Source organism: Rattus rattus, chromosome 16 (assembly GCF_011064425.1).
Source record: "Rattus rattus isolate New Zealand chromosome 16, Rrattus_CSIRO_v1, whole genome shotgun sequence".
Classification (NCBI taxonomy): Eukaryota; Metazoa; Chordata; class Mammalia; order Rodentia; family Muridae; genus Rattus; species Rattus rattus.
Window position 1 is genome coordinate 4,620,337 of NC_046169.1, and position 71,631 is coordinate 4,691,967.

General features: G+C 45.9%; 1 protein-coding gene and 1 non-coding gene across 3 annotated transcripts; one reads left to right on the forward strand and one right to left on the reverse strand.

Annotated features, from left to right (window-relative positions):
• Positions 1-16,895: 16,895 nt before the first annotated feature.
• Positions 16,896-16,969, forward strand: Trnan-guu. Its single transcript has one exon. It is a non-coding gene; the product is annotated as a tRNA-Asn (tRNA).
• Positions 16,970-24,875: 7,906 nt separating this feature from the next.
• Uspl1 (ubiquitin specific peptidase like 1) lies at positions 24,876-51,372 on the reverse strand. 2 transcript variants are annotated; one of them, XM_032886663.1, is made up of 9 exons: positions 51,188-51,372; positions 48,031-48,199; positions 47,412-47,540; positions 43,710-44,313; positions 39,415-39,528; positions 36,790-36,919; positions 34,439-34,564; positions 30,277-30,434; positions 24,876-26,931 (listed from the first exon to the last, which is right to left on the reverse strand). In XM_032886663.1, exons 2-9 carry the CDS (start codon positions 48,130-48,132, stop codon positions 25,064-25,066), a joined length of 3,231 nt encoding a protein of 1,076 aa, XP_032742554.1. In that variant the 5' UTR covers positions 48,133-48,199; positions 51,188-51,372; the 3' UTR covers positions 24,876-25,063. The 2 variants fall into 2 exon arrangements, with proteins under 2 accessions (XP_032742554.1, XP_032742555.1); XM_032886664.1 differs by lacking the exon at positions 48,031-48,199 and having other exon boundaries at positions 51,188-51,371.
• Positions 51,373-71,631: the final 20,259 nt, after the last annotated feature.

Sequence of the window (71,631 nt, forward strand, 5' to 3'; positions counted from 1 at the left end):
GAGTCACTTTAAGGCCCATGTCCTTGGTTCCTCTTTAATGTGGCAGCTCTTTCAAGCGTCTTGTGGATCTTTATCGCCTATGGAAGGCCAGCGCCAGCTAATTTTTAACATAGCAATGGAAGACCAGTGATTAAAGATGAGCTAAAAGCAACATGCGGGTTTTTTCATTATGTTTTATGAACTAGCCTTTTAAACTTTTCCCCTTCCTTTTTACTTAGTTGCTGCTGACGCCATTCCTGCCGATTGCCTCAGAGGAAGCCACCATATTGGAATTCATATGAGGGGTCACCCCAAGCTCCTTATAATACTCCCACTCAGCCAGCCCCAGTGGAGACTCTCAGAACAGAAACCTGAAGCTGTCTGTCTGTCTAAACCGCATGCCTTGTGGGGAATGCGCATGTCAAGCTGTCAAGTATAAATCCTAAGGTGTCTTCCAGATTCCTTATGGAAACCAAGTTGGGGATGGGGGAAGGGTGTCTAAGATAGGGTTTCCATTGTTGTGAAGAGACACCATGACCAAGGCAACTCTTACAATGACAACATTTAATTGGGGCTGGCTTACAAGTTCAGAGGTTCAGACCATTATCATCAAGGCAGGAAGCATGGCAGCATCCAGGCAGACATGGTGCTGGAGGAGCTGAAAGTTCTGGATTATTCCAAAGGGAACCAGGAGAAGATTGTCTCCCATGTAACCAGGAGGAGGGTGGCAAGCCCACCCCCACAGTGACTCACTTCCTTTAACAAGGCCAAGCCTACTCCAACAAGGCCACACCTCCTAATAGTGGCATTCGCTGGGTATTCAAGCATATTCAAACCTCCTCAGGGTGTAGGGATTCTATTCCTAATCCCTGCTCCTCCCATTTGCTGGGAAGACACCAGCAAATGCTGCTGCTGCTGCTGCTGCTGGCCGTAATGGTGGTGCTTGCGATAATTACTAATGGCAATATACAAAAATAACACTCTTGGAGCCACACGAAGGAACACGTGAACCAAACGAAATAACTCAGCAGGGCAATTCCTTTCTGTCATGAAGCGGTTACCCAAATTGGTACCATCAAAGCTTACACAGCCAAGATGGCCTCCCTCTTTTATCCCTGACGCGTGTGGGGGACTGTATTTGATCCCACTGGTGGGAGATCAACTTCACAACCCCCCTGGAAGATGAAGGAGAAGGGTCAGGGAATGTGGGCCCGTGTCAAGATAACTAACTTCGATTAAAAAACAGAACCAACCAGAGAAATAAAAAACACTTCCCACAGTGATAGGTACAGTAGGAGCTGAATTGTCTTTTTGTGGGAGGCGGGAGGGGAAGAGTCGCTAATCTGGAAAAGCGACTAGGCTCATCCTGCCGCTGTTTCCGGGGGCAGGGAGGACTGCACAGCTCTGGCTATGAAGTACCTCTTTGAAAGGATTCAGATTCGAGTTCAACAGAGATGGGTTGTCGAGGGAGGTGTGGTGGTTTAAATGAGAAAATTTCCCTGTAGTCTCAGATATTTTGAACGTTCCCTTCCAGTTGGTGGCACTGTTTGGGGACACTTAGAAGGTGCAGCCCTGCTGGAGGAAATATGTCACTGGAGGTGGATTTTGAGATCGTGAACCCTCACCTACTTCTTCATGCTTGTGGCTTGAGATGTAAGTTCTGTATCATGCCGCCATGTCTGCTCCCACCTGACATCGTGGACTCACCCCCTCTGGTACTGTAAACCAAAATAAACCCTCTCTTCTCTAAGTTGCCTTGGCTGTGATGTACAATCACAGCAACTGAGACATAGCCAGTACAGAGGGTGGTGAATTTATTAGAAGAGTTATCACCGCCACAGGCAGATGATGGTATGGCAGGGGTGGGGGTGAGGGGTGAGGCTCTGAAGAGAGGAAGTGAGGGATCCCGGCAGGAAGTGGGAAATTCTTCTCTTTTTCTGAGGATGGGAGTGGCTTCGCAGCGTAAGCTCCGCAGCCAGGCTCTCTGATTCCCACACAGAAAGCAGGCAGGCTGGTGTGAAGCAGGGTTTGCGGCCATCAGTACACACTTGGATGTCACCTCCCTGGCACCTGGGAGTCTGTTAGCTTGAGATTCACAGTCAATGTCTCAGCAGGCGTCAGCTGGTTCCGAAGCCGACCGACCGGAGAAGGGCCAAGGCAGGTAGTGGGGCAGCTGAATGCTAACATCACATCCGTCTACTCTTAACATGGGCTCCTGAGGTAAGAGCAGAGAAACATTAATCTCCCAGAAGTGGACAGTGGAGGCTCTGCTTTTCCCCACTCCCCAGCCTATGGAAGATAACTTGACTTACCCAATCTGGAACTGTGGGAGACACACACATACATACACACACACACACACACACACACACACACACACACACACACACACCCCTGCAGGTGTGCAGCTCCGCCCCCTGCCCAGCCCTAAGGCAAGCTGACTCAGGCTGACTTATTCCTAACTGTCCATCTCACCAGGCTTTTCCTGCAGGTGGCAAGATGCAAAACGGCATGCAAAGCTTTCAGGTAACCACATCATTTCAGAGTGATGGACGCTACTGTGCTGCACTCCAATCCCCCACAAACCACACAGGGGCGGTTGATGACCCCTGGCATTCCTGTCTGAACTGCTTGGCTGCTATGCCCTTCCTTCTGATGAAGTCGTTTCCTCCAGGAATGGTATTACCACCTGCCATCATGACTGTAGTGGAGACCCCCAGGGTACGCTGGCCCTGCAGAATACTCTGCCCCTGCTGTGAGTCTGCTAGGCAGAAAACAGGCGAACATGCTTGTATCTCTCCCCAATGTCAGAACATATTGAATAACAGTAAGTTCACAAGCCGTATCAGTTTGCCAAGTAGACCCTGTTTCCCTTGAGAGCTGGCTGTTGGCAAACATGAGTTCTTTTATTTCTGATTTTCAGTATTGACTCTCAGACCACACATCACACATCACACAGGAACTATTTCTATATATGCTGTTCCAGTGTATGGATGTAGATGCAAAACCTGTCAATGTTGAGGAGGCCACAACAGCGGTTGCAAAGTTCAGAGAGGTCTCATTGGAGGCAGAAGCACAACTGGATGCTGACATTACATTTCCATACATTTAACCTGGGCAAATACAGGTGTTTAGATAAGATATCAGCAAATTCAGGCCTTTCTGGGTAGTATGCTTCCTTAATCCTAGCACTCTGGAGAAAGAGTGGGGTGGATCTCTATGAATTCCAGGCCAGCCAGGGCTACATTGTGACAGCTAGAAACAGGCTGGAATCTTTTGGGTGTTTGGCCGGATTTTCAGCTTGGGTGAAGCTAGAGGTGAGAAGAAAGACTGGGTTTGGATGGATGGATGGATGGATGGATGGATGGATGGATGGATGGGTGGATGGATGATGGGTTGATGGATGAGTGGATGAGTGGGTGAATGGGTGGATGGGTGGGTGGATATGTGGATGGGTGGGTGGGTGGGTGGGTGGGTGGCTGGGTGGGAAGGTAGCTGGATGGGTGGATAGATGTAATTCAACCAATGCAATGGTCACTGAGCTCAGGTGAAGCCCTCAGAACAGTCGAGCATTCCCTACATGTGTGTCCCTTGATGGCACACTGTATGTATGGTCAGATAAAATACCAGGAGGGCCTTACAGTGTTAAATACCCTCCTCCCCATGGCATTCAGGCCAGGGTGCTGCACCCTATGACCATCTGGTGGCTTCAAGTTCTCCACCCTAGATTTTATGACATGGTTTTAATGTGTCTGTACAGTCCTATGATCCAAATATATTTGGGTACATTCATAGATAGCCATAGTTACCGTCCTTAGCCTGTACCCTAAAAGCCAGATTTAATTAGTAAGTCAATGAAAAGAGCCAAATGGAGACTAAAAGGCAGAAAAGGGAGAGGCATTCAATGTGGCCACACTGAGAAGGACACAGAGAGATCTAGGACCCTTCAGACACAGCAGGAGAGGGCATCAGATCCCATTACAGATGGTTGTGAGCCACCATGTGGATGCTGGGATTTGAACTCAGGACCTCTGGAAGAGCAGTCAATGTTCTTAACCTCTGAGCCATCTTTCTAGCCCTACACTGTCTCTCCTTCAGAGTGATGTGACAATGTGTAAATCTCTTTCATGAGAAAAATTTCCCCCACTGGCCCAGGCTTTAGGCTTTCTGTTCTCCCAGCATTAGGTTGTGGGGGGAGGGTTGTAACTTTTTTGGGGGGGTCTATTGTTTCAATGCTCTGAGAGGCAAAATGAGGGACAGCAAGTATCTCTTTTTACTACCTTCATCCCTGCTAGACTGGACACGGAACATTTTACTTATAGGAATGAGTTATGTGTCAACCTGTGCTTCCTGGACGGTACTGAACAGATCAAGTCTACATGGCTACAAACCAGTCACTCTACCTCTATTTTTATGCTTAGAGCCAAAATGCTGCTTGTTAAATGGAGTCACAGCAGCCAGGAAGCAAAGGAGGGAGGACATGATCCCACTATCTCCTTCAAAAGCCTGTCCCTACAGATCTAACTTCCTCCGCTAAGCCCCACCCGCTAGAGGATCCATCACCTCTCCTTGGAAGGGCAGGAGGTAGTCAAGGCTGCGCAGACCTGTACTGTATCAGAACTGAGTTAGCAAAATGTCGTGACCTCCTGTCAGACAGGATCTTCCAGAGAGCAGAGGATGCGCCAATGTTTGATGGTCTTTAAAAGGAAGACACGATTTTAAAATGCTTGCATTGACCTCGGCTACTGCAGCCCTGTCCGTTTTCCCAGCCCCAGCAGAATCGAATTTAGAAGCTCTTCACCCTGGCTCGTCTTCCCCTTCCGTGTTTTCTGGCTCGGTCCCAAATCAGACTTCATCGGGTGCGACAAAGCATGACATGAATCCCAACGGGCTTGGCTTGGGGCCTGTTGTGAGATCTGTAAAAACGATGTTTACATCCTGGTGCTTTTCTCTTCCCGTATCACCTGGACAGGTATTCCCTTCAGGCTGTCTGTATCTGTCACGGAAGGCAATTTCACGAGAGGCTTCCTTCCACTTGGGATTTCCGGGCGGAGGGGTTGCCGTTAGCATCTGATTTGCACTGAGTCGGTTGGCCTCTGCTGCCAAAGAGAGAGGCAAGAGACAGGCTTTCTACAACACTGGCAGTCTGGCTTCATCTCTGCCAACAGATAGGCAGCAAAACAGGCGCCCCCCTGTCAGACCTACCTGAAGCGCCCTCTCTGATGCGGTCCTATCTGTCAGCCGGAGGACCGGCTCTGGGAGGTGAATGTTGTTCCTCGGGCTCCAAAGGCCATATGCTAAAAATATTGCTGGCACAGACTGACACCCGAAGAGCTCTTGGCAGTGAGGATACTGTGCTGTGAAGTGGAGCCTTTCCTTCAGAGAAGGATCTCCCCGCTGCCCAGGGTAAACAAACACACTGCCCCACCCTCAGGGAGCTCTGAGAACAGGGAGCGGCTTCTCACTCGGGATGACTGGGGATCCCTCTTCTTTCTAGCCTCACACCCTCTGCTTCCTGGTCTAAGCATCCTCTTTGGGTAAAGGAGATCTCGATACCCCACAGTTGTGGGTGAGTATCCCCGCACATCAACGTGTTGAAACAAACACGTGGAGGTTTCAATGAATGGATTAATGTCTTTCTTGTGTGTTTTGGGTAGTTCTCAGGAGAATGAGTGAGTTCTCACTCCCATAGTGCCGGATTAGTTCCTGGACGGTCAAGTTGTGAGAAAGAGAGGCAGCCTCTTCTGAAGCAACACACAGCCTTCGCCAACCAGACATGGCTGCCCAATCTTGGACTTCTCAGGTTCCAGAACAATCAAATAAAAATAAATAAATAAATAAACAAGTGATTGGGGACTCAGGTGACCTCTTTAGTGACAGAAAACTGAAAGTTCCCGAGTGTGAGACTCAAGGAGGATAAATGGGCAGATCACCCCCTTAGGTAAGAAGTTTACCGTGGGCATCTGAAGAGACGGCTCAGCAGGGAAGAGCCTCTTCCAGAGGACCAGAGTTCGATTCCCAGCGCCTGCATTAGGCAGCTCACTCTAGTACAGATTTGTATATAACTCCAGCTCTATGAGATGTAACTCTTTTGACCTCTGAGGATGGACACACACACACACACACACACACACACACACACACACACACACACACGTACACAGAAAACGAAAAGTAATGTCTTAAAAATAAATTTATTAAACGAGTTATTAACGTCACAGGCAAGCAGATAGCATCATAACTGGGCTCTTAGGAGAATTCTGGCCCATGAGAACATTTTTATTTTGAAGAATTATTTATATTTCCCAGGTGTAGCGGTGCACGCCTCTAATCCCAGCACTTGGTAGGCAGAGGCAGGCAGATCTATGTGAGTTTGAGGCCTGAATGATCTACAAAGAGAGTTCTGGGATAGCCAGGGCTGTTACACAGAGAACTCCTGTCTCAAAAACAAAACAAAGGTCTATTTTTTAATTGCATGCATATGTACATGGGTGTGTTCATGTATGAGTGTAGTGCTCACAGAGCCTAGATGAGGGTGTCACATCCCCCAGGGCTGGGGTTAGGGGGTTGTCAGCCACCTGACCACATGGGTGCTGGAAACAAAACTTGGGTGAGATCCACACTCTTTTTTTTTTTTTTTTTTTTTTTTTTAATTCTTTTTTTCGGAGCTGGGGACCGAACCCAGGGCCTTGCGCTTCCTAGGCAAGCACTCTACCACTGAGCCAAATCCCCAACCCCCAAGAGATCCACACTCTTGACTGCTGAGCTGTCTCCGGTATTTTAACAGCTATGAAGGAGGGAAGACTGCCTCAGAGCCCTAGCCTGCAGCCACATTATCTCTAACTCCCCAGGAGCAGGGAGAGAAGCGGGAATTCCAGAGAAGGGAATGTACAGCCCAGAGGATATGAAGTCAGGACGTAGTTTTAGCTAAATTTTGTTGCCTGAGTTGGTAAAGCTCTAGTTGAGGTGTGCCGGTGTTGTGGAATGGTGTTGCGACAGCACTAGTAGCCATTTGATGGCCAGGCAGTGTATTTAAGAATTCACAGACAAGAGCTGGACAGTAAGAGTGTGCACCTTTAATTCCAGCACTCGGGAGACAGAGGCAGGCCAGCCTGGTGTGCAGAGAAAGTTCCAGGACAACCATGGACACACAAAGAAACCCTGTGTGATGGTTGGTATATGCTTGGCCCAGAAAGTAGCACTATTAGGAGGTGTGTGAGGCTCTGTTGGAGTGGGTGTGGCCTTGTTGGAGTGGGTGTGTCACTGTGGGTGTGGGCTTAAGACCCTCATCCTAGCTGCCTGGAAGCCAGCATTCTGCTAGCAGCCTTCAGATGAAGATGTAGAACTCTCAGCTCCTCCTGCCCCATTCCTGCCTGGATGCTGCCGTGTTCTCACCTTGATGTTAATGGACTGAATCTCTGAACCTGTAAGCCAGCCCCAATTAAATGTTGTCCTGATAAGAGTTGCCTTGGTCATGGTGTCTGTTCCCAGCAGTAAAACCCTAACTGAGACACCTTGCCTCAAAAAAAAAAAAAAAAAAAAAATGGGGGGTGGGGGAAATAATTCACGGACAGGCTATTGGTAGCGTCATCCTTTGGCATCCCCTGTGGCAGTAGCGATACCAGAATCAACTATGAAGGGGGAGGGCTCCAGATGGTGCGACTGGAGCAGCTTGGGTCTTGGGTTCTTACATTTGCAGTCTTTTTATTTAAAAATGAAACGGGGGGATAGTTATTTTAGAAAAGGGAGGTAGAGGAAGACCCAAGGGGTAATGGTTGTCCTCTCACGTCTAGCTTCTTCTGAGCTGAATATGGGGTGTTGCAGGGTCAGGGAGGGGTCTTCTGTGTCGAGTAGGTAGTCAGGACTTGATCTCTTGGACAAGAATGTTGTCACAGGGGGCTGGAGAGATGGCTCAGCGGTTAAGAGCACTGACTGCTCTTCCAGAGGTCCTGAGTTCAATTCCCAGCAACCACATGGTAGCTCACAGCCATCTGCAACACAATCTGATTCCCTCTTCTGGTGTGTCTGAAGAGAGTGACAGGGTACTCACTTATATAAAATGAAAAGAAAATCTTAAAAAAAAAAAAGAATGTTGTCACAGAAAGGTAATAGATTGACTTTTAATTTTTTTAAAGATTTATTTCATGTATGTGAGTACACTGTCACTCTCCAGACACACCAGAAGAGGGCATCAGATCCCATTACAGACGGTTGTGGGAACTGAACTCAGGACCTCTGGGAGAGCAGTCAATGCAGCTTACCACTGAGCCATTTCTCCAGCTCCCAGTAGAATGACTTTTTAAAAGGCTATGATAGCCTGAGGTCTTCTTAGCCTCGGATCTGTAACATCTTAACTCTCCATACCCAGACACTATTGGAGTTTTATCGACCAAGCTCAGATAAAGCTGCGTTTCTAGGACTTGAACCTAACCGGTGCCTTTCACTATCCCTTCAGATTGCCTCAGCCCTTCACGTCACCCCGTCCTCTTCCGTTTTCACTAAACAGACTTTCTGTGGTCTTTGCCTGCATTAATACAGGGATCTCTCAAGCCGTGTCTCTGCCTCTAACGCTCCCTCTTGGCAACCCGGACATGCACAGAATTCACACTAGCCTTGGTTTTGCATCTCCTGGAAAACGTTGCCCTGTAGTTCACATAACAGAATGTCTCTATTATCTATTCATTGCTGTGTGACAAATTCCTTCCAAAAACTAGTGACTTATTCTAATAAAATATTACCTTTCCAACTAGAGAGATTGGCTCAGCAGTTAAGAACACTCATCAGTCTTGAAGAGGATCAGGGTTCGGTTCCCAGCACATACATGGTGGCTTACAACCTTTTTCTGTCTCTGTGAGCATCAAATGTGTTGCGCAGACATGAACGCAGGCCACTATTCATGCACTCACAAATAAATAACTAAATCTAAAGATTAAAAACAGAAGACAAAAAGAACCCTGTATTATCTCATTTTTCCCGTGATCAGAACTCCAGGGGTATCTTAGCTGAGCTTTCTGGCTCAGGGGCTCTCTGGGGTCAAGAATCACCGCTAAGACGGCTCACTCAAGTAGACCACGCTGTAGCTGGACGGCTCACTCACGTGACTCAGTGTGGTCACGTAGACCACGCTGTAGCTGGCTGTTGGCAGGAGACTTTATTTCCTCTCCGTGTGAGTTTCTCCTTAGACCTTCTGCATCCCCATGAAAGGGCACCTGGCTTCCCACAGAGCAGACAGGAAGGAAGTGGCCGTACACTCCTCAACCTGGTCCTAGAAGAGCTAGCCCATCCTCCCAGCCACATTCAGTTGCCGAGTCGGTCACGGTGTTTCAAAGATGAGCAAGAAGACACTCGAGGGGCTGGAGAGATGGCTCAGCGGTTAAGAGCACTGACTGCTCTTCCAGAGGTCCTGAGTTCAATTCCCAGCAACCACATGGTGGCTCACAACCATCTGTAATGAGGTCTGATGCCCTCTTCTGGCCTGTAGGTGCACATGCAGGCAGAAAGCTGCATGATGTATACATGATAAATAAATAGATATTTAAAGAAAAGAAGAAGAAAACACTCGCAACGGCCGGAGGACATGAACAGGTTCACAAATGAGTGCTAGGCGGCAGCTGGCATTTGGAAGGGGCCAGGATAGCACCACAGACTCGGTGATGATTCAAAAGAGGTGTCTTCCGGTCAGGGACTTAACTCCGTTACAACAGACTGTGAGAGCAGCAGCAACCCAGCCAAGAATGCCAGAGAAACCGGATGTGGTGTGTCCATCTCACCTGGACCGTCTTATTTTTTTTTTAATTTTATGAATGAGGCAATGTATTAACCCAGGATCCTTTGTTTTAATGCTTCTTGTTGGTAGCTGCCATCTATCCAGCCATCCTGTACAGATCACTCTGTCCCTGAGATTGCAGCCCTTTTCCACCATTTTCAGTCCCTCCAGGGCTTGGAGGACCCGACAGACCACACTCTCAAAAGTAGCCTCTGCTGAAGTAGCTGGGCCTGACACCCATTTCTCTGCCACCCTCCGTAGATCTTGGTCATAGAACCAACCCCCACACCCCCCGTAGAGGTACAGGTGCTGTGCTGTGTAAAACCAGTTCTCACCATATGGGGTAAGTTCTTTAGATTTGGTCAACTGGACTGTGTCCATCCATTCAGGGACTTTGAGCTTCCCAGACTGTTTGAGGAAGGCTGCCAGAGCTCTGATGAACCCCTGCTGGTCTTTTTTTTTTTTTTTTTTTTTTTTTTTGGTTCTTTTTTTTTTTTTCCGGAGCTGGGGACCGAACCCAGGGCCTTGCGCTTGCCTAGGCAAGCGCTCTACCTCTGAGCTAAATCCCCAACCCCCCCTGCTGGTCTTTTACAGTAACTCTAGGCATTGTGCTCCAGCTGCAGGAAAGTGGCTGGACCATCTTCTGAACCCCCAGATTAAACAACCACACCAACATCACTTTCTTTCCCCGTGGGGAAATTAAAAGAAGACAATTTAAAAAAAAATAGAAAAGGTGATGACCCAGCGTGGTGGCACATGCCTTTAGTCCCAGCACTTAGGAGGCAGAGGTATGCAAATCTCTGAGTTCGAGGCCAGCCTGGTCTACAGAGCGAGTTCCAAGACAGCCAAGGTTACACAGGGAAACCCTGTCTCGGAAAACCAGAGGGAGCTGGCAGTCAGGGGTGGAACAAAACAAAAGGTGATGTTTCAGCATTTGCTAGTGGAAGGAGTCCTTGGCATATGGCATATGAGTTGAAGCGAAATGAACCAGTTCCCCTCTGAAAGTGCCCTGTAGCTGCCTTCCTTCTGTACTGGGCAGCCATCCTGCACAGCACAGGAACACGGGTGGGTGAATCCTTGTGATGCCATTGAGTCTACAACCTGAGGACCTAAGAAAAACCAAACATGATAGCATATTCCTGCAACCCTAGCACCCAGGGGGTGGGAACAGGAAGATTATGAATTGAGGGTAACCTGAGCTATACAGAAACTTCCAGGGCAGCCTCAGGAAAACTACAAGACAGGACTGGAGAGATAGCTTAACCAGAGAGCACTTGCCTAGCAGGTACCAGGCCCTCTGTTCAACTCCCAGCACCAGGAAGAGGAAGCACCCTGTTACATTGACTCAACAGCAGACTTCGCCATTATTTGACACAGAGGGTCAATAACGGGATGGGATGTTTTACTTTCTATCTTGGATTTCTGAAGTATCCTCGCACATGCTCATTAATTTTTAATGCGCTTTCGTGGGCGTGATATACATCATGCACATAAAAAGAGTTCCTAAGATCTATGTGCATTTGAAAACTTAATCAAAAGAACACCCGAGTATTTACCGCCTGCTTGAGACGTGTATATCACTTTATTATTAACGAGCACATACTAATTCCTAGGTATTTATGATGTGCCGGCCCCTGCTGCCAGTATTTTACATATAATATCTGCCGGGTCTTCCCAACACCCTTGTGAGTTAGCTACTCTTAGCATCATCTGACTAACAGAAAAGCAGGTGGGGAGGGGGCTTTCGAGGAAGAGCAACCAAGCACAAGGTACCAGAAAAGGCGCATTTAGATCCTGGCCATCGTCTGAAAGAGACATAAAAAGGAAAAAGAAAAACTTACACCTTTCTGGCTCAAGGTGGGCAGACCAAGCTGAACCTCACGGTTGCTCAAGTCATAAGAACTGAACGTGTGTGTGTGTGTGTGTGTGTGTGTGTGTGTGTGTGTGTGTGTGTGTGTGTTTTGTTGTGTGTGTGTCTGTATACATGTGTGTGCAAGTGTATGCGTGTGTGTGTATGTGTGTGTGTATGTGTGTGTCTGTGTGTGTATGTGTGTGTCTGTGTGTGTATGTGTGTGGTGTGCGTGCACGTGTATATGGTGTGTGTGTATGTGTGTGCGCATGTGTATGGTTATGCGTGTGTATGCGTGTATGCGTGTGTGTGTATTTTAGCATGTCTTGAGGTGAACCTGCCTTCCTGGGGGTGGTCCCTCAACCAGGTCACTGAGGGACCACCCCCTCACTTGTTAGATGTCCACCCAGGCCAGAGATTCTGTTCTCTTGGCCATAAGTTTCTCCTTTCTGAACCCTTACTGCCTCATCCAGAGTGTTTGCTCACAGATAGAACAGCCATCCACACTGCAAGGTAGCCCTGAGGGAGCCTGACGAACAAGGAACGAGATCTTAAATATTCTAATCCTGTGGTTTAAAAGGGAAGTCAAACTACAGGGGACTGGCCAGATGTCTCAGTGGTTAGGAACACTGACTACTCTTGCAGAAGCCCCCGCCCAGCACCTGTGTGGGGTAACATCAGTTCAAGGGGATCCGATGCCCTCTTCCGACTTCTGCAGGCTCCCCTAAGAGTGTCTACGGCTGCATTCTGGTGAAGGAGAGAATTAAGGAGTCTTCAGGGAAGCATGTTCTCCAGGCTTCTGTAGAGCCATCGCCTGAGAAACGAGTTCTGTTATGGTTTGTTTGCGCTGCTGGGAATCAAAGCTATGAGCTTGTCTATGCCGTACAGGTGCTGTTCTACCACTGAGCCGCTTCCTCAGCTAAAACTGACCTCTTAAAGCTGTGCTTGGAAGAGCTGGCTCCACAGTCAAGAGCACGAGTGGTTCATGCAGAGGACCTGGGTTCGAATCCCAGCATGGTGACTCCTAATTGCCTAATGGCCTCCATAGGGACCAACCATTCACAGGGTGCACAGACACACATAAACATAAAATAAAGGCAGATAAATATTTAAAAAAAAAAAAAAAGATCAGACAACTCTGACTCAAAGACCCTGGGACCCAGGGGTACACAGTGGTCTCATTCCCTGGCCCTTGCCACAGTCTCCCCTAGTCGTCTGCTTCCCATCTCAAGGCCCTGCTTTGAAGTCGTCTGAACTCCAGCCATCTCTCCCGCCTGCAGTGGGTTCCTTTCATTAAAAAAATGTCAGTCGATTATACAAGTAAAACGGGCTCTCACCGTAGGACTGCGTGTTTATTGAGAGAGTAAATCAGCAGATAGAAAACACTGCCCCCAAAGCAATTAAAGAAACGCAATTGTCTTTTTTTTTTTCCAAATGGAAGACACACTTATGGGTGTATTAAATTAAGAAAAATCAATAAAAATGATAAAATGCAATTCCAGAGAATTCTAGGAGAAGCAGTCTGCTTATCCAGCGTGGTGGGGGAAGCTGAAATAGAGACTTCGGTGAGAATGAGCCCGAGAGGGAGGCTTTCCTGTCGTTAATCCCTAACACGTGCTGTCCGCCGAGAGCTTCTGTCTCCCCCTGTTAAAAGTCTATAAAATGTGTCTCCTTTGTCCCCTCATCTTGTTACCCACCAAGGACAGGATAACGCCGATGGCAAACCAACCACCGATCTGTATCTTACACGAAAACACCCCGCTCCTTACACTGCGAGGGAGGTGTGAGGTGTGCATCGCCCTCGAGATGACAGACCTCAGAACATTCCGTCCCCCTGCTCGCTCTCTCTGTGACTGGCTAGCCCGAATCGGAATCTCTCCCGTATTCGCATCGGCCCTCTTCGCTCCCGATTACGACCTCTACTGGAGTTCATACTGCAGTCTTGATTCTTATTTCTGTAATCATGGTCGATCCTTATGTTGGATATGGCTGACTTTGGGGGCACCATTCAGGGACACACAATAAGACAGGTTCTAGGATGTGGGTGTTGTACTTGACACCCAGGGGTCCTGACAGCCACGCCCTCTCCACGCCCACTCTCCGGCTTCTTCTCCGGCAGCTCCCTCAGCCTCCCTTCCCAGCGTGGATGGGGCTCCCAGTCATTGCCCTTCCTCACCTCCCTCTGCGCAAGGACCCTTGCCCTGTGCTGGTTACTTTTTACTTGACAGAAGCATCTGTAGAGAGGATATCTTGTGTATTGTACGGATGCATCACCTGTCAATTAAAAAGCCTCTGGCTTAGGCAGGAAATAGGAGATATTACGTCCGGGAGGCAGAAAGGATTCTGGGATCCAGCCAGGCGCACAAAGAGTTGCCTGGGAAGATGTGATGAGACGATCACGTGGTACCTGAGCATAAATAACCAGCCACATGGAAAAACGAGTGAGTAATTTTAGTTATGATGCTAGTCAGAGAAGAGTCTAGCTATATGGCCAAGGTATTTGTAAATATAATTTGAGTCGGAGTCTTATTTCTGGAAGCATAGGGCTGGGAAGAAGAACCAGCCCAAACTTCTGTAAGCGTCTTAACAGAGGAAGGTTAACTTTGGCTCACGGTTTGAAGGTGTCCAGTCCCCAGGAGTACTGACTGGCAGGTCACAAGGCCTCCGCAGTCAGGAAGCAGAGAGAGAGAAATGCTGGTGCTCAGCCTGCGTTCTCCCCTACATTCAGTCTGGTACCCGTGGGATGGCGGCTCTCATGTTCAGGGTGGCTCTGCTCAGTTAACCTTTTCTAGAACACGTTCACATATATGTCAGAAATGTTCTTGGGGGTGATTCTAATTTTATCAAGTTGGCAAGAAAGACTAACTTGCAGGGCTGGAGTGGCAACGGTTCTGAGGGTAAGAGCTCTTGCTGCTCTTCCAGAGGGCCTGAGTTTGGTTCCCAGCACCCATAGCAGGCAGCTCACAACGGCTTCCAACTGCATCTTTCTTCTGGCCTCCATGGGTACCCACACCCAGGCACACGGACATACACATAATTTTTAAAAAGTTTAAATAATAAAAAAAAAAAGGTTTAGGGGCTGGGATTTAGCTCAGCGGTGCGCTTACCTAGGAAGCGCAAGGCCCTGGGTTCGGTCCCCAGCTCTGAAAAAAGAACCAAAAAAAAAAAAAAAAAAAAAAAAAAAAAAGGTTTAACTTACATTCCTTATTCTAGACTTGGGAAATCTGTTCCCCAAGTGGCATCCTGTAATCTCTGCTCTTGCTCAAACTCACGCTCCCCCATGAGGTATAAGGACAGAATCTCCAGGACAGACCCGAAAGTCAGCAGCCAGCAGCCACTTTCTTACCAGAACCACGTGTCATTATTAACAGCAGAGACTGGAAGGCTATGCTTGTTCCCTTGTGCCAAGCCTGGGCAGAGAGCCAAGGAGGGCAGCCTTTGGGGTATTTGGTAGAACACAGGCTTCGGGACTCCAGCCTCTGGTCTCCTCTTTTTATATCGGGTGCTAACCTCCAGCAGCCCAGCCACCTTCCCACTGCAGCAAAGCTGGGGTCTCACTGGGTGGAGCACATAGAAGAAAAATAAGAGAATCCAAAATTCAAAAGAAGGGTCCGGAAAAGACGTGTTGCTAACAGTAGGGTAATAGAAATCGAATTCATTAGGGTAGTTGTCGGTTTTTAAAACGTGAAGAAACTGGAAGCTTGTGAGAATATAAAATGTGGCAGACACAGAAACTCAACTTCTGGATTCAACAAAACTAAGAGACTCGACAGTTGTCAGTATGGCCATGTTCCTAGAAGTCAGCCACGGAGAACTGAAGGAAAAGTGTAGTGTAGAAATGCAGTGAACTAGTACTCCGAGTAGAAGAGACAGAAATCATGGTTAGTGCTCCTGTATGGATAAGTCATTAGGAAATCACACTGAGACCAGCCAGTCACAAATGGGCAAGGACTAGATAATTCCACCTAGGGGAGTTACTTAAGAATAACTCAATTGGGGGTTGGGGATTTAGCTCAGTGGTAGAGCGCTTGCCTAGCAAACGCAAAGCCCTGGGTTCGGTTCCCAGCTCCGAAAAAAGAAAGAAAAAAAAGAATAACTCAATTAGTAAAGAGAGAAGACAGAATGGGACTTATTAGAAAAAGAAGGGGGAGGAGGGAATTGTTTAGTAGATGGGAGTGTTGGTCTCATATAAATGTACTTAATTCCGTTTGAAGTGCTTTAAAGTGGTTAAAATGGAGCTGGCAAGGTGGCGAGGTGGTTAAGAGCTCTAGTTCCCAGCACCCATGTTGCCAACTCCGGCTCCTGGAGGATGTAGACACCCCATTTGACCTCTGAGGGCACTGAGCTCAGTACACACATCAGCACCCAGATACATGATTAAAATAAGTCTTTGAAATATGGCTCCAATTATACCAAAAGAATAGCATTAGCGAGAGAAAGAGGAGGGGGAGGGTGGACCGGGAGGGGGGCAACATTGGGGATGTAAATAAATAAAATAATTAATTTAAAAAAGAAAGAGGAAGGGTAGGCAAAGTTGAAGAGTGTGACCTGGGATTGGTGGAGTTGTCCCCCGCCCCACCCCCGTCTGTGGGGTGATGGAGAAGGGAGAGGTCTGACAGGGGGGCTCTGGTAGATCTATCCAAAGACTTATCCTTCCTCTCCTTTCCCTCCTCTCCCTCCTCCCTCTCATCTCCCTCCTCCTCCTCCTCCTCCTCCTCCTCCTCCTCCCCCTCCTCCTCACCTTCCCCCACTCCTCCGAGTGGGCACAATGCTACCTACCCCAACCCTCCCGAGGCAGCCCGAGGTCCGTGGGTTAAATTCAGAAAGTCAGGGGAAGGCCTAGTCGTCACTGGCTATTTAAACGAGCGTTTTAATGGCCACAAATCCGTTTCTGCTGTCTCCTAAGCCATGAGTGCTCAAAGGAAGCTCTAGCCCTCTAAGGGGTGTAAATTTATTCCCAGGAGGTGACGGGGAGGGGCGGCGCGGTAGCTTTTTAAACCTATAAAGTATTAGATACCTATGGCCCACACAAAGAGCCACAGTTTATCAACCTCGTTAAACAACCTTGAACAAGGGCACGGCGCCACTGTTCGGAGCCCACGCGGATTCTGGGAGCCTAAGCCGGCGCCGCCCTGCTCTGCGGAGGATTTGCTGGGTTCGGCGGCTCCGCCCCTCCCCGCCCTCGCGCAGTCTCAGCCCGCAGGGCGCAGCAGGACCCGGCGCCTCCCGGGAGTCCAGGGCGGCGACGCCCATGCTGGCCGCGGCAATGTGTACAAAGCGCGCGGCCGCTGTGGCAGCTGGGTCTCTGTGGCGCAATCGGTTAGCGCGTTCGGCTGTTAACCGAAAGGTTGGTGGTTCGAGCCCACCCAGGGACGGCAGCTTTCATTTTCGCAAAACATTTTTAAAAATGCTTTCAGCGTTTTGAGACGCTCAATCAGCTTGCCTGCTTGCTTGCTTTCTACAGCTCAAGCTAAAACACCCCTTCCTCCACCGTTATTCAAGAGGATACATGTAAATATATTTCTAGAGCTTGGTTCAAGTCTGATCAGGAACATGCGTTTACACTGGAAACCAGCAATCCAGACCACCCAGAAACAGCATTATTCGTGTGGCTCACAAACAAACAACCACGGAAGTTACTATTACACTCGGTGTCTATTTCCAAACCGAGGAGCAAGAGATGACACCGTGGGCAGAGTGAGTTTGGGGTCAGCAGGTCACGCTGAGTTTAGCTAAGCGGCTCCCAGATTTGGGCAATGGGTTTGAATCTAACTATTTAACCTTAGACTGCTGGCAGGGTTTTTTTTTTTTTTTCCCCCCTCAAATTTAACTTAATCAGAAAGTGTATGTGTCCATGTTTAAAAGTTTTAAAAGAGAGCCAGGAGTGGCCATGCTTGCCTTTAATCCCAGAACTCAGAAGGCAGAAACAGAAGGAACTCTGTGAGTTTAAGGCTAACCGTGGTGAGCTCCAGGACAGCCAGGGCTACATAGGGAGTCCTCGTCACAGAGGACGTTTTATGTTTTCTCATGGCTTTCCATAAAGACAGGTAATCTGCTACTATAACAACCTTTTCTCCCAAGACTGAAGTTGTGAAGTGAGAGCTTTGTCTTTTGGGATCTACATCCATACTCGTAAAGAGAACTGGAGTCTACAGCAGTGGTTCTCAATGTCTGGGTCGCGACCACTTTGGGGTCGCATATTAGGAATTCTGTATTAAAGATATTCATATGACTCATACAGTAGCAAAATTACAGTTATGAGCAAAACAGTTTTAGGTTGGGGTCCCCACAACTTGAACTGTATTAAAGGGTGACAGCATTAGGAAGGTTGAGAACCACTGCCCTGTGATGACACACATACACTGCTGATCTACACCGCCTCTCACTGCTGGTCACATCTGGCTTCTGACTACTTGAAATGTGGCTAGTACAACTGAGAGATGAGGGTCAAAGTAACGCCAGGCCCTGGAGTAGCACAGGGATGGAGACGGCACTGTGCACGCATCCAGCCCCGAGCTCTATCCTAGCCCTGAACAGGAACAGGGCCTTCCTGTGAGTGCCAAGCTGGCCTAGAACTCATGGCCCCGCTGCCTCAGCCTTCTGAGTGCTGGGATTACAGGTGTGCACTGCCACTGGCACGCAGGTGGAGGTCAGAGAACTTTTGGAAACCAGTTCTCTTCTCCACCCTGAGGGCACCAGAGACTGAGCTCAGGTCTTTAGGCTCTGCGGGGAGCACCTTCCCCTGCTGAGCAATCTCACAGGGTTAAACTTAAGCAGAGGAAACTAAATGTGAGAGAGTAAATTATAAACAATTCCGGATTAGAGGGTGAAGCTCAAGACTGCAATGGTTAGGGGGTTTGTGTCCCCCAAGTTCCTGGGTTGAATTCCTCACTGTTGATGGTACTGGGCCCGCATCGGGGGGTGGCCCGCACAAGAGACTGGGGGACTGGTTTGTCCTTTCTACCATAGGGTTTAGTAGCATCAGAAGCGGATGAGGCCTCACAGGGCTCCAAAACTGCTGGTGTTTTTGTTTGTTTGTTTTTCTGACACAGGGTTTCTCTGTGTGGCCCTGGCTGTCTGGGAACTCACTAGGCTACCCTTGAACTTGCAAGCTTCTACTAAGTAACTACTGACTGCTGAGTAAGGGAATTCCCCAGAATGTTCTTACTGTACATTAGTATATGCCTCACGGAAGAAGTAACAGGGAGAGAGAGAGAGAGAGAGAGAGAGAGAGAGAGTGTTGGGTCACATGATCATGTCTACACTGTAGGGTGTTTGTTTTGAGACAGGGTTTCTCTGTGTAATAGAGACTTGGCTGTCCTGGAATTTGTAGACCAGGCTGGCCTTGCACTCACGGAGATCTGCCTGCCTCTGCCTCCGGGGTGTTGGGATTAAAGGCCTGTGCCACCACACCTAGCTTACACTGTAAATCGTATTTACCATATCTGTTATCACTAGAATCAGAAGCTCGTCCATCTTGAAACTGAACATAGTTACCAGAGGCTACAAGCTCCACGATTTTTAGGCGTGTAAACTTTGTTCTAATGCCTGAGCTGAGCGCACCCAGCCTTGTCCTGTGTTCCTTTGTGAAAATTCCCCACTGACTATAGGCTGCTTCCAGGGTCCTTTCCCAAATATGTCCGCCATTTGCCAGCTGAGCAGTCGTGTTCCTTTGTGAAAATTCCCCACTGACTATAGGCTGCTTCCAGGGTCCTTTCCCAAATATGTCCGCCATTTGCCAGCTGAGCAGTCTCCTTCTGTGAATCGCCATACCACCCTGTAACCAGCAAGTGCTTGTCACTAGCCCTGGAAAACAAAGTCATAGAGAGTTGGCACCACCATTGTCCATCCATGGAATACAGTCCTGTCACATGACACACCATCAGTACAGGAGCAATCCTGCTAGCAAAGGTGGGTCACGAGACAGACATGATGACACTTGATGGGTGTTCACCACAGGAGAATTATTTCTAGGTTGTTAAGAAGTCGATCTACAAGGCTGAACCTGTATCTATCTTCCTGATGGACGGGAACGAGTCTTCAAGACCAAACAAGAGGAGGAACGTTTAAGGCTGGGAAACTCAAGCCAAGAGAGCAGGTAGGGGATGAATGCAAGAAGCACAGGGGACAAACGCCCTTCACTCAGCTTGCAGCACAGGCTCTGGAGACCCCAGGATGAGGCCACATCTCAAGTGAAGTTAGGAACTAACTCCCAGAGGCTTCTGCTTCAGGAACAAGAGGTAAAAGTGAGGTTACTCAGTGCCGTGGTTTGGATATGCTTGGCCCAGGAAGTGGCACTATTAGGAGACGTGGCCTTGTTGGAGGAAGTGTGTCACTATGGGAGTGGGCTTTGAGGCCCTCTTCCTATCTGCCTGGAAGTTAGTCTTCTCCTGGATGTCTTTAGTTCAAGACGCAGAATTCTCAGCTCCTCCAGCACCATGTCTGCCTGGATGCTGCCATGCTTCCTGCCTTGATGATAATGGACTGAACCTCTGACCCTGTAAGCCAGCCCCTCTTAATGTTGTCCTTTATAAGAGTTGCATTGATCATGGTGTCTCTTCACAGCAATGGAAGCCCTAACTAAGACACTAGGCTAGTTTGGCAATAATGCCAAGAAACAAGAGATCAGGGACTGGCTGAGACAATTATGTTAAGGGCAAATGGAGGCAGTTCAGGGCTCAGAAGAGTATTTGAAGAATGGATGAGACTCCAGAAGATTAGATGAGTAGGGCTGAAACAGGAGTGAATGAGGTAGGGCCTGCATTCCGGCATCTGCAGGTGACAGACACTCCTGGGGGACATTCAGAATTTGGAATGCAGTGCAGCTGAGTTGAGGACCTTCATTTCCCTCAGCCTCCGTTTCCAGATGTTGCTGTGGTCATTCTCATACCCTGGACTACAGTGATCTGCCAGAGCCACTGAACAGGGGTCTTCAAGAAACCTAGAAATATGACGAAGTTCACTTTAGCTGTGTCTGACTTCCCATCCTGGAGCTCTTTATAAAGCCCAGGCTAACTTTGAACTATGTAATTGATGATCCAGTCCCCGCTACCTCCATTTCTGAGTGCTGGGGAATTTGCTGTGCACCATAAAACCTACCCATAAAGTTCTACTAAAACTCAAAACCTAGCTCCAGAAAGTTGTTTTGTTTTTGTTTTTGAAGAAAAAGGCATTTTAAACACAAGGGTTTAGAATAAGACATACTGAGAGCATGGTGTGGACTTATCAAAGTCTTGCCTCATCCTTCGTTCTGAGTGTCTCCTGTTATCCAGGCCTTTATGCATAGCATCTGCACACACGAATGCATGCTGTACGTATATACATATATATGTATAACAGCTAAGCTACACTTCAAGCCCTGCCCCCTTTTAAAGTTAAATTTCATTTATTAAAGTCAAGCTTTCTGAAAGACTACCCCAAGGTTTTGTGGAGCGCCCCCAAAAATTCCAAATGGGAGGCTAAAGACTTTCTCCAAACACATTTTGATGGATGTCCAAGGGAAGCACAGACCTTTGAAACATACTTCTGAGCCTCCCCAGCTTGAAGTCTTGGCGTTTATTTACTGAATTCGTAGTCAGAGTTCCAACAAAGGCCATAGGCACATCAAACAAATCTCTAAGTGTCGAATGTCTCCACACTGCCACAGCCCCAAGAGGGATCTGGACTGCACAGCAGTTAAGGTCAGCGTGAGTCAGTGAGGCAGAGTCAGTTTACCACCTATTTAGAGCCAGGACAGGGGAGTTCATTCGCCTTCGGACTTGAGCTGGGCCTTGGAGGGCTGCTCGAGTATTTGTATGACTATGCATGTTCCTGTGGCTGCTACACCACTCGGATGATGTAAGGATGACATCATTTCTAGCAGTCGAGATTCAGATGAAAACTTAAGAAACAAATCTGAGCTACTTTACTGATTGTTCTTAAAGACTTGCCTTCTGTAAACGAGATTGTAAGTGGTTTGTGTGTTGGGGTGGGGGGCGGATTAGACACTGGGCGGAGAGGAGAGCTCACCGGAGGTTGCAAACATTCCAGCTCAAACAGGCTCGGTTCCTTGTGTCTTTAGCATCTCATCGAGAGCCTTTTGTGAAAGCCCACCTGATCTGGGAAGGCAGTTTTGGCTCCCTTAAGGAGTACTGGAATTTGCTGACTCTGTAGGAAGGTGAGGCAGGTCCCAGGGAGGGGGCATCTTGCTCCCCAGGGGATTTAGTGTCATTGTCCTTCATTTAGATGTGGAAAGTAACTAATATGAAAGGTTTTAAGGTAACACAAAAATCAGAATAGAATAAAAAGCCAGTTGGATCTCTCTCCCTCTCCTTTCTCAACTAAAACTGTTAATAAGATTTGGGACAGTAACAGCTCAACACAATGTGTCCTTGTTACACAGTGGAGTGAGTGGCTCAGAAGGGCTTTGACAAGTGACCCTTTCAGTGACTTTGGTGGAGATTTACATGGCAATGCAGATTTGCATCCCTTCCTTTCGGGCTTCCTTTAATGACAGCACTCATGGGAACTGAGCCAGTTTTCACTGTTTGGTTAGGCTTTGTTTGTTTTGCTTAAAAGTAAAAACAGTGTAGGGGATGTAGGGGGTCTCTGCAAATACCTGGGCCAGGCCAGGGGCATGTCGATCCAGGGAAAGGAAGGAAATCCGGTTCAACAGGGACTCAGTAGCCAGTGTTTGAGAGACTGACACCAGAGAGCTTACTTTAGGCATATTTAAGCACAGCACAATTTGGAAATGTTTCCTGGTGATAGTGAACCCAATCCCGTGTGCCCAACAAGGCTTAAGACACGTCTGCATCAAACTCGTGTAAAGTACACATGGAATCTCCCATAAAGATGGGTTCCACAATAAGGAAGGAAGCAGGTCACTCGAAACAATGCTCTAAGGGTCCAGGCCTGACAGTGCTGCAGATGGACGGTAACAAACAGGCCTAGGAGAGCAAGGTGTGGCCTGGCCATGCACACAGCATGGAGGTTGACCACCTCCTGTCCTGATGGTGGCAAACAGTCTATACATCCCTTTCTAAGCCGCGTTTAACATTCCTGGTTTCCTTGGTGCTTTCTGTGAGCACAGGATCCACACCCTCCTTCAGGTGGGGGTGGGGGTGTGCTTGTGAGTGTAGAGCCCAGAAGCCAGGAGGCTGGAGCCCATGAAGCAGAGCTGCAGGTAACTGTATGCACATACCCAGAACCTGACCAAAAGCAACCTAAAGACACGGTTGGCTCACAGCTGGAAGGCGTGCAGCCCCAGCACAACCTGGAAGCAGGAGCCTGAGGCCGGGGTGCACTATATCCAGTTAGGAAGCAGAGTAGCCAGGAAATGCTGGCAGGCTCTAAAAGCCCAGGGCCCACGAAGGGATCCACTTCCTAAGGCCCCACCCCCTTCCCGGATGCTACATCAGCTGGGGACCAAGTGCTCAAAACCAGAGTCCGTAAAGGTATCCCTGAAAATGAACACTTGGAAGCCATTCACGGTCACGTGCTCCAGGTAAGGTAAAAAACCTCGAGCTGCTAAAGACACACATTCTTGGCTGAGGTCAGAAATCACATCCCCTCTCCTTTCCCATTTCAGCGTCACACTGTCACCAAGTTTCTGTTTTTATCATGGCAATAGTTGGTGTGCTGGCCCTGAGCAGTGCTGAATTCTACAGTGTTGCTAAACACAGGCAGTTTGAAGTGTAATACATTAAAAAAAAATTAGTGCCTCAGGCTTTGCTCAGGCCTAAGTTACAGTACCACTAGCCATGAGTCTAATGTTACTAAACACTCAATATAAAGAATAAATAAGGCTCAAAAAAAGCACAACCCTGGGTTTTCTCTAAAAGCAGTAATAAGGTATTTTTCTAATGAGTCGAAAGGTTGTATCAGCAATCAACTGAAGGTATTTCCTAGGGTCACCTTGTCACCTTGTTCCTCATGAACCGCAAGGCCTTCATTTTCCCGCTGCGTCTCAGGCTGGCACGCGGTGCTCGGTACTAACAAAAGTTGTGGATGGGAAACAAGGAGTAAAGGCTAAACAAGCATTTCCACACGGAAACTCAGCTGACCCCCGGACTGATAGTAATCACAGAAACATAAACAGAACCGGCCCAGGCTGGTCCTCCTTGATGATGACCCAAGCACGTACTACTTGGTGCAAGCAAGAATTAAAAGAAGCTGACCATGCTGTCAGAGTCGGTTATCTTTTGACCCCAGAACACCAGTCTTCATACAATTCCCCCACACAAAACTTGGATCTGTGCAAACTTTGCCATGGAGAACTGTGGTAGCGCAATTAACCACAGCAAAACCATCAAGATTATTATGATTAGTACAGTAGTTATGGGCACAATGTAATAGGTAATTAATCAAAAAGTTAACCTAGCTGGGTATGGTGGCTCCAATCTGTAACCCTGAACTCAAGATTGTAGAAGGATTGGGGGATAGTTCTAGGTCAGTGTGGGCCAGCCTGGGCTCCATGAGACCTTATTTCAAAAAGCAAAGAAAGACGTTTTTCCGCACCCGAGGAGATGACCTCCAAGCTGGCTAGGCAGACCAGTAAGCAGCAAGGTCGGTGAGACCTTCGCTCACTAAAGTGGAGTGTGATGGAGAAAGACTCAAAAGTCAGCTCTGAGGATCCACACATGCATGAATGTTACCCACAGTGGACCCCGCCCTAACACAAAACACACAGTACATTTTCCGTAAAACATGCATTATTTTTATAATATTGGGGATATATTGGAGGGGGGGATTGAGGGGTAAATGAGAGATAAATAATTAAATACACCGTTGCTGACCAGGCGGACCACTTGGACAGTTAAAATTCAAGTTTAACTATCACTAGAGAGGCAGATGCTTTTGTGAACAAGCGGCTTTGTCTTGGAGCCTGAGGCTGCCTAGCCCAATATTTCTAACTTGTGCATCACTCAGACTTCACCAGCTATGTGCCCATCTGTAAACTCACTGTCACCGACTCACAGAAGGCTGAGTCTTAAATACTGAAAGGTACTGTGCGTGTGTGTGTGCGTGTGTGTGTGTGCGCGCGCATGTGTGTACATGTGCATGGTTTAGAGGCCAGGGCAGTGTTGGGTGAGACAGTCTCCACTGTAGCTGGAGCTGATCGGCTGCTCCTGGTCAGCAAGCTGCTGACACTCCTGGTGTGCACTGCCACATCTTACACGGGTTCTGGGAATGGAACTCAGTGGCCATGTTTGCTGGGCATCCTTACACTTGAACCATCTCCCCAGGCCCCATACACCAACGGCAGAACCCACCATTCTTCCACAATCACAAGATGAAACCGACAGAAACTTGTCTGAGGACTTTAATTTACAGAGATCCCATGTCTCACAGGCAGAACCAGAGGAAGACTCAGTAGTTCACAGCTTCCCCATGGCTGGAGCACAAGGCTGTGCACTTCAGCCAGCACTACCCACAGCTCAGCCTCCTAGCAGCAGCGGTCAGGACTAAACGACGACACCAGCATGCACTCAGCAATTCTCAAACAGAGAGTCATCGAAATGAGGTATGTCCAATGTGTCATTTGTTAAAGAATTCAATGCTGAAGTAGGAAAAAAATCATCAAAAATGTCAGTCTTCATGGGACTCCCCAGGTTCAAGGCTCTTACACAGGCACTGTCGATGACTGAATGCAGATCAACCTCACACTGGCTTTTCTCAGGGCTGCAGTAATCATGGTCCTGTTTCAGACATGTGTTCTGGGAAACAGCACTGAATTCGCTAGGTGCTGGTGTTGGGGTGCTGTTGTCCCCCATTTCCAAGTACCTCAACTCAGGCTCTCCACTTTCTGAGGGCTCTGACAGGGCTGTGGGCGACAGCAGCTCTGCTAAAATCTCCTCATGACTCTGGCTGTTGCATGAGGTGCCGTCCGGAGCGTCGGGAGCAGAGGTGCACCCAGACTTGTCTGCAAGGTCAATCTGGTACTGTAGCTCTCTGAGCAGATCTTCTACTGCGTCACAGTCATTCGGAGATCCACAGTGGGACGCAGACTCTGAATGGTCGCTTACAGGCGGTTCACAGCGTGGGGAAGACATGAGGGCCGCGAGTTTCTTCTTTTTTGCCTTTAGCTTTTTAAGAAGTCTGAGCCGAAGCTTATGAACCTCATCTTCAGCTGCCTCTGCACGGCCTGCTGGAGACATGGCGCTTTCATCACTGGGAGGTCTGTGGCTGAGGGGAGCTGGACGTGAGCCTTCCTGCTCCTTCAACAGGGCTGAGGAGGCATTCCCAGCGGCCTGCGGCAGAGCAGCCGTGCTGCCCGACAGTGGAGGGCTGCTGCCTGGAGATGCCTCCTCCACATGCTTAGCTTTCCTGGACATCCTTTTAGACCTGCGGTTTATACTTTTCGTTTTAAAGCCATCAAAATTATTGGCTCCTTTCACGGAGGGCTGCAGGTCAGTTACTGCTCTACTCTGAGCCGAAACACAGGGTGGCATAAACGCACCGCCCCTGCTCAGCAGCCCCTTCACCCAACTTCCCACGAAGGCCTTCTTCTGCTCATCCTTCCGAGGCTGATTCTGTGCTGACCTGGCTGCTACTGGTTTAGAAGACGCTGCGTTTTCTCTTTTTCTCAGATTAGACGCCTGAGTTTTACCTGGTGGTTGTCCAGGGTTTAACCTGTCAGTTTTCAGTGGCAGCAACTGTGTCTGAGAGTCCTCAGTTGCCACGGACTTCAATTCCTGAACAAGAACAGGAACAGGGGCATCAGTCACAGGTTTAGGAACCACTGTGTCCCCTGCCTGAGACGGTACTGCCTGCAGACCTGTGCTCACAGCTTGGGATGGGAACCTGGAATCCACACAAGGGGCAACTAGCATTCCTTCACACAGGTTCAACACCAAGGAAGACCCCAGGGAGTCCTGCGGCTGAAAAGCCAGTGTTCTGACAGGTCCTGCACTTCCTATCACAGGTTTGTCTTCTAAGAGGCAATCTTTGGAGTCAATCTGAGAAACAGAGGCAGTTTCCTGGATAGTCTCTTCAAGTGCAGAGGGTGAAACGCTGTCCACCAAGCTTCCTGTTCCTGAAAGGACACTATCTCCATGAGCTACAGCTTGGGTTGCTGGAAGAATCTGAGGAGCAACTGCCATAGGTGTAGGATGGGCGACTGAGGGTTCTGAGGTGGCGGTCCCAGCCAGAGAACACAGTGCCAGAGAACTCGGCTGCTCCTCACCTGACACAGACTGCTCGTGCGGCTTCATGTGTGGAAGGCAGGCAGCTTCTTCAACTGGCACCTGGGATTTCCTTTCCCAAATAACGATATGTGTCTCTGATGCCGGCACTTCACAGGCCTCGTGCCTTTTAGCACACGGACCCTTCAGGTCGTCACACTCCAGCCAACTCCCTGGGAAACAAGAAACAGCTACAGGTTAGACCTTCTTGACACCATTCTTCCTTCCCAGCTGCTGTGTCACTCGGCACCACAAAGGAAGCCCTGGCAAGGCTGTCCTCAGTCGCAGGCTAAGACTTTCCTTCTGATTATAAAAGGTGCAGGCTCTACGAGGCAGGCAGATCTGCTGGCTCCTTTCCAGTCTTCATGAGATACGCACTGACTCACGACACAATCAGCTTCACTTCAGCAGAAGAGAGGACAGCCACGTGCATGTCGAAGGAGGGGTCTAAGGACTAAAAGGCTACCCAGATCACACACTGCAGCCCTGGGGGAGCAGCCTCAGGGGCCACTGTCCTCCAGCATGGTCACTTGGCAGTCCTTTCCTTTGCATAGTTTCAGGGCTATGTTAGTGTACAGCGTAAGGCTCATAGGAAGTGGACTACAGCACAGAGGAGGAGGAGGAGGAAGAAGGAAGGAAGTAGATTAACTATTCCTTAAAAGAAGAAAGACATCTTGAGGAGGAAAAGGAGGAAGAGAAAGAGACACCTTAGAAAGACAGCTTTAAGAAAAATGGAAATAAATACTGGAAGGGGGTGAAAAAATTGGAATCCCGTGTATTGCTGGTGGAAATATAAAATGGCTCAGACAGAAATAACCTAGTCACGAGAGAGCTGATGACCCCACTCTGAGTATACACTCCGAGAAGCAACAACAGGGGCTAGAAGGGTTGGCCCATTGGTGCCCCAACAGATCTATGGGGGTCATTACTCTGAGTCAGAAGGAAGAAGAAAGCTCGGCACACTGTGACATGGATAAACCTTGACCATGTGCTAAAGGAAATAAGCCAGACACAAAAAGGCAAACCCCTGGTTCCACCTGCACGAGGGCCCGAGAGGCACAGGTAGGACAGTGGCTCCAACAGCCAGAGAGGGGGCCTGTTGCCTACTGAGCAGTTTGATTTGAGTGATGAGAGAGAGCTCTAGAGACAGATGCTAGTGATGGAGGTAAAGGGCCGTAAATGTAGTGAATAGCAATGAAGTGTAAGCTTAAGATGTTGAAACGGGGAGGTGGGGTGGGGGGTGGGGGGTGGGTTGGGGATTTGGCTCAGTGGTAGAGTGCTTGCCTAGCAAGCGCAAGGCCCTGGGTTCGGTCCCCAGCTCCAGAAAAAAAGAAAAAGAAAAAAAAAAAAAAAAAAAAGATGTTGAAACGGAGAAATTATACTATGTCCATTTTGTTACAATAAAAAAAATTAAACAAAAACCATGCTGGGAAAAAAAATGGCCTGATGCTGAAAAGTCACGGGGATTAGAAGAAGGTGGAGCCTTATATTTACTCACACTTTATTTATGCCACATGAGAAGCTGAGATAAACAATAGCTTCTCAGTAACTACCCCGGGACCCGCGGCAGAGCAGACAGACAGCTCTATCTACGGAGTCAGATGTGGTGGGCTGGGAAAGCATGGTGCCCAATATTCTCATGCCCACTGCACAAACATTTTCTGTCCCCATTTTAGACATGAGGGGTGCAGCAAGCAGTGGCTATCACACCACAGCACTCTCACGGGGTTACAGTCTTCTTACAGACACCTGCAAAACTGCACCTACAGCAAACTCTTTCCCTTCAAACTTACAGACTCCATTAGAGAGAATTCTGAGAACCAGGGAGGTTAGGAAAGGAGAAGTCCTTTCTGCAGCTGGGCTCCAGATCACTCTGATGTTAGGTCATCAAAGTCAGTTTAGTGACTCAGGACAAATAGAGGTCTGAGGCCCAACAGATTTTACTTTTAATCCCTTAAAGACAAAAAATTAAAACAAGATTAAAATACTACTAGTGAAGTGAACCATGACCAGCAAGAGATGGAAGGAGGGGTGAGTGCTGGGATCATGGGTAGGGATAAACAAAGTCAAAGCACACTGTATACAGGCAAAAATGTCACAAAGAAAACTAGTTCTGAATAATCAATGTAGTGCAGGCACACATGCATGCAGGTACAAAAAGACACACAGTTAGTGGGAGAGCCCAAGTCTCTACTACCAACAAATGTCAGCAATAACGGGGACAACAGCAAGTCTCCTCCAGCCCCGTGTGAACATAAGACGGCAGATCTTCCCCCTTTCGATGTCAGCACAAGACTGTGTCACAAAGCTAAAATCCTGCCATTGATCTAGCAGCCAAGCTCCTTGGTATTTATAACAACTGAGCACAAAGCTTCTATGTAAATCAGAGCATTGTCCTCCTATCCACCCAAACAGGGACGCAATCAAGACGGTTTCTCTTTGTTTTGTGTGTGTGTTCAGGAGAGTACACACCAGAAGGCAATCTTAGGCTGCATTCCTTGGGCACCGTCCACCTTTATTTTAAAGAAAGATCTCTCATTTGCCAATTATGAGAGGCTGGGTGGCCAGCAAGCTGCAGGGATCTCTGGGATTACAACTGCGCACCATGCCCAACTTTTTGTATGTAGGCTTTGGGAAGAAATTAGGTACCCCTACAGCATGGCAAACAATTTGCCATTTCCCAGCTCCCAAGACATCTTCTCCTCTGGTGGTGAACACACATAGACGTAGAGTTCAGAGACATCGGAATGTCACAGGGAAAGCACAAGGCTAAGCTTTGAAAAGATGTGGAAGAATACTAAGTTCACATTCCTAAGCAAAAGGCATTTGCATCGAAAAGGCTGCCGTGTGTGTGTGTGTGTGTGTGTGTGTGTGTGTGTGTGTGTGTGTGTGTGTGTGTGTGTGTGTGTTTTAGGGTAGCAAAGCTCCTCTGTATGGTGTTACGATGGTGGAGGATGTTGGCTCCTTCACAAATTTATCAATGCACACAGATTGCATAGCTCATGTGAGTTATGAGCTGTGCTGGGTAACAGTGAACTAGTGTAGGTTTGCTGAATTAACGAGTCTGAATTGCTCCAGTCTTGCACAGAAGATATGTAATAAGGAAGGAAAACAGCCAACACAAACAAATTCAGTGGATGAACCAGACGCCATGGGTTCAAGAGCTCTGTTGATGGGTAAGTTAGGAAAAAAAAAAGCAGGTCGGGAAGCATAGTGAGAAACTGTCTACAAAAACAAACGATACTAAGAAATACAACAAAGGAGTAAATACATAAACCCTACAGACACACAGTACAGCGTCAGGAAGGATACCTGAGACAGCACATTTTTAAAAGGAAGAGAAGGGGGAAGAAGAATTAAAGGCAAAAGTAAGAATACAGAAGAAGGGCGGTGTGTGTGTGTGTGTGTGTGTGTGTGTGTGTGTGTGTCTGTCTGTCTGTCTGTCTGTCTGTCTTTAAACCAAAGCAAAATCCACAGGCTCTATTTCTCTTAAAGAAAACATTTAGGCACGCACTTACCATCAGCATCTAAAGTCCACGTTATAAAATGGTTCTTTGCTCGGTACTGTATGACGGAGGTGACTTGGTAAAGACTGCCTTCAAAGTGGAAGGCATAGTGTTGCAGGTCCTTCCTGGGCAAACCTTCCACGAAGTGCAGCATGATTATGGGCGACGCTCTGTGGAAAGGAGGCAGAAGTCAAATCAATTTCAAGCCACGGCTCACACCTCCAGCTGTGTGCCTTAATTAGAAAGGGAAAAGTGGCTCTAAGGAGCATGTGACACGAAAGCCTTTGAAAGGGGCGACCAGCTGCTGGGAGCCACTGTGCAATAAGACCGACAAAGACCCTTAAACAAAACCTGCCCTGCCACAGAACTGTACTTCAGAGCTCTGGAGGGAGAAGCCCCGCTCCTTGAGGCTCTCCCCTGGTGTCAGGTGCCCACATCAATGGCTTCTGTTAAGTGGGAAGAGTGAGAGCGAACCTTATGCCTAAAGACATTCAGACACTGAACTCATCTCAAGAAATCGGAGGACCCATTAAATTCAAACTTGCACTGAAGAAAAACTTAATAAATGAAATACACTAGAGGATTTATTATAAACTGTGAGATGCTGACAATTTCAAAAATACATTTCACTATTCAGTAACATGGCAAACTAGAAACAAACCTACAGATAGGTCTCAAATAATTAAGCTCTTGGGGTTTAAGAAATGGTGGTTAGGGGTTGGGTTTAGCTCAGTGGTAGAGCGCTAACTAAGGCCCTGGGTTCGGTCCCCAGCTCCGAAAAAAAAGAAAAAAAAAAAAAAAAAAAAAAAAAAAAAAAAAAAAAAAAAAAAAAAAAAAGAAATGGTGGTTATCCTTTCTCCTAATATTTAAACAGATGTCAAAACTTACAGAGCTTATCAAAATTGTCCAGACGGTAAGATTATTCAGACTAACAGGAAGCAATCTGCAAATTACACCCTGTCAATTTCTTATTAAACAGTAATTAAGTCCCAAAAGTTCTGTAAACTGTTTATATCACCACATTCTTTGTCCTGGTTTTTAAAATCTGACTTAACTCACCAATTCCAAGATGTCACTGTTTATAAAGTGTGCCAGTAAAGTATACACACTTCCAACTGTTAGGATGTGGCATATCTGTTTTTCAGGGACCCACAGGAAAACATAGGTTCTCACAGCACAGGCAGGCCTGAGGCTGTGGCCTTTCCCTTCCTAGTACGATTTGAATACTTAGCTCTCTGGGCCTCACACATGTGACAGCTACTTACCAAGTCTATTCTAGAAATCTGTTTCTTATCTTCACGTGAGTGCACATGAAAAGTTTAGGAAATACACACGAGCAAGAGTAAGTCACACAATACATGTAAAAGCACCTGTCAGACCTCACACTTTACTACAGTAATAATTAATTTCATGAAAAAAGGTCTGTAAACATTTATAAGTCATAGTCTTCATGTGTCATTTCCAATCTTTCCAATAAGAACTAAAAAGCCTAAATCAAGTCAGCTGCAAGTCAAATGATTGGACAGTATCATGAGGTGCATTAAAGAAGCCCAACTGGCCCACAAAGGCTACAGCTGTTCTCTGGAGATAATTCAAGGAGCCTTAAAGCATTTTCTACCAAGCCATAAAGACTTCAATTGAGAAATAGAATCCTGGGCCACAAGAGGCTTCTAGTCCCAGAATTCTGGAGACCAAGATGGGTGGATCTTGAGACTGAGGCCAGCCTAAGCTACAAAACAAAACCCTGTTTCGCCAGCCACGACTACACAGAGATCCCATACCCCGTCTCAAACCAAACCAAACCACCAGAAACAAAACAGAGCCAACAACCACCACCACCAGCAGCGGCACTGACTGACAGTGCCTAACACGATGGTGCTCACCCATCATCTCAGCCCTCAGAGTTTGAGGCCAAGGACTAGCCTGGACTATAAACTGAGACTATCTTGAAGCACAACGGAAACAATCAGGAAAGCAGAACACGCACACAGAGCAGTAAAGCCGCTGAGACTCAAGTTAAATCAACAACCTCCTCAATGCCAGCCGGGACCGGGACCGCCTGAGATCGGGGCAAGCACTTGTAGGCTTGCTTCAATAACTCAAAGCTGACAAGGCAGTCAGTGCCCACATCACCTCAGAGCAGAATTCCTTAACTCCCTTAAAGACAGGGTGGCGTGGATGCAAGAGAAAAGACTTAGCACTACACTTTCCCAGTGGGCACACATTACGCACATGGTACTCTGAGACACGGCCCTGGGGGAACTCAGAACACGTGAGATCTTAAAATGATATATGGTTGAATTACAGCCTCCTGATGAATTTATTTGTTTAGGGTTTCATGACAGATCTGTCTCCATCCATCCATCCATCCATCCATCCATCCATCCATCCATCCATCCATCCACACTGGCTGGTCTGGAACTCACTATGTAGACCAAACTAGTCTTAATTCACAAGTTCTGCTCACCTCTGCTTCCTCGGTATGGGATAAAGGCATGCTCCACCACATCTAGTTGATAAATTTTCTCTTACGATTATCCCTAAAATCTATACTAAATTTGTTTCTAAGTTCTACTAAATACCAGCAAGTCAAATTGTAATAATTCAGAGTAAAAACTTATACAAATACCTTGTCATTTAAATTTGAAGTGTAATTTTACATAAATTTGATTTACTTTTGATGAAAATAGGAAATGTCCAAATTATAAAATTGGCTTATTATCAAGTCTACTGAAATTTAAAACACATTTTAAATTAAAAAAACAAAACAAAACCAGCTGTATCTAATGAAAATACTTGCTGATCAGAACATGAATCTTTTATGTAAGCAAAAGCAACAACTTTATATAACTGAAAAGTTTATGTCACAATGCTGTCACTTAGCAGATCAAACAACACAACAAACTCCAGCAGATCTTCAACCGCCAACCTGAGAGAAGGCAGAGTCCTCGGCTCTGTTATCAACACCAAGATGCTCAGGCAATCGCACAGCTGCGTGCAGGACAACAGCCAGCCATGCGCTGCCTTTTCCTGTCAGGACTGAGGAAGAGAAGCCCTGACACTCAGATCTCAAACCCTGAGCCCAAGCCAAGCCCCCTGGACTTTCGGGTAAGGCAGTGCCTCACTCGCTCGCTCAGTCACGGAGTAGTGAGGGACAAAATAAGCTAAGAGCTGACAAGGACGAGGACAGGAGCAAACCTGGAGGCAGTAGAGTACAGAAGACAGATGGGTGGGAGAGCTTTACTTAGCATGGCAGATCGGAGGAAACAGTGACCCGAGTGCCACACAGCGGGCATACTGTGTGGAGAGCTCAGTGTTTACATGCAACAGATGCTGTGGAGTGCGGGGCTGAGGCCAAAGCTAGGAGATGAGATTGTGTCTGGAGAACAGGCCTAGGTGGCAGGCCCAGAGAAGGGCTACAGAAAGGAAACTGGGGGGAAGGATGGATGGAGATCAGCAGCAAAGTTTTCAGTTCAGAGAGGCCAGCGTGAGGTGGACCCACAGACCTAAAGCATTTAAACCATTCAGCGAACAAACAAAGCAAATGGACAAGCAAAACCTTCTATTACTGTGCAGCACACTATCTGACCGGAGAGGGAACGCCAAGGGGAGATCAACACCGAGCTCTCGTCTACACTCACAGTGGAAGGACAGAAAAGCACCTGACCAGATGGGCCTAGTCCTAGAGCATACGGACAGACAGACAGACAGAGAGCTGGACCAGACCAGCACTTGCCACGGGAGACAGAGGGAGGGATGGCAACTCTGAGCCTACCCGAGGCTAGCAGCAGGAAGCCTGGAGACGATGAGGTATCAGCAAGCTGACATCCGGGAGAAGACAGACATTAAGACTTACAGGCGGGGCTGGAGAGCTGGTAAGTGGGTAAGGGCACTTATTGCTCTTGCTAAGGTCCTGGGTTCGGTTCCCAGCACCCACATGGCAGCTCAAACCTGTCTGTAACTCCAGTTCCAGGCTTCCAACACCGCATACAGACATACACGCAAGTAAAACACAAATGCACATTGATTGGAAAGTTACTGGTGGCCCTAAGTACGCGTTCCCTCAAACATCTGACAGGTAAGTTGTGCTCACTATTTCCCTTTCCAACACATGAGAAACTGTACACTGCATCTTCACAGGCTCCTAAAAATGTGTAAGTAAATTTAAACTCACCTTTCCAACACCATTTTTCTGATTTGTGATTTACTGTTGCAACTGTTACACGGACCAAAATGGGCAGCATTGAGTGGATGCCACTCAGGAACAACATTTGTAAAGGTGACCAGACTCTTCACACACCTAAAAACAGGCACAATTTGAATCCATCAACTAAACTCACTTGAGTTAACTTAACACAATCAACTGTGCACTCCTGCCTGTCTCCCAGTCACAGATCAGTACAGTGATGCCCTCCCCAGCCAAGCTGGAGAGACTGGGAGACTCAACGGGACTGAGAAGTACAAAAGGGTGAACAATAGAGCTTCCCACCATTAATGCTCCAGAGAATGCTGTCTGAGGCCCTACTGTGCACACTGGATTTCTGGGTCACTCCTGTCTCTACGTAGCACAGTGTAGCCTCAGTCCCCAGCTGCAGCAGCCAGTGTACCCAGCCTCCCAGTGAGGGACCATCAGAGGCGCCTCTAAGGCTGTCCCACTTAAAGCTCAGTGTTGTGCAAAGTGGCAAACCATCACTGACAGCAAAGAGGGTGCTCTTTTCAAATAGATACAAACAAACTTTTCATGGGCTAAGGAAAAAAAAAATCACTTAAAAAGCACTTCTGGTTTTCCTCAGGCTGTTCACAAGTAAAGAATTCACCTTAGTCTGAATACCGGAGGGCAACAGTTAAAGACAATCTTCAACCTTTGGCCAAATACACTGAATCTTAGTTGCATCAACTCTAATAAAAATATTTTAATTAAAGCAAATATCCTATTACACTCCCCTGCCAACCGACTCCCAGGTGTCAAGTGCAGACGAGTGGCAGACGAACCAGGTCTGAACCAGGACCAGCAGCCTCCGGAGGCCAGGCTTTTTTATCCTCTCCAAAAAATAACTACGGAGCCTAATAAAAGTCCTTACACTGGCACGAAAACCAGAGGCACTAAAAAAGGAGCAGTTGAACAGCTTCTGCTAGAGGAGAGAAGCCAGTAGTTGGGACCCCAGTGCACAATGATTAGAGGCCATCGCATCTTAGCTGTGACTCTGCAGTTCTTTTATTTTTAGAACGAAAGAGTGAAGAAAGTTTAAAGAAATAAAGACAAGCTGCAAACCAAAGTGGCTGCCAGCTCCCCCTGGAGCTCTTTCTGAGCGAACAGGTCTGGAGCCCACTTACCTGCTTACACACAGAGCAGAGTGCTGAGTCACTGGCCTCGCCAGGGAGCTCACAACTACTTTCCTAAGCAGCTCCTAAGTCATCTGAACTGCACTGCGACAACAGAAGTCACTCCCAGGGCTAGGTGGCTCCTGGTACGCACAGTACACTCAATGAAAAGCTGTCAAACCAGTAGCCTGTGAATTCTAGAAAAGCTGTAATTAAACTGATTCTAGCCAGCAGCCCTGTTTATATTATTAAAAACACACGTAGTGATTAGGAAGTTTAGCACAGGGAGCAAGGGAGCCACAGAGAAGAAACAATGCTAGCGGTCCCCATTCTCCTCCTGACTCGTTTCTATAAACAGAAAACCTGACCCTTGTACAAGTCAGTGGGAATCTGGGGGTTGGGGGGAACCCGCACTGGTGTGTACAAGGATTTTAAGCCCTGGTGTGAACCCCACTGATGCCCAGCAGTGTGGAGCAGCTTTGTCGCCTCAGCCTCCACAGCAGTGACCAGCAAGGCAGGCCATCTTTACTGCAGCCAGCAGCTTCCCTGGGCAGCCTCAGCAGAGGGCATGCCAGGCAGGCAGCCATGCTCTCTGAAGCAGGAAGCAGAGGTAGCACTGCTGAATGCACCTCACACTAAGAGCAGCTCCATGACGGAGGCCTACAGCAAACAACCAAAGCCTCATCTCTAACAGGGCAAGCAAACACCGCCAAAGACTTCAGAGCAGACGCCCCACTGAGAACCTTCCAGAGAGTGAAGGGTGCTGGTCTCCATTCTTCAAACCATGCATTTTTTTAAGCTGACTTAAAGCAACAAGTTGAGTCTGGCCTCTAGTGTTGCAAACTGTTCCTTGAACCTCACTGGTGAGAAAGTTTAAGACGTGGACGTAGCTATGAACTCAGAACTCAGAAGGCTGAGGCAAGATCAGCCCCAGCTAATCAACTAGACCCTCCCTTAGAAAAACATGTGTGTTGGGGTCCAAGAAACAGTGATACCTGATGCTTCTACCTCAACCATTCTGGATCCCGAGGCAGAAAACCTAGTCTTCACCAACCTGGGCTAGGCTACAACCTGTGTCCAAGGGGGTGGGGTAAGCAAGGGTGGAGTGCTGGGACACGGAACACTGTGTGCAAAATCTGTTCTTTGAAGTACACTGCTGAAAACCAGGAAAGCACCACGAATCCACTAACAAACAAAACTGACCTGTTTTGGTACTGGTGTCCACAATGGGAACATTCAAAATTCCAAGAAAAAGAATATGTAAAGAGGTTTTCAACATGGGGTTCAAGCTTTAACAGTACAGGAAGTGCAAACACAGGACTTTCCATGTCACCTGCAAAAGAAAAAAAGAGAGAAGGAAAGATTAGCAGTCAGAACCCACAAGAACAAAAGGAAATCCATATGGTCTGCAGTCTCCTTCCACACGTTTCCTATGTGTGAACACAGCCCGGCAGAGTCAGTCAGTCAGGGTGGACCTGGAGGAAGGTCACTGCATCTGCAAACGCACCACATACTCAGTTCCCATGCTCATCTCCTATTTCTGACATGTTCTGAAAATAAGGCAAGAATGCCGCATGTGAGACCCATCCCGTCCTCCTCCTCAGGACAAAGTCCTCAGAACTGTAACACTGTTAAATTACAACATAAAACATGGACATGGTTTGCTACAAATACAAATGAAAAGTTAGTGAAAATATTAGAGAATCACGTCAGGATAGGTCATAAGCATTAAAACACCACTTCTCATTGGACCCACCAACTCTACAGTGGAACAGGTTTGATATACAAGAATAAAGGATCAATTCTGAACCTCCCCATCCATCCATCTCAACTATTAGTCCAATCCTCGAACTGCTGCCACTTTAAAACTAGACATGGTCCCCAGCTCCGAAAAAAAAAAGAAAAAAAAAAAAAAAAAAAAACTAGACATGGTAGATGGAACCATGAATGGCACCTTTCAAGAAGGTGGTTTAATAGGCAGGCGCATCCTGATATCCCGCTCCAGCTGGTTCCTTTCCTTCTCACCCTCAGGGGAGCTTACAAGGTCCAGGAGACAGTGTGTGTCCCACTTCCTCCCCAGACCACACTCTCAGGTGCTATTCTTCCCTATCCTGGAACTACAGTTGCCCAGAACATGGCCAGCACCTATTGTAATGGCAGGACCAGAAAATAGATAGCAGGTTTCCTCACCCAAGCTGCAAACACCTGCAATTACAAAGGCCGTTTTAGTAGTTGTTTGTGATATACTCCCATATGTATATTTTTATTTGGGGAGGTGGATAGACAGGGTCTCACTAAGTAGCCCTAGTTGTCCTGGAACTCACTATGGAGACTAGGTTGGCCTGGAATCACAGAGATCCCCCTGCCTCTGCTTCCCAAATTCTAGGACTAAAGATGTGCACCAGCCACTGCTATTTTTATTGGAAGTCAGAAAAACATCTCTTACAAGGAAAGATAGAAATCAGTCTCCAGAAATGAGTTGTGGACATTGAATACACACTTGTGATTAAGTCACCAGACTGTAAATTCCAACTCTGATGTAACAAAAGAGTAACTAAGAAGGCGAACAATATATAATTCAGTAATGGCATAAAATCTTCAGGATACACACACACACGCACACACATATAAATTTTATTTTGAGGCAAGGTCTTACTGTATTGCCATGACTGTCCTGAACTCACTCTGTGGATCAGGCTGACCTCAAATTTGAGATCCACCTGCATCTGCCTCCCAAGTGCTGGGATTAAAGGCATGTGTCCTTACACTTGGATTCTAATAGATATTTTAAAATGTGGAAAAATATTAACCTCTGTCCTCTAGGTTTACGTGTAGCACACTTTAAGTCCAGCTACTTCAGGGGCCCAGGCAAAAGATCCTTGAGTTAAAGCAAAGCCTGGGCAATCAACAGGACCTCATCTCAATAAACAAAACCAAAGCACGGCACAGTTCCCTGCTCCTGACACTGTGAGTCTGGGAGACCTGGACAGGGACTTTGGTTCTTGCCTCGCTCTGGTCCCATGAGCCAGATATCAATTCAGTGGACAGAGCAAAGCCACCCCTGTGCTCCTTCCTGAGGGACAAAGAGACCCTGGATGGTAGAATGAAGACGTCCTAAAGAGGTGCATGCACCCTCCCTTCCTGCTATCAGAACACTGACACCATGGTTTCCAGGGCATTGGAATCCCTCAGGAATCTTGTGCTAGGGAAGGGAAAGGCTGACCCTCTGGTGTCCCAGGAAGAGATTTCTCACCATATGAACACTTGCTAGCCGACCCTCGGGTGAAACTCAAGCCCAGACAAGGATGGATCAGAGGGAGGTGGTCCTGCCTTCTAATAAAATCTAAAACTAGTGACAGGACCCTAAAGGTGGACTTGGCCCTAGGGTCACCTTACTTATTCCTCTGGTGAACGTGGCCACACTGAACAGACGTCTCTTCTTGGCTCTCACCATTTCCTGTCTGAATGGCTTACTGAGCACAGTGGCTGAGCCCAGCCTCTCAGGAACCCCAGGACTAGGCTTGGGCTCTAACAAATCTGGTAACGTGCACACGATATCCTAACATACCCCTGGCCAAAACTGCACAGCAATTTAGTCTCGTGTTATGCAGGACATTTGTTTGGTTTCAAAGTTCAAAATGTTCACTTGGCCTTGAGAATTCGAGTGGACACCAGCACACACTTACACAGAACGGGTGTGGCTAACAGTGACTTAACCAGTGGTAGATTCCTAAGAAAACCGTTACCCAGAGTCCCGCCACCCCCGCCACCCCATCACTAAAGCCATGCGTCTCCTTCCACGGCGCAGTCAAGCTGCACAGTACTCACCCAGTGTGCATCTAAGCTTAGGCTGAAGTTTAGCAAAAATTTCATCTCTAATTTTATTCAAAGAGGTATCTATGTCTGTAAATATTTCTGTCGTCAATTTTTTACAATCTTCACCTAAAAAAAAAATCATTTCTCATTAATACATCTTTCCAGAAAAATACTGAGATAGTACTAAGAATGAAAATTTATCAGTACAGTTTGCAGAGACAAATAGCAAAATACATTTCTCACTCTGCCTCTCCTGGGACATGCATATGACAGAGTACCATTTGCCCTTGGGAAGTATGGGGGAAAAGAGGAAAGAAAGAAGGAAGGAAGATATACCACACAGAGTAACGAAGCCCGCACACAGTAAACACGATTAGAAAAGCTCCCAGTATTCTGTAGATACTAATATAAACTAAGAAATTAGAATTCCAACATCAAATTTTGTTCTTCTCAGATCAATGAGCTGTCTGCTCACGGTTCTTATGAAGAAGACTGATGCATGAAAAGACCTCCGCCTCAAACTCACGGAAACAACCTAAGAAGTCATAAATATTCATACCCAAAGGCGGTTAAGGAATCTGAGATATACTCTTTCATGTAATAAAGAGCAGCATATTTTTTTAATTCTTAAAGATTTATCTGTACGTGTGTTCTTCATTAAACACACATCCATCACATGTGTGGATAACTGGAGACCAGAGAAGGTGATGGCGTGGAATGACAGTGGAGAGCCACCATGTGAGTGTTGGAGACTGACCCTGAAGGATTGACCAGTGCTCCACACCACCGTGCAGCCCTCCAGCCCTAAGAAGCTGTCTTAATAATTCTTTTGAAAAAAGCCACTCAGCCAAAACCTTAACATGCACATTCAGTCCCCTCCTAGGATACTAATCTGTAAGGCATTCAAAAGCTCGCGGTGATGGTCATGATATGAACCCATAATGGCAAACACAACAGGGAAGCGATGTAGGGCGGCCACACAAATGGCCTCCCAGTCCCCCATTACACCATTTTGTACATTAAGAAAGAAACACCTGGGCTGGAGAGATGGCTCAATGGTTAAGAGCACTGGCTGCTCTTCCAAAGGTTCGATTCCCAGCAACCACATGGTGGCTCACAACCATCTATAATGAGATCCTATGCCCTCGTCTGGTGTGTCAAGGACAGCAGTGTACTCACATACATGAAGTAAATAAATCTTTAAAAAAAAAGAAAAGAAAGAAAGAAAGACCTACGATGCTCAGCAAAGAAAGCTTGCAACAATGCAAAATCAAAACAAAACCAAGCCAAACTAAGTGCAAACAAAATCAGGTAAATCGCACAGCACAGACTTTGGAGAAATGTCAGAAAAGGGGAGGAGCCGTGGCTTGACAGATGCAAGACTTCACGAACCACAGCCTAACCTTAGGTGCAGGAAGACCAAGTGACCACACAGAACTGAAAAGGAGCATGGACACACATGCTGACCAAAGTGGCAATGAAAAGTGTCTGAAAACAAAGAGAGCCTGGGCATGACCTCATGCCACACACAATTATCAGTTTCAGTACCAGGGCCCAACAAGCAGGCTGAGCCCTGAGCTCAGTTCCTAGGATCACAAGAGGAAAGTGGAGACCAACTACTAAGTTGCTCTCCAGTCTACACACACACACACACACACACACACACACACACACACACACACACACATACACACACACGCATGCACAAATGACCTCCATACACAGCATTTTAAAAATGTATAAAAAGGGTTTCAATGCTAGAAAGTAAAGTATGACTTCTCAAAGAACAGTCAGTGAAGGGCTTTCTAAATGATGAGAAGGAAAAGTATTCTTTTTTTTTTTTTTTTTTTTTCTTTTTTTCAGAGCTGGGGACCGAACCCAGGGCCTTGCCTAGCAAGCGCTCTACCACTGAGCCAAATCCCCAACCCCAGGAAAAGTATTCTTAAAAAGCCACAGACATTACTAGCTTCTAAAGGAAAGATAAATACTTTCTTGTAAATCAAGACATCCTTTAAGTAAAAAGGGGTCAGCACAATAGGTCAGAGTGTAAAGGCACTTCCAACCAAACTTATGACCTGAGTTTGACCCTAGGTCCCACATGGTGGAGAGAACAGAACAAGAGAACAGACAGCTGCAAGTTAACCTTTGACTGCCCCTACCTCACGCACACTCTAAATAACTAACACATTCAATAAATACATGTAATAAAATATTCTTAAAGATACAAACTGCAAACAGAGAAGAACCAGCAGAGTGTATAAGACATAGAAGAGCAAGGAGGATGTAAGAGAATGCACCCAAATGAGAGCGTGGTACTCAGGAGGACAAACAGGTAGTTCACAAGAAGGAAATGAAAATAAAACCATGTACACAGACAACAGATCAATCTCTTCCAATTCTGAAAGACGCAAGGCAAGTCAATTTTATGCACAGCAAGACTTTTGGTGTGAAAACATCCCCGAAACTACATGGATTGGGATGGTATCTTCTACACTGCTGGGACAGTACTGACACTGTCCACTTCCAGGTGAGTAAACACAACTGACCTCCATACCAGCAGGTTCCAGTGCCCCGCTCCCCACCAACCACAGACTGCACAGACAAGAGAACCAGCACCTGTACTACCCGCAGCCTCCCTATCAGCACAGCCGACATTCTACCATCAGCATTGGCCTCATTTACATTGCATTAGGAATAAGTATTCTAGAGATGACTTCAAATTCCTGGGCTTAGGGTAGAGCTCTGGCTTAGCATATGCAAAGTCCTGGGACTGATCTCAGCCTCAGAGTAGAGGAAGTTGGTGTGATTTTGACAGGGGCCTAAGTAGATCAACCGTCAGTTCATTAACATATAAAGTACAACGTGCACTGGTACTCTCCAAGCATTATGCTGCTCCTCTCAGAGCCCCCAGGTATCTGCAAGACGGCCTAGAGGTAAGCTTCCATACACATGGAGAGAAAAGGGTGCTGATGTGTTTCTACTACTCATCATTCACATGTGCTGGGATGCGGAGTGCGGGGTGTGGGGGCTGGAGGCTGACTCCATGCTTTCATCAGAGGAGATGTTCTTCTGCTTCTACTGTACACGTTCTGGGGAACTGACACCTGATCATCAAGCTCGGGGGCAAGCACTTTTACCCACTAAGCCATCTCACTGGCCTGAGAATGTTTAATTCTTCGTGGGTTGGAAGTTAAGATCCTGGGTATCCTGTTTGGAAGAATTAAAATAGATGCAAGGGCACACCCCTATAACTGCAGCTCGCCAGAGGCCAAGGCAAGAGGAATGCAACTTCTAGACTGGCTTGAACAACATGGAAAGACATTGTCTCAAAAATCAAAGCAAACCAAGCAGACCACTTATGTAAATATATGTGAGTGTACATATACAGATACACAGATACCAGAACCCAAGGCTGCCCTAGTCATGGCAGGTGACTCTTACTACTTCTGTGGAGCTTTGGTCTGCTGCTGTACGCTGTATGCTAAATACTGACCCCGGTGGGTGGCTCCGGACAGAGGCTCTTCACATACACAAGGGATGCTGCCACCTTGCTCCTTAATTTCAAACTACTGGTTGGATAACCAGTGGTTGATGCCAACAGCCTATAGCTGAGCAGTGAGCAGGAGAGATAGGTGGGGCTTTCAGTTCATAGGCTTGGGTCTAGGGAGGACCATGAGGGAGAGCAAAAAGAAGGGGGATGGAAAAGACATCATGAGGTAGTGAGTCATGAAAACATGGCCATGAGGGCCGGCCAATTGGAGTTAAGAGAGGCCCAGATGGAACGTGGCGAGTTCTAACTCAGGGTTATTGATTCCAGTAGCACAGAGGGTTGATACCCGCCCAGCTCCAATGCTTTAAAGGCTTATCATAAATATAGAGTTGTGTGTGTCTCAACTGAGCAACAACTTCACTCTAGCAGTTTTGCTTTTACAGACTTCAGTTCTAATTCGATGGATTCTAGACTAGCTATAGGTGAGGACTATCACAGGGTGATGACCATCACAGGGTGAGGACCATCACAGGGTGAAGACTATCACAGTGTGAGGACCATTACAGGGTGAGGACTATCACAGGGTGAGGACTATCACAGGGTGAGGACTATCACAGGGTGAGGACTATTGTCGCCCGGTGACCTAGGAAGTACCATTGCCCCTGTGTTCTTCACTGGCAGCTCTGGGGACAGTCATGAGCTGTAACTGGCACTATCTCTAGGTTCCCTGCCTAGGTCCCCACATACAGCAATGACTACCCGTGGCTTTTCTTCATAGGCTGTGAGAGCAAACTTGAGAAGAGTAAGCAGCACCGACCTGTGACGCCATGCAGGTGATGGGTGTACAGAAGCTTATCTGCTTGGTGGTAGGTTTCAAACAGCCTCCCAAACACACACTCCTCTCTGGAGCACACCTCCAGCACAGTGTTCCTCAACACCTCCAGGTGCACCAGGGCCGAGAGGATACAGTCTAACCAGCACAGCGCCTGAGTGTTTCTCCACTGGACACAGAGAGGCTGGCAAAGTGATAAACATCTGCTCTTAGACGGCATTTCCAGCTCCGGTGTGACACCAACTGCAGCAGGATCTTCTGCAGTAGCCATGACCACGTTACCATCGGCTTCCAAAGTCCCATTCTGCCCCACAGAAGCAGCTGTCCTGACGGGATCCTGGTGAGCACTGTCACCTGGGAAGCTGGCTGAGAAGTCACCACACACTTCTCCATTACATTCACCGTTCACAATCTGGTCACTGTCAGTGACAAGGTGACCTCTAGTCTTTTTAGAATGTACTGGAAGAGATGAATTCTTACAGTTGGCTTCCAATCTCTTTCTTTTTTGAGGCTTATTTGGAGTGTGACAATCTTCCGAATCAGGAGAAATTAAGTTAGTAAGTGACTCAGAGCCCAAAGGATAAATGCACTAGAAAGAAAAAATAAAATTGTTACAAAAAATAAATAAAACAAAAAGCCAACAACAACCTTGATAATTCAAATCAGTTCAAGTTTTACCTTAGACTCCTGTGTCAGGAAAAATGTTAGCATTAATTTGATATAAGAGTATCTCTATAAACCTGAATTTGAGAGAAGCAGAGGTAACTGATGAGAGTGTCCCTCTCCAAAGAATAGCTCCCCTAGTTAAGTTCTAACTCCAAATCACCTAAGTCTGGCATAGAGGCACAGGCCTTTAATGCCAGCACTTGGGAAGTTGAGTTGTATGGGCCTCTAAGACAGTGAGTTCCAGGACAGCCATAGCCACACAGAAAAAGCCCTACCTCAAAAAAAGTGGGGAAGAAGCTTTAAGTGAAGAGTAGACCAAACTAAAGGGAAACACTAGCTTTGCTTTAGTAGAAAAAAAAAGCATATTGCTGGGCAGTGGTGGTTTACATCTTTAACCCCAGCACTCAGGAGGCACAGGCAGGCAGGTCTCTGAGTTCGAGGCCAGCCTGATCTACAGAGCCAGTTCCAGGACAGCCAAGGCTACACAGAAAAGCCCTGTCTTGAAAAACAAAACAAAAATAAACAAAGCAACAAACAAGCAAATAAAAACTTCCTTATGTGAAGAAAGACTGCAAGTGCTGTTTGGGAGAGAGATGCAACATATAGCAAAAAAAAGTGGGAAAGTCTTTTTAAATAGATTTTACCAGGTCCTCTCTATGTATCCTACATGCCCTAAAATCTATTTTTATTATCCTTACTTATATGTATCTCTTACTTGTATCTCTGAGTGAATGTGGTATATGCAGATACCCAGAGGCCAAAAGAGGATGTCAGATACGTAGGAGGCAAAGGTCACAGACAGGCGAACGGGAACTACCTACTGGGTGCTAGGATTGAACTCACGACCTCCGCAAGAACAGTACTCACTCTTAACCTGAGCCATTGCTCCAGTCCCTATATCCTGCATCTGAAAAAAGACCAAGGACTTGCATACTAAATGTCTCATTTAAAACATGGCTTCAACATCAGTATGGTAGACTGGTGACCTCCAGGTAAATAAAGAGCCACACCTCCCAGTAATTTGTCAAAATGGAGTCAAATCAGCTTCAGGAAGAACTAAGATCCCCACTGTGTGTACTGAGCTCCGGAGCAGCAGTGAGCACTAATGGCGGGTGCTCAGCTGTCCTGAGACACTTGTACACACAGCAGAAAGCTTGCTTAGAACCCAAAGAACCACAACGCTAAACCGAGCCATTCTACCAGGCAGCTAGCATGTTCTCAGGAGACTTACCTCACTCACAGCTATAGCCATGTGGCATGCACTGAACTCCATGCGAGCACTTTCATTTTTTAGCACACAGATGCGCTCTGCACTGCTAGCTGTACCGTAATAAATTGGCCCTAACCCTCATCCCCTCATCTGGAATAGCATTATCTGAAATTAGAAGCCCATGATCACTTTACAGATCTGTTTCTTGAACCTATGACTCTGTTTTGTTAGTTTTAAAAAGGGATTATCTATTTTGCATAATAACTATTTTGAGAATTAAACAGGCATAAACTGTAAAACTGTTCATGCATGGGAAGCTCAGTCCCAAATACCTCAAACCAAAACCAACATCAAAGCAAAGCCACTCTACACTTAGGAGCCTCCCCCTGGAAAAGGTGGTGTGGCCCATAGCACTGGAGTAGCCTCATGGAGTTCAGTGTCCTCTAAAGACACTGCTTAATGCCTCTTATGATCAGACAGGGACCTGGGACCCTGATACAAGCATGTAAAATGATGGCCTTGTCCAACTCCTGTGGGTTAGTGGCCAAATGACTGGAGCTTAGTGTTATACTCTGTAAATGTCTTACGGGATGCACACTGGTCAACTGTTTCTACTTTTGGATCTTATTTAATGTCCCAGTGTTTTGCCTGCTCATATGTACACGCACCCAGGAACTGAGATTGGGGACTGCTGTGAGCCGCCACGTGAGAGCCTGGAACAGAATCTTGGTCCTAAGCAAGAGAATTAATCATTGAGCTACCTCTCCAGCCCTCACTGTTGTGTTTATTTGACAACATTTTAGGGCTGGCAGCTTTATGTTGGCAAGAAGCATGTGCAAAGTTGTGTGTGAGGAGGGGAAAGAAACAGAAAAATGGATCTGGGGAGTGTTGTCTTGGATTTTTTGGGGGGGGGATGGGTGGGGTGAGGGGTAGAGAACGGACAAGTAAGTGGTTATTTTTTAAATACCCAATTTGTGTGTTTTTTTAACATCACAAACTTCTTATTGTAAAACAAAACCAAACAGGATTATTTTTAGTGCTAAAAGTCTGATGAAGAAGAGCGTCTTCAATTTACACAATGTAAACTGAACGTTTGTGAGAGATCTTACTGCTGCTTTCACTCAGCAGACTGTGGGCACTAAAGATACAAATTATGAAACAGAATTCATTCCACACAGAGTTGTGTCGATGGATACAAACTACAATTCATTCTAAGTGACGAGCTTCTTTTTTTGAGATAAGATCCATTACATAGCCCAGGCTAGTTTCAAATTTGCGGCAATTCCACTCGGCCTTTCAAAGGATGGAATTCTGTGCATGCACCACTATGCCTGGCTGTCTTAAAAGCTTTGAATTTACATACGAGTTATATACACTGTTTTTGATATAATCAATTACCAAAATAATCAAACTGTCCAGGTAAAAATGAAGATTAATAACTACTATATGTCCAGGTATAAGGTATACTTTAATCCCAGCACTCAGGAGACAGAGGCAGGAAGATTTTTGTAAGTTGAGGCCAGCCTGGTCCATACAGTGAGTTCTAGGACAGCCAGGGCTACACAGCAAGACCCTGTCCTGGATGATGAGGAAAGAGTATCTTACTGTGTGCTAAAAGCTTAACAAGGTTAACAGCAAATAGCAGAACTTGGGAGTTGGAAAATAGTAAAGTATTTAATGAAAATTATTTGGCAGAGAGATTTAAAAACCCACATTGTCTATGCATAAGTCCATTCTCTGAAAAAAAATACAAAATCATTAAAATTTAAACAATGAAGAGAAAGCACTAAATAACAGTAGTAGTACTTTACCTGAAGATCCTCACACAAAAAGATAGATTCTTGGAAGCTGATGCGGTAAGTTTTTAAGGTGTTTAGCTTTCCTTTCGCTCTACAAGTAGGGCAATACCCGTCTGCTGGAACTTTAGCTGAAGCATAATTCTAAAAGAGAAATGAAGCAAATCAAAGAGACATTCCTGTTAAGTTTATTACAAGAACTAAATGGAACGGTGACCAGAAAAAAAAAGTGTAACTTTCCACTAGAAGTATTCTGCCAAGACTAAGCACAGCAAACAAGAAGACATGTACTAGCTTAAACAGTTATTATCCAAACAAGACATTTACAGTTTAAATATTAAAATCTGACTTAGTTTCATTCACAAGAAAAAGGAAATATCAACTACCAAGGAAAATGTATATAGTCCAGAGTTTCAATAGCAAACCATAAAATCTAAATATTAATTCCTACTTTCACATATCAATAACAGAGAGGTAAACAAATTATAATAATCTTTCGCCATTGCTGTAAGATTTCCGTGGACAATTTTTTTAGGACTTCATTCATAATATGAAATTTTAAATTTCATTTAAATTTCAAATATAAGAGGAAAATAACCAATTTTGCACTGAGGCCAAAAATAAGTTCACTAACTTTTCCCAAGTACCCCAGCATGGGGAGTGAAGATATCCCTATATCAGTCCCTGGTCCAACCAGTGGCAAACCATTTCCAATCTTCAGAGAGTCATCCGTCATTCCGAGTCATTGGCTAATTTATGTCACTTGGAACATGTCAAAATCACTAAGGATTTTTCAATGAACCCTGGAAAAAAAAAGTCAACAGACAATTAAATAAAAATCCTATTTACTCTAAAAAGAGAGTTTGCTATTTTATAAGACAAGAGATACTAAGTGTGTTTGTGAGTTGAATGTCCTTGAATAAGCATATTCTAAACTGTAGTTTTCAGAAGACCTCCATGTATGTAGCTATGTGTAAATGCATGAGGAGAGTGTCCCCAGGATGCAGCTTCCCAACAGAGAAGTACACAGAACTTTCCCTACAGGTAGCTACTGGTCAGTCCTGAGTTGGAGACCCCCCAGCTTTCCAGTCTCTTGTATGTGCAGTATGAGACCACGGAGTGAGCGTTACAGTGAGAACTACCTAACCCCTTCAGACCCACTGCTCTCCTAAAGAAATAAAGGAACAGAAGAACCTCACATTTTACACAATCTTCCTTCCGTTTTCAACCATAAAACTGCTCACCAGTTGGAAATACTTTTTTGTTAGTTTGAAGACAGAGTCTCACTAAATAGTCCTTGCTGGCCTGAAACTTGCTACATATGTAGACAAGTCTGACCTTGAACTCGGCTCACCTTTGCCTCCCAAGCACTGGGATTAAAGGCTCAAAACCAGTAGAATATTACATTTAAAAAGTCACCCACAAAATATTATGTTCTTTTTAAGTGTAAGTATTCCTGTTAAGACAAATTTAACACATATGCCTTGAATGTATTTCCACAGAGCAGACCCCAATCCCAAGACAAGAGAGCAAAAAACCTGAGATACAGCTTAACACAAGGGAAAAATATGGACTTAAAATACAACAAAAGCAGGCCTAAAAGAGTGAGGCAAAGGTAAGTTAGCTAAGGAGATGCTAAATTCTCGAACCTCTGGCTCACAGATTCACTTTTAGAAACTGGTTATGTACTGGGTGATTGTGGCCCATGCCTTTAATCCCAGGCACTAGGAGCAAAGGCAGACAGATCTCCATGAGTTTGAGGCCAGCCTAGTCTACAAAAAACTAGTTATGCTTTTCTGTCCTAGCTGAAAAGCCTGAAACACCTTTCTTGAGAAGAAATAATTCCAAAAAATATACATGCAGCTTGAAAAAAATCTGTATCCCATTGGGAAGAGGAAGCAGGTACAATTTAAGACCAGCCTCAGCTATAAATGAACTCAAAGTCTATCTGAGGGGGGGGGGCAGATGGGCAGACACACACACACAGAGACAGACAGACAGGAAGACAGAGAAACAGAAGCAGACAAAGAGAGGTAGGTATTAGTGAATTTCAATTTCCAGAAGCTGAAGAACCCACAACTGTTAGCTGGTTCTACTCATAACCTAGAGAATTACAGAACCCAGGAAAGTCAATGTGCTTCGGTGGTAAAACCCTAAGCTATGCACCTGGATTTGTTCTAAGAAGAAAATAAAGCCAGCTGACAAGATGCTAACACCTAAGTTAGTTACCATCTGGTCGACTTCTCTCTGAGGGAAATAGATGTGTTCCTTCTGTCATTCTGCATTCATTCTCAGAAGAGAAACCTGCAGGCTCCTGAAAAAGGTGTTGATAAAACTTTTTATCTACCTGAGGATCTAGAAAACTGCCTGGAATGGTTCTTTCTCAATATGGGAGTAAAAATGAGAATCCTTCAAGGCCGCTTTCCTGATCCCATGTCTGCTGTGTCAACAAAGAAGTCAAGGCACATTCGAGCATGGTAGTGCATTGCCTTTAAGCCTTTAATTCCAGTGCATGGATCTCTTTGAGTAGACCTATTGCAGATTTCTGTGAGTTCCAAGCCAGCCTGTTTTACACAGTGAATGCCAAGCCAGGCAGTGGTATAGAGTGAGACCTTGTCTATGGAAGGAAAGAAAGGAGAGATAGGTAGGGAGAAAACCCAGTAAGCTAGTAGGAGAAACACCAAACAATGTTAAGAAACTCCCTCTCCCCAAATACTTATGTTTAAAATACCAGAAGTAGACTCTCCAGGTCTTCCAAGCACTGGTTTATATACAAAACCCCGGGATGATTCTCAAATTTCAATTTGTCTAGGAATAAATTATCTTCATTACCTTTTCTCCAAGTGTAACCTGTACAGTACCTAAATTTTGGCATCTTTGGGCTTCCAAATACAGACTAGAAAGTTCGTGTCGTCTACTCTCACCGCTCTCATGTTTGCACAGTAGGCGTTATCTAATCTGGCGGACGATGCTTTGGAAATGTTTCGAACCTGTATCTCTTTCCATTATGGCACTGTCACAATGACATCTCTGCTTCAAACCACCTATTTGCTCAAACCTGATTATAAAAAAGTCTACCCAAACAGCTCAATACATGCTAAAGATTATGACACGAGCTTATATCAGAAGGAGAACAACCAAGTTTTTCCAGTGTTCATCTCCAGCACTTTTTTCCTCTTACCTAACCCCCTTTCCCCTCACCAACGTCGGTAAGTCACTAACATTCCAGAGATCCTAATGGAAGGTATCAGCCAAGAATAGGTCCATTTAGCAGTCAATCAGGAGATGGATTTAAACTTAATTCATTGCATGTGCAAAAACTTACTACAGGTTTTCGAAGAAGGGCCTGGTACCCGTCGGCGCTTTACCTCTTGGCTCTACATATGAACTGTCAAGGCCAAGGCCAATAGACTTAAACCAGGCAAGGGGTAGACTTTTCTGAGCCTCTTTCTGCTTGGTACCCAACCCAGCTTCCCGAATTTGAGACAGACAGGGCCACGCGAAGTGAGCTTCAAAAGCCAACCAAGGAAGTAAGTCCAAGAAGCGCGGTGTTCCGTTACCCAGTCCCTCTCCACGCTCTTCGTGGGACGGGCATAAACTCTGGTTTCTGTTCAGCGTTTACCTCTTTGAACCTAAACGGACCCTAAAGACCCAGTCTGCACCTCCATTCTCCACCTTTCCCACCAGACCCTTGTTCCTACCCCATCCTTTCAGCGTGCCAACAACCCACCTCCGGGCACTCCAGCCGTCCCAATTTCTACTTCCCGAGGAAATTACTCTGGCTCCCTTACCTGCCCGAAGCACACTTCTTTGTATACAATGAGTCCGAACTCCTGTTCCAGCTTGAGATCCACACCATCTACCCGTAACGTTCAACCCACGTTCCCTCGGACGGCTCCTCCCCCACAGCCGTCTCAGCAAGGAAAGCAACTTCCGCTTGGGAGTCCGCCGCCAAAGAACTACCCTACAAACACTTTCCTGCAAAGAGCCCTGCTTGAAAGCACGCGGGCAGGGCAGGGGAAGGGGAAGACGAGGGCACTTCCGGCAGGCTCCGCAGAGGCGTGGCTTGCCCAAGCGCAGGCGCAGTGGGAACTGCGGCAGGGCGGGGCCCATAGCTACAGAGCCTGCAAAGTGTGAGTGAGGAAGACGGGGGAGGGGACGTTTCTGGAAGCTGCTGGAAAACGCTGGAGTGACGGAGGTGACGCCAGAGGCTAGGGGGCGGGGCGTGATTAAAATTAGTGCGCGGCCTTCAGCGGAGGGATTATACTGCCGAGGAAGGAGTGGTAGCTGATCGGCTCTCTGGCGCGCAGGCCCAATGATGGGCCTCACTGGCAGGCCATCATGGCGGCCGGCACGACGGGCTTCCATAGTTCGTTCTTTGGGCCCTCGCGCCACCGTACGTGTTCACAAATGGTCACCACACACGGAGCTGCCCCTCCCTTCTTCCCTAAACCCATCCTTGGAGGCCACTTTCCTTTTCTTCCCTCTCTGATCTGCTCACGGTAAGGGGAGTAGCGAAAGACAAGCACTTGACCCGGGGTGGCACGGAGCAGCCGACCTGCGCATCTCAGTAGCCCTGCCTCCTTTAACTTCAGAGAGAGGGGAGATCTCAGTTTCTAAGTTTTAAGAACTGCCTTCGTAGAAAGGTCATGTGGTGTCACGGAGGTCGTGACTGATCGCGTTCATGAGGACATCCTATTCTTGGAGTCCTTTGGGTAGACTGTTTCCGTGGCCTGGGACTACAATTTGGAATTTTCTGGACCTTACAGGAATCATGACTGGCATTTTGGATTGCGGTTCTGTGGGGTTTCATTAGTGGTCTTAAACGACTATGTTCTGGCAGGATACTGATAATTTTGGTAGCGTGCTATGGGGGAAACAAGTCTGCTTGTAGGAAGAAATTCAATAAAAGAATTTCAGTTTGTGGTACTTAGGAGTGGAAATCTCTGAGTGGTCCAACTGAGACTTTGTTAGGGTTTTTTTCCTCAAGACGAAAATAGACTGGTTAGGTTTTGCTTTTTTAAATTTGTTTTTGCATTTATGCTACGTAATGCACTGGTATATTTGTTGTAAGATCAAACTAGTTAGATTCCTTTTTGTATGGATTATGAAGTTTTTTTTTTTTTTGAGATTATGAAATTTTGAGAAAGTGTTTTTTCCTGAAATAGTAGCCAAGATTAATAGGATTGTTTTCTTATTCAACATGCTATTTCCATTTTTAGAATGGAGTACACTTCCCCTCCCAATAAACACTTGCTGAATGTCAGCTCATAAATGGAATGACCTAATAATTCAGTTAAAATGTAACCAGACTTTTGAGATGTAAAGCAACATTCACAAACGACTAGAATTAACATAAAAATTGATTATTGCTGTCTTTAATGAAAATTTAATTTTTGACCAGAAAAATTTAATAGTGGCAAACAAAATGAAAGTAGACTATGGGGGTTGGGGGGGAGAAAATTCCCTATTTACTTAAGGTTAATAGTCCCCAGCTAAGAAGATACCATGCACTTCTGCGTATTCCTTCCTTCCACTGTATTCAGAGTGCCTGTTTTTATATACACCAGTCCCAAAGAGAGAAGAGTTACCCTCAGTAGATTAAAGTAGGTTTATCTATTCCCACTTAGAAGTTCACATTCAATAAAAGGAAGCTTGTATTTAATTAATAATTAAGCCGCAATCGGAATACAGTGCTCTGCAAATCATTTTGTGAGCTCTTGTTCTTTTCTGTGTTGTATTCCTTAACTGAAAACAAACCTTTAGCACCATTCTGGGATATAAACGCTACCTCTAAGCCAGGTATGGTGGACACCTCTGTAATCCCAGCACTCAGGAGGACCTTGAGTGGAGGCCAGCTTGGGCTATGTAACAGATGAGTCCGGACAGATTTGAGACTTGTCAATCTTAGACTTTAGTAAAAGAATTATCAGCCTATAGTTATATTTGGCAAGTCCTCTTGTGCAAGGCATTTGTTTAAATAATTAATTTGAGGCACTATTTGTTCAGTGAGTTCAAGTGAGTTAAATGTGGGGAGCATTCTACTCACGTACAATTATTGGGATATGCAGAGCTTCTCCGTAGAGTAGGCCAAAGATTGCATTAGTCGTTCCAAGGTATTGTTTTGTACTCTTAAAACTTTTAAGTAAACTTACACGATATCTCATGATGCATCCACACTTAACCTGTTCCCCAAATGAGCAAATTAAAAAGAGTCATGGGGTAGATAGTGGAGTATCTGATCTAATTCTGTCTCTTTTGCTCTGTACTTTATACAAGTTGTTTAATTTCGGTACCCTGGGAACATCTATACAGTGACAAGATAAATAGCTCCAGGAAAGTCTCTTATACTTTCTGAAGTCAGTCATCACCTGCAGAGACCCTTGAGACCACCAAGGGCATCGTCCATCTCCTCTTTCACTGCTATCTTGTTGGTCCAAACTTACTGCTTAAATTGAGTAGTCCATAGCTCAGACTTCACGCAATGAAAGTCTGGATGCTGTCTCTGCCTCTCAGTCACACAGTTGCCTGCCTAGGACCAATGAGAGCTGAGGGGCGGTATATGCACATATAAGCAAGTAAAGTACTATTAGGATGTGGTTTGTGTCTCCTCTTTTAGTGAGAGTGTTGCATAATATGCCCCATTTACCTTACGTGTTCACTTGTCTTAGAGGTGGCTTTCTGTCAGTCCACTTCCGATGTGGGATGCTTAGGTTTCTTTCAGAATCTGTCTTGGTTACTTTCCTTTTTACTGTAACAAAATACCCTGGTAACAGCCCTGTAAGGAAGGAAGGGTTTACTGTGGTTTAATACATCAAGTGGGGAAGTCACTGTGGCAGGAACTTGAAGTTGCTGGTCACACCGCCTACACAGTCAAGAAGCAAAGAGCTAAGTAGATAAATTAAAATGGAATCAAAATGTAAAGATTGTACAATAAAGTATATGTTCATCACTTCTCACACATGTGAATCTCTGTCCTAAACAGTAGTACAGCTACTTCTGTGTGCTATGGCTTCTACATCCCCTGTGCCTGTGTTGTGGGAGTTGTGTAGTGGTGTTAATATACTTAACTCTTAACAAAATTGATCAATCACATTTACCTAAGTAGCTTCTTCATTTGAAACTAGAGGAAGAAAGAGGGTGAGCTGTGTTTAGGACCCTGACCCAGACCACTTCCGTATCTTTGAACATTACAGTCATGCAGCCCAGCTGGACAGACAGTGAGCATGGGCAGTGGAGGCATTAGCAACGGACTGTGGTTTTCAAGAGCGTGCTCATCAAATGCTATTTAAACTCAATTTTTCTCTTAACAGTTTTACTCCATGCATGTAGTTGGATTTAGAATGCAACTTTTTCATCTTACCGCTTTATTACTGATTTATTTTTATTATTTTAATTATGTGTGTTGGTACAGGGGGGAGGGGCAGAGCTGAGAATGCAGATGCCTGAGGATTGGAGAGGTTTGGATTCCCTGGAGCTGGAGCCATTTCAGGGAGTTACAGGGAGTTGTACAGCAGCTCACGGGGGTGTTAGGAACTGAACTGTTGTCCTCGCCCAGAGCAGTACATGTTCTTAACCACTGAGCCACCTCTCCTGAGTATTCCCCCTTTAAGACAGAAAGCTAAGCCAGAAGGACAGTTTACCTAACTTTGCATATTAAACTGTCAGACCTGAGACTAAAGACTGTATCCTCTAACTACAAATCTGGAGCTTTATTCAGACTACTACCCACCCCCACCGCAGAGCTGAGCATGTAGCCCCCATTGTAGGAGGACTGAGAAGCTTAGACTGGTCCAGCCTGGGCTTCAGAAATGAGCCTGTGTACTTCCAGTGAGAAAACAGCATTCACACATCCTTACTGAAAGTAATCACGCAGCCTGCTGATTAGCAATCAAGAGTTCTCTACATTAAAAATAAATAAACTCGTATAGAGAAACACTTTCCTAATTGGGACATAGTTGTCACTTCAAGATGAATTTATCAATCAGAAGCACTGGACTGAGTTTAGGGCTATTTAGAAGTAGATAAATAGCCTTACTTTCCAAGAGTTCATGCTATCATTTGGTTTAACCAGGAAATTTAAAACAAGAAGTCGCTAAGAAAAAATATGGAACAGTAAATAAATAAACAAACAAACAAATAAAATTGAAACTTACCATAAAATCAATTTGACTATTTTAACTAGGTTGGTAGTCGACAAATAGCAAGAGCACAGTTTATTCTTATGACTGGATTCTAACTTACTATGGTTTGTGGCCTAGTAATTGTTTAATAAATGAATTAAAACAAAAATGAAATAGAAAAAATTATCTCTTTTTGTATAGAAAGTAATTTTAAATCATTAAATTTAAATCATTACTGTCTTTACTGTGTGAGTCCCTGAACTGTATCACAAGTCAGAAACTGGACTGTGGGGGCTGGAAAGATGACTTTAAAAAATCTTAAATTTCAAGCCTGGCCTGCTTTTCAGTGGTGTCCTCCAATCTCTTTATCATGCTGTGCCACCTCTTGTCCTAAGCAATGTGATTACTACTGCTCCTAGATTAGCAGAGAGGCAGGGGTGCATCTGCCCGGGCCTCTTACTCCAGACCAAATATTAAACTTTTCTGTGGCTCAATTTCATCTAGAAAATGAAAATATCTGCTAATCCCAGTTCTGACATTTAAGTAGTTTTCTGACCTCAGGAAAATTATTTCACATCTCTGAGCCCAAGTTTCCCATATAAGAAATAAAGTTATCTTAAATAAGGTAATATGCAAAAAAGTGGCTGGCAGTTGGGAAGCCCTCAGGACACATAGCAGTCTTTCGTCTTCCCTCACACTCCACAGGCCCTTTAAGGATTGTTCTAGTTCTATCATTGAACCTTCCTCGGCGAGGTCTGCAGTCTCCTGCCCACGGTTCACTTGCCCAGGCACACTGAATGGGTCCTTAGAGTATTGTGGGTCAGCTTTATATTGGGGACTTGTTAAAATCGTAATTTCCTAGTCTTCTCCCAGCCCCAGGGTTTGAATGGGTTCTGAGCATCTGTGTGTGTTTTCCCCTTATGTTTCCTAACGCTTGCTAAAGGTCCTGATTATTAACCTGTCTGTTAATAAACATGTATTCTTACTGTTCGTCGTGTGACTCTCATGTATGTCCCTTCAAATGGTTGAGTTTTGCCCCAGAGATACTATAAATTCCATGTGGCAAGAACATGGCTTATCCCCTACAGTTGCAGGATGGCCAGAGAGCAGCTCTCAACAAACACTCATTTAAGAAGCTGCTGCTTAAGACTACTTCTCTTGGGGTTGGGGATTTAGCTCAGTGGTAGGCAAGGCTCAAGGCCCTGGGTTCGGTCCCCACCTCTGAAAAAAAAAAAAAAAAAAAAAAAAGACTACTTTTCTTTTTCTTCCCCTGCATACATTTGGATCCAATTACATTAGTTAAGATAAAATGTAAGTTGACACACACACCCCCTCCCGAAAACTTTTTTTTTTTTTTTTAAATGTGGCTGAGGTTTGCAAGAGCAATGAGTTGATTGACACCACACTTCAGAAACAGGCAGATTTCAGTCATTCTCAAGGGGACTCCAAGAACCTGGCTTATCCCTACAGTTCCAGGATGCCAGAGAGCAGCCCTCAATATGACTCCCTTCAGTCTTCCAGATCTAAGAAAACAGAATAAAGAGCTGAGCTGCACTTGGGGTTGGGGATTTAGCTCAGTGGTAGAGCGCTTGCCTAGGAAGCGCAAGGCCCACAAGGCGCTGGGTTCGGTCCCCAGCTCTGAGAAAAAAAAAAAAAAAAGAGCTGAGTTGAATTCTTCTACCAAACTAGCCCTTGACAGTTCACCCTTGTCCTCTAGGGAAGTTCAGGTGAAAAAGTTCACGTCAGCATGGATGTTACCATGTGCAGTATGAAAGGCTTTTTCCTGCCCTCAGACCTTTGCATACACAGTCCAGCAGCACATTCTAATGCATGTATAGTTCAGATCAAGGTAACCTGTGACTGTTACCTCATACATGTTTCCTACCATCCTGTCTGCTGGCTGTTAGGAAGTTTTTATTTGTGGTCAGTCAGTTATCCTAGGCTATATAGCATGAGAAATCATCCCTCTCTCTTCACTACTCCTGGTAATGGGTTTTACATCAAGGATATTATAATTTTTAAAACACCTACATTAAGAGTTAGATAGCTGGGGCTGGAGAAATGGCTCAATAGTCAAGAGCATTGGCCAGTCTTGCAGAAGGCCCCCTTAGCTTCTCACCCTCTGCAGCTCCAGTTCCAGCAGACCTGACCCCCGTTTCCAGGCCTCTGCACACACAGCATGCCGATGATGCACAGACACACATGTAGACAAAACACCCAGAGCCATAAAATAAAAAGATATCTTACTGGTTTTCAAAAAGTTATACAACTTGAGTTAAGTGAAGCATATCCCAGTATTATCCACGCCAGGTAACAGTTGACTTCCAAGTAGCCTAAAACAAAAAGCCACTGATTACTTTACACTGTTCTGATAGGCATCTGGAAATGCATAGTCCTGGTTCAACCTTGTGTTGATCTAGACATCAGAAGGCTACTTTTGTGTCCTTCCAACAAGGCACCTGAAGTCCCTCTAGAGACCAAATGATCTGAGAGACAGGCAGAAGCCATAGCTCCTTTTGAAACCTTGCCTCAGAAGTAGTACATCATCCCTTGCTGTATTCTGTCGATTACACCACCCTCCCCTGCTAGAGTGTGGGAGGGACCTCTTAAGGTACGAATACCAGGAGGCAGCATTCAGTGTGGGCTGGCAGCCACGATTATACTGCATGTTTTATACTTGAAAGAGCAAGTAATTCAATATCTCATTAGAAGCTTATTAAAATATTAATGGAAGTTTCCTGAAATAATTGTATTTTGTGTATATCACATATGGTAATGTAGTTGAGAAGTAAGTTGACAGTGTCTGACTACAGGACATCTTGTCTAGCTGAGTGTCTAAATCTGTAGCATACGTTCGACCAGTATCTTACTCAGTTTGCATGGTCTTCTTGACAGGTGTGGAAGTTCAGGTGATCTATGTTATAAAGTGAGGATAGCTACAGTATTTTTAGTGCAAATTAATAATTGTGGTCTCCCAAAGAGGTTCCCCATAGAGTTTGAGTCCTGGGCTCCAATTTATTCAGGTAAGGGTCTTTTGTTTTGTTGGTTTTTTTTTTTTAATGTGTTTTTCCATAGTGATCATAATGAGGCGTATGAGTATAGCTGGCTGGTAGAGGTCCTTATACCTTATTCAAATTGTCCTTAGGCCAAAAGAAGTTAAAATTGATCACTTGTAAGGGTCTGTGGTTTGATTAAAATTAAAAGACCATTAAAGAAGTCCAAGTTAGTGAAATAAAATAGGTAAGAACATAACTCACTTTGATATAGCACATTAAATAATTTTAAGTTTTGTAATATAGCAAAAAAAAAAAAAATGGGGGGGTTGGGAATTTAGCTCAGTGGTAGAGCACTTGCCTAGCAAGCGCAAGGCCCTGGGTTCGGTCCCCAGCTCCGAAAAAAAGAAAAGAAAAAAAAAAAACCAAAAAAAAAAACAAAACGATATAATGTGAGAACAATCTTGAGGCATTCATTTATCTTCCATTTTTGTAGCCTAAGAACAACTAACAGTGACAAAATGTTCCTGTGACCATAAATAAGCATTGCTGATCCTACTGGCATTGCTTCTAGAAGCCGAGTGCAGGCCTGTGCTCCAGCACTCTGCAGACAGAGGTAAGAGGATCCCTAGAGCAAGGCTTGGCCTGAAGGGCAAGACTGAACGAGCAGTAATAGAAACTCACTTACTGTAGTGAGCGTTGCATCTGCATGCAGTCTGCTCACTGCACAGTAGAATCCAGAGTAGATGGCAGACTTAGCCCACTTAGATATGCTAATTTCCAGTCACACAGGCACTTCTGACAGCCCGGCTTCACCTGCACGTATTAGGAGGGCCTAGTTTGCTAATCAAGAAAGAACTTTTAGGAAATTCATCTTACTTTCTAAGTGTGATTTGTTGTGATTAATCAATAAAATGTTGCTTGGTTCCATGCTGATTGGATTTAAGATGACATCTCTATGGTTAATGAGAGGTAGTAGCACATACAAGGTGAATACAGAGCCTATAAGCCCTAGGCTTTCCTCACTGGAGTCTTCTGAGCTACTAGATAGTGGTTACATTTAAGAAACAAAATGAAACAAAACAAGCAGGATAAGTTAAGGTTTCTCTGAAAGCAAAGGTGAAGTGATACAGAAGAGTTGGGAAATTGTTGGGGTTGGGGATTTAGCTCAGCGGTAGAGTGCTTGCCTAGCAAGCGCAAGGCTCTGGGTTCGGTCCCCAGCTCCAAAAAAAAAAAGAAAGAAAGAAAGAAAAAAAAAAGTTGGGAAATTGCAACTTTAGAATATTGTGACAAAAGCAGTAAGTCTATTCACTATCTTCAAAAACTCTCCAGAGTAGAGTAAGTTCAGTTGTATGTGTAACAATGAATTGGTCTGATTCCATTCTATAGGAAACATCTTTTCAACATTTTAAGAGACCAAAGGAAAATACCTAACAGGTAAATGCACTGTAGGGACTTTGATTACACCCTGGTTTGCAAACCATATTAGGAAGGTGGTGGCACACACCTTTAATCCCAGCACTTGGGAGGCAGAGGCAGATGGATCTCTGTGAGTTTGAGGCCAGCCTGGTCTACAGAACTCCATAGACAAACCCTGTCTCAAAACCAGAAGAAAAAAAAAAAAAGGCAAAGCAAAACATGGTAGGAAAACTTGAGTATGCCCAGCTACAGAGCATAACACAGAATACACTTTAACTTTTGTAGATGTATTAATGGTGGTTATGGTTTTGTAATAGTGGACTAGATTTAGGCTATCCAAAGTGTGCTTCCAGGGAAAGTTACCTTCAAACAGTGTACACATGCACCTAAGTATGCATGGAACAACAAACATGACATTCAGCTAAGCACTGGACTTCTGTAAGGGTGGTTATGTCATCCTTCAGCTTTTCTGTAAAATTGAATATATTAAAATTTGGGGAGAAAAAGAAAGCTTGTTTTGTAGCTATAAAGAAAAGGCTTTAAGATAATATAGCGAGCGTTGTTTAGAGTCCCTGAGGCCCCTTCTGCTGTCAGGTGATTTGGACCCAGTTCAATCAGGACAGCCATTTTCATTATCAACATTGGCTTCCCAGTTGCTAGGGCAAGTAGTGATTTTCCAGTCCTCAGTTCGCTTGACCTCTGAGTGGCATTAGCATGGTTTACCATTCTCCAGTGAGCGCCCTTCTTCTTAGCTTCTCCTTTTTGTCCTGCTGGTCTCCTCCTTAAACATTAGGATGCCTCAGGCTACAGCAAGAAGTACTGATAGTTTCTAGTGACCGCAGTGATCCTAACCCAGCCTGGGACTGTGTCAAAGGCTTAGCACCCATCTCCAGCATTCTGTAGGAGTCCCCAGAGGGAAGGATTACCTGCACACAATCAGTCTGAGAGTGCAGAAGGCGAGGAGGGGTATTAACCAAGCAAAGAGAAGACGGGCAATAGATTTGCTTTGGAACTGACTCTCCAGTCCTTCTAGGGGGAGAGTCTCCTGCCAAGTAGCCCTGAGAGGTTGGGCATATGGACAGTAAATGCAGATGTGAGAATACTCATTAAATACGCAGAAACAGGAGAACACTTTGTGTGTCAGAACTTAAAGGAACCCCTGGGACTCCATCTGCTACACAGGTCCAAGAGAGAAGAGTATACGGAAATTAAAAACATGGGAGCCTGCTGGTTGTTTCTCTAAGGCAAGAAATCCTAAGAGGGCTGAGGAGGGGGCTAGGCAGTTGGCACACTGTGGGCTCTTGCAGAGGGCTTGGGTCCCTTTCCCAGGACCTACATGGTGGCTCACAACCACCTATAACTCCAGTTCCAGCAGATCCAATGCCGTCTTCTGGCCTCTGTGGGTTAGGCACACATTTGATATATATACATACATGTAGACAGAACAGTCATACACATAAAATAATATTTGAGAGAGAGAGAGAGAGAGAGAGAAAACGCATGAAGTCACTTGGTCACCTGCACTAAAGTACTAAAGACTCCTTATGCTAGTCTGTTTTATGCTAAGTAACTATTCTCCCTTAGGGGTTATTAAATTGTTGGTTATACCAAACAAATGAGGCTGCCAGCTTCGCGTACTCAGTTATGTCCTAAAGCTGTTTCAGTTTCTATGCTGTAGGAAAAAATAGTTTTCATAATTGGAGGTCCTTGGAGAAAAAACTTACTAAGGACCAGGAAGTGTTTTCCCACATTCTTTGCTCTTAATTTGGGGTTGTGTATGAATGGGCTTGTAGCTAACTGTGGTAGCCATCTGTAGTGCAACAAACCTCCCCAAACTTCTGTGTCTAAAAACATGCTTTGTCATGGCCCTGTGGGAGACTGGCAAGTTGTTCGTGAAACCCATCTCAGTGGGCTCTCTGCCTGAGCCAGAGTGAACCGGATGAGGCTGTGTGAACCTACAGGGTGTCTGTCAGCAGGTTTCTCCCACGCTGCCTCTCCCCGGCACCCATGGTTCATGTTCTCCTGGATTGGGTTGGGTTTTATTTTGGGTTGTTTGTGGTGCTTGGAATTGAACCTAAGGCCTCATGCTCTAGGTAAACATTCCATTTCTGAGCCAGATTTGTAGCCCCTCCCAGGGCTTTCAAACACGGCAGCAGGAATGAATGTTCTAAGAGGGCAAAGGTAAAGGCTCCAAGGCCTCAGAGCCTTGTCGGTCTGTAACATCAGTTCTGCTGTATTCCACTGCACTGTGGTGATTCCAGGTTTACTCCTTACTCCTCACAACAATGCTGTACAAAGGAGGTCCTTTAGGCCTGCAGCCCTGCCTCAGAACTCTCAGTCTCTGGCTGTGGCCTTTCTCTATACTGGTAGATGACTTAAACCTCTGGGTGTTAATCACCTGAGATGGGAAGAGGCCTGTGTCTATCAGAGAGGTTCTAGGAGCAGCATGGAGTGCAGGGGCTCCCGAGAGCCATTTGCATAGCTGTGCCTCTCGAGGAAGAGTGTAAAGGAAGCCTGGGAAAGTTGCTAACTTGCAGACTGGAGGTAACTGCTGGCCTTTAGGAGCTTGCTAGGCGAGGTCCTTGGATTGGAATGCCGAGGAAAGAGCCTGAAGGCTGATTAACCTCCAAGCATGGGTCCAAGAGTAGGATGTGGAGGAATGTATGTCTGTGTTCACGTGTCCCCAGGGCTACAAATGGCTTTTGTGGGGTTTTTTTGTTTGTTTGTTTTTTTTTTTTTTTTTTCGGAGCTGGGGACTGAACCCAGGGCCTTGCACTTGCTAGGCAAGCACTGACTTTTGTGTTTTTAAGGAATTATGTAAGGGTCTGTGAAAAGACTTCCTATAGGTCAAGCAGCCTGAGACATGTTCTGGTGTGTGCTTGGCTGCACACACACAGAGGCCATAGGACAACTTTGTGTTTAAGGCACCATCTGCAGAGGAACCAGGAGTCTCAGACGTTTTAGTGACTTTCATTAAAAATAAATTTGAATATTTGAAGTATGTAAATGAAACAAAAATTATTATGAATCTTAACAGATGTATTGGACAAGTTTTATTTGCTTATTTTTTTGTTTTACTTAGAAATTTCTTAAAAATCATATTGAGGGGCTGCTGGAGAGATGGTTCAGTGGCTAAGAGCACTGGCTGCTTTTCCAGAGGAACTGAGTTCAATTCCCAGGTCCTACATGGGAGCTCACACCTGTCTATAACTCCAATTCCAGGACATCTGACACCTTCACATGGACACACATGGAGGCAAAATGAAATGGACATAAAATACAAATAAATTTCAAAAACTGAGAAAAACATGCAAACCACACCATGCACCGTCTACCCAGATCCCCACATCATTCAGGTTTTGTGCTGGTCGCCTTATGCAGCAAGTAGGCTCGTTCCTTCAGTGCATGCATATATACCTGTAATATATGGCCATATGTAAGACCTTCAGTCATCTGAGCGTAAGTCAATATATTATACCCTCATTCCCCTAACTTCTCAGGTGCGTCATGGTTGACAACCTCGGTATTCAGTACCGAACCTTCACTTTTTCTTATCTGACTTGGCCAGCAAACCTGATAATCTTCCTTCTTCTAGCATAGGCTCCTGTATGGGCTCATTTCCCTAAGATGCTCTAGACTATGTCCACAGCCTCTCTCTGGCTTCCACGGTCCTGCTATTCTTAGAAGAACAAGGGCATACTTCTTCTCCCTTTTAAATATAATTTGGGTTTGTTTCCTTGCAACTAGGTTAGAATTATATGGTCTAAAAACTTCCTCTAAATGTTCTAAAAATGTGAAAATAGTATCCTATCTAGAAAACCAATTTAAATAAAATTCAGGTCAAGCAAAGTTGAGAAAATTAGTACATGTTGAAATGAGAAATAAAAATGTGCTATAGATCAACTTCCAAGAAAATATTTAGAATGCAGTGATTTTCACTCTTTCTAATTATTATAGATGTTTGATTCAGCACCTGAACTTAAAAAAAAAAATCACAAAAATTCTTGGCATTCTGGTTCTATTTAGCTCCATCATGATGAACCCTTCTTCCCAGAAAGCCGTTAGTACCTTCCTGAGAAAACAGTAGAGGTTTTCTCCCAACTTTTGCTGAACATAGCCAATAAACAAACGTCCATATCATCAGCCAGACACTGGGGTGGGCACTGGGACCACAGAGGAAAATACAACAGACTCTGTAGTCCACAGTATACAGTGAGTGGCAGTCAGAGTGGCGGACGTGCCCGGGAACACAGGTTTCCATTGGGGATGCTCTGTAGCTCTGCTGTTGGGGAAATGGCCTAAATGCCTTTCCAGCCAAAGAAGGCTGTCCGCGTGGTTGCTATAAGAGGAACATCCATCTGTAAGAAAAATGTAGACTTGGCATTTTTCCTGGTCTGGTGCATTCAAAATGACTAACCCACACCGAGTACTCTGTGGTGTGGCAGTCTCTCCCCAAGATGCTGCATGCGATGGATTCCTCCGAGTTCGTGAAGGTTTGAGCTTTTGCTCTTCTCTTACACAATGTGATCTGCCCAGGGATTCACTCTTTAAAGAGAAATAGCGCCGGTGAATTTGAGATTGTCCATTTATTCGTCTTCCCCAACAGTATCCTGGATTAGTGTGTAAATATTATTTGAAGATAGGAAACAGTTTTGAATTGCATCTTTATTATTTGTGCGTGCATGTCTGGGGGTCAGAGGACATCCTGCAGGAGTTGGCAATTACACTCAAGTTGTCAGGCCCGGTTGCAGACACTGAGCTATCTCTCTGGTCTAGGAAAAAAGGTAAATCTGAGTACTAGGCAACTTTAAAAAAAAGAAAGAAACCCAATGTGAAGATTCACTTATTCTGTGTGAATGAGTTTTTGCCTGCACATGTGTACGTATGCAGTATGATGGTCCTAAGTCACCATGGTGATGCCAGCAACTAAGTCCTGGGCCTCTGCAAGAGCAGCAGAAGCTCTTAAGCTCTGGCCACCTCTCCAGCCATCCGGCAACCTCCGATGACGCAGGCTTTGTTCTAGACTCTTCCATGTGGTGGGGTCTTACAGAGTTCATCTCATCCACGGACTGAGACCTCCTCCATTCCTTCATGAGTCAGGGAAATATCATGGCTTCTGAAAATGCTACAACTTAGGCTGGGGTTAAGATGCTAATAGCATGCCAAGAAGAATACAACTGAAGTCGATGTGCTCCTGCAAACAGCATCGCCAAATGAGTGTACAGTGCCTATCTAGTTAGCCTTCAGAGAAAACTGTATTGGCCAGAAAGATTGATCTGTTTCATGGCATTCTCAGTATAAGAATAAAGGAAGTGTAGTAGTTACCTGTGTAAACCTTACACTGTGTATTTTAGTTTTTGAAGATGAATTCCAATGAATCCCTGCCCGGCCTGGAACCGTGCTCTGTAGACCAGGCTGAGCTCAACCTCATGGAGCTCCCCCTGCCTCTGCCGCACTAAGTGCTGGGGTTAAAGATGTTTACTCTGCTCCTAACACGGTAACTAAATCTAAACACATCACCTGAACAAATCAGCTTTGAGTTTTAAAAATAGTGTTAGAGATTGATCGCAAGCTTTCCACGTGCTAGGCAGGCTCCGCGTGCAGCTGTGGCTTTATGTTCTCAGAACTAGGAGTTTAAAAGGCTCCAAGGTACCTGAAAGGAATTTAAAAGGAACCATGAATTTAATCAAAGATAGTAAATGTCTGTATTGTTAAGTCACTAGATATAAATCCGTTTTATTGTTGGCAACCAAAGAGAACTATTTCTTTTCTTTTTTTTATTAAATTATTTTATTTACATTCCAAACATTGTCCCCTTCCCGGTGCCCCCTCCCAGAGTTCTTCCCCCTCAACCCCCTTTGCCTCTGAGAGAGTGCTCACCCCTCCCCCACTATTCTTTAAAAAACCCCAAAAGTATGTATTTTAGCTGGGGAGGGGTAGCACACACCTTAGCCCCTACACTCCGGAGGCAGAAGCAGCTGGGTCTCTGTGAGTTTCAGGCCAGCCTGGTCTACAGATTGAGTTCCAGGGTAGCCATTGCTTCTCAGAGAAACCCTGTGTCAGAAAAACAAACAAACAAAAACACCAGCAGATTTGGAGCCCTGTGAGGCCTCATCTGCTTCTGATGCTACCAAACCCTGTGGTAGAAAGGACAAACCAGTCTCTTGTGCGGGCCAACCCCCTGATGCGGGCCCAGTACCGTCAACAGTGAGGAATTCAACCCAGGAACTTGGGGGACACAAACCCCCTAACCATTGCAGTCTTGAGCTTCACCCTCTAATCCGGAATTGTTCATAATTCACTCTCTCACATTTAGTTTCCTCTGCTTAAGTTTAACCCTGTGAGATTGCTCAGCAGGGGAAGGTTCTCCCCCACAGAGCCTAAAGACCTGAGCTCAGTCTCTGGTACCCTCAGGGTGGAGAAGAGAACTGGTTTCCAAAAGTTCTCTGACCTCCACCTGCGTGCCAATGGCAGTGCACACCTGTAATCCCAGCACTCAGAAGGCTGAGGCAGCCGGGCCATGAGTTCTAGGCCAGCTTGGCCCTCACAGGAAGGCCCTGTTCCTGTTCAGGGCTAGGATAGAGCTCGGGGCCGGATGCGTGCACAGCGCCGTCTCCATCCCTGTGCTACTCCAGGGCCTGGCGTTACTTTGACCCTCATCTCTCAGTTGTACTAGCCACATTTCAAGTAGTCAGAAGCCAGATGTGACCAGCAGTGAGAGGCGGTGTAGATTGGCAGTGTGTCATCATAGGGCAGTGGTTCTCAACCTTCCTAATGCTGCCACCCTCATGTTTAATACAGTTCCTCATGTTGTGGGGACCCCAACCATAAAATTACTTACATCCCTACTTATATAACTAATTTTGCTACTTATAAGTTATAATGCAAATGTCTGCATTCTCTGATGGTCTTAGGCAGCCCCTGCGACCCACAGGTTGAGAACTGCTATGATAGAAAGTCTACATGTTGACTTAGAGCCTTTGTCCTGTTACCTCTCTGTGCCTACCATAACTTTCTCTTCTTTCTTACCTGTTACCTGACCAACTTATTATTACAGATTTGTACATCAGGTGTTAATTAAGCTAAGCAGTGGTTCTAGACAGCCCCGTTCATGCCCACTTTCTGGATCCAGTGCCTGGACTTGTACTTTCATTATTGATCCTATGTGAAGATTTAGGTCGACGTCTATCTAACTTTGAGACAGGACACTTTCTGCTACCTTCTGCCATCCACTTTCCTCTAGATATAAAAGAAATAGGACAAACTGAAGATTCAAAAATACAGACCCAGCATGGTGACATACACTTTTAGTACCAGCACTTAAGAAGCAGAGGCAGGTGGATCTCTGGGAGTTCCTAGCCAGCCTGGTCTACATAGCAAGTTTTGGGCTGGTCTATGGTATATAGAGAGACCCTGTCAGACCCTGACACAGTCAAACAAAAAGGATCCAAGAATAGTTTAAGTTCTGGTCTTTCCTCTTACTGTGTTTGTCACTCCAGACAGCCTTAGTGCTGGTAAGCCTTAGTTTTCTGATGTGTCACTGGTCAGATTCCTGTAATTATCAGCGAACAATAATTTTTCAAAGCTATGAGTTGGGAGCTGGGGAGAAGACTCGGTGGCTAAAGTGCTTGCTGTGTGAGAATGAGGATCTGAGTCCATGTCCCTGGCACCCACGTAAAAGCTGGATATGGCTGCATGACCCTGTAGTCACAACACTGGGAGCAGAGACAGAAAGATTCTAAGAGCTCAGTGGCTAGCCAGAAAACGGTGTTGAGAACAGTAGAGGAAGACATCTAACGCGACCTCTGACCTCTGCACACAAGTGACAGACACGAAGGACAAAACAGGCAGCAAACAGGGGGAAATGCATAAGAATAAGACCGATTTTTTTCCTCCTGATTTATTGAACTAATAAGTCCATATTGAACTAATATGTGTCGGAGGGATGGCTCAGTAGATAAAAGCACTTGGCACACAAGCCTGTTGACCAGAGTTCAGTTCCTAGAACCCACAGTGAACAGGCAACACTAACCCCTGAAAGCACCCTGTGACCTGCACACGTATGCTGTGGTACCCACATTCACACACACACACACACACACACACACACACACACTAGATTAGTTCTCGTTTCTTTGGTGTTTTTGAGACAGGTGCTGCCTTGTAGCTCTGGGTGGCCTTGAACCCTTGCTCCTCCGACTCAGCCTCTCCAGTTCTGGGATTGTAGACGTGAACTCAAATGATGCCTCAAAGTCAGCACCTTCCTTTGCTCCCAGTGTGGAGTAACTTTTGTTTGTTGAGACAGCTCTTGCTGTGTGGCCTGAGATGGACTCCGATCCTCCTGCCCCAGCCGCCTGAAGCCTGGGATTACAGGCGCGGGCTGATAGCTCTCCCTTCTCAGTTCTTTGAGTTTCATTGAAACTCTTGGAATTTAGAGGCCAGAGAGCGTCCTGTTTGTAATGGGAAAGGATATCAGGATGTATTCATAGCACACTCGGACTTCATAGCTGCATGGTCATCCTCACGGCCGCACACTGTGGTCATTTGCCTAGATGCCCACCGCCCCATCCCCCGCTCCTCCGAGGCGTTTCTTCCTCAACAGCTGGAGCCATGCTCAAAGCCTTCGTCACTCCGTGCCTAGTTCTTACATCAGTGCTCCCCTTCGCCCTGCAGGCCGTGGTGGTGTCTGACAGACAGGGTCTCACGATGTAGCTGTGGCTGGCCAGGAACTCGCTGTGCAGAACAGGCTGGACACAAAGACCAGCTGGCCTCTGCCTCTTGAGTTATGGGACTAAAGGCTTTGTAGCTCACCTCGCTGCGTCCCCGGCTCTAACCTGTTAGTTTTGTTAGCCATGTGCCTTCCATCTTTTTTGTGCTGTTTACTGCCATGCTCTTTCAGTCAGTCCCGCCTCCTGGGTCTTAGTCCTTACGCGGCATCCCTTTCCTGTATTTCGAGACAGGGCCTTGCTATGTAGCCCAGGTTGACCTCACAGTCTCCTGCCACAGCTCCCATTACTGGGATTGCAGACTTACACCACCAGGCCTGTCTTCCTTTCTTCTCTGAGGGATGTTTTGCCTTCCAGACCCTCAGAGCCTGAGCCTGGTGTGGAGCCATCGCTCAGTGGTAGAGCACTCCCCGGCAAGCGCAAGGCCACAGGATTGGTCCCCAGCGCTGCAGTAGCGCCGACAGTAACAGTGACGATGGTGATAAATAAATTATATGACTCTATTAGCTCTCGCTTCTCCATCCCTCATAATTTATGAATTATACAGCCTTCGCTTGAATACGCATCTGAAGTTATGCTTTGTGTTGTTGTGGGTTTTTTTTCTTTTCTTTTTTTTTGGAGCTGGGGACCGAACCCAGGGCCTTGCGCTTGCTAGGCAAGCGCTCTACCACTGAGCTAAATCCCCAACCCCTGTTGTGTGTTTTAAATACGTCTCTTACTGTCCATTTTGTAATTAGTGTTGTTACCTTGTAATAATAGACATCATACAAAGTTTCCTCTTTTTTGTGCCAGTGCTGAGAACATGAGAAACATTTAATGAGTATTTGTTTGTTAAATAATATTTATAACGGCTAGAATGGCAGACACACATGGTGGTAGCACATGATGGTGATTTTCGGGGGCCTTTTGTTTGCTCAGAGCTGGTAATCTCTGCCGGTTGGTTTGCTTTGCCTGGTCTGGGACTAACCTCACATTCGCTCACTCTTGCTTTCCAAGAGATTAGTCATCCTTCCTGTGCTTCTGGGAAGGGTGTTATACTGGGCTCTTGATAGTGCTCATCAGTTTTTTCCTCAGAAATGTCTTTCTGTTAGTATTTCTCTACACTCCTCAAGATAAAAGGAAGTCCTTTCATTCTCTGGCAGAGTGATGTAAGAGCTGATACTTTAATAGCTCTATATGATAAATAGAGGTTTGGGGTTTTTGTCTTGGAGTATTTTTCCCCGGTCTGTTTAGAGCCTACAGGCATAATTTACTAGTATCAACATTATAATTAACTCTATTAGAAGATGGCAAAGATTTACCTACATCCCAAAGAACGTTCTGGGAGCTATAAGTCCACTGATTTAATAAATGACTAAGAACAGTGTGAATTTATTTAAGGATTCCAACAGTCTGATATAATAAGAAATTAGAAGGCTGGGCCAGCAAGAGGACTGAGAGGGTGTCTTAGTTGGGTTTACATTGCTGTGAGCAGACACCATGACCAAGGCAACTCTTACAAAGGGCAACATTTAATCGGGGCTGGCTTACAGGTTCAGAGGTTCAGTCCATTATCATCAAGGTGGGAGCATGGCAGTGTCCAGGCAGACTTGGGGCTGGAGGAGCTGAGAGTTCTACCCCTTGTTCTGAAGGCACTTAGGAGAAGACTGGCTTCCAGGCAGCCAGGATGAGGGTCTTAAAGTCCATGCCCACAGTGACACACCTACTCCAACAAGGCCACACCTACTCCAACAGGGCCACACCTACTCCAACAAGGCCACACCTACTCCAACAGGGCCACACCTGCTCCAACAAGGCCACACCTGCTCCAACAGGGCCACACCTACTCCAACAAGGCCACACCTACTCCAACAAGGCCACACCTACTCCAACAAGGCCACACCTACTCCAACAGGGCCACACCTACCCCAACAAGGCCTAAAATGCCACTCCCTGGGCCGAGCATTTTCAAACCATCCCAGAGGGAATAAAAGAGCCTGCTGCTCAAGAGTGGCAACCTGAGTTCAATCTTAGAACTCACATAAAAGAGGAGAGAACTGACCCCACAGAACTCTACCCTGATCTCTACATATAAGCCAGGGAATGTGCATGCCCTAACACACACACATCACCCACATGCATCCAATAATAGTTAAACAGTTCAATCTAGAAAGCTGGATGTTTCTAATTCACAGCTTTGGTTGGGTGATGAGCTCATAGCTGTCTGAACCACTGCACTGTGTACAAGGTAAACAGTGTTACCACGCGGCTGGGCTGGTCTTCTGGCCTTACTTTATCCTGATCTTAGCAATGAGGAAATGGAGATTCAGAAAATTTAACCTCTAAAACCTGTTAAGCTATAAATTGAAAGAATAGGTTTTGCTGGGCAGTGGTGGCACACACCGTTAGTACCAGCACTTGGAAAGCAGAGGCAGGCCGATCTCTGAGTTCAAGGCTAGCCGCTCTACAGAGTGAGTTCCAGACAGCCAAGGCTACACAGAGAAACCCTGTCTCATGAAAACAACAACAACAACAAGGGAGGGTTTCTCAGTTTGAACTCTTGACCTTAAATCTAAGAATTTTTAATTAAAAACTAGTTATTTTGTATTGAGGCTAAAATAATGGCCTTGGTGTCCTAGAGATGTGTGTTGCATTACAGGAGCATAAATAAAGGGTACTCTCCCCACTCCCCCTCAGTATAAATGAAAAGAAGGAAGGAACTGGCTGCGGTGGCCCATGCGTGTAATCTACCACTTGCTGGGCTGAATCGTGGGTTCAAGGCCAGCCTGGGAAAGTTGGAGCAAACTTGGGCAATGGAGCATGATATCCTAGTTAGAAACAACAAATGCAAAACAAGGAAAGAGGGAAGATGGGCCAGTGCCAGACAGAGGGGATGGGTTGAAGTCTAAGGTGGTGCGCAGTGTGTACTAGAAATAGAGGCTTGGTTTCAACCACATTTCTGGAGCATATCTCCCTGGTCACTGTGAACCACGAG

Excerpts from the sequence above, each read along its gene's own strand:
- Uspl1 (XM_032886663.1), bottom strand. The coding sequence starts at position 48,132 with ATGACGGATGACTCTCTGAAGATTGGAAATGGTTTGCCACTGGTTGGA. Across the intron at positions 44,314-47,411 it reads TTTTGTGTGAGGATCTTCAG|TGCATTTATCCTTTGGGCTC; the intron begins GTAAAGTACTAC and ends TTTTCTTTCTAG. Across the intron at positions 26,932-30,276 it reads GTGGACTTTAGATGCTGATG|GGAGTTGGCTGGAGTGTGAC; the intron begins GTAAGTGCGTGC and ends CTTGTTTCCCAG.